General features: G+C 45.9%; 16 non-coding genes across 16 annotated transcripts; 7 read left to right on the forward strand and 9 right to left on the reverse strand.

The window, feature by feature from the left end:
• Positions 1-146: 146 nt before the first annotated feature.
• TRNAL-UAA (transfer RNA leucine (anticodon UAA)) lies at positions 147-229 on the reverse strand. The gene has a single exon. It is a non-coding gene; the product is annotated as a tRNA-Leu (tRNA).
• Positions 230-5056: 4827 nt separating this feature from the next.
• Positions 5057-5139, forward strand: TRNAL-UAA (transfer RNA leucine (anticodon UAA)). Its single transcript has one exon. It is a non-coding gene; the product is annotated as a tRNA-Leu (tRNA).
• A 15218-nt stretch (positions 5140-20357) lies between these two features.
• TRNAL-UAA (transfer RNA leucine (anticodon UAA)) lies at positions 20358-20432 on the reverse strand. The gene has a single exon. It is a non-coding gene; the product is annotated as a tRNA-Leu (tRNA).
• A 4831-nt stretch (positions 20433-25263) lies between these two features.
• Positions 25264-25346, forward strand: TRNAL-UAA (transfer RNA leucine (anticodon UAA)). The gene has a single exon. It is a non-coding gene; the product is annotated as a tRNA-Leu (tRNA).
• Positions 25347-25640: 294 nt separating this feature from the next.
• On the reverse strand, positions 25641-25715 carry TRNAL-UAA (transfer RNA leucine (anticodon UAA)). Its single transcript has one exon. It is a non-coding gene; the product is annotated as a tRNA-Leu (tRNA).
• Positions 25716-30545: 4830 nt separating this feature from the next.
• On the forward strand, positions 30546-30628 carry TRNAL-UAA (transfer RNA leucine (anticodon UAA)). Its single transcript has one exon. It is a non-coding gene; the product is annotated as a tRNA-Leu (tRNA).
• A 294-nt stretch (positions 30629-30922) lies between these two features.
• Positions 30923-30997, reverse strand: TRNAL-UAA (transfer RNA leucine (anticodon UAA)). Its single transcript has one exon. It is a non-coding gene; the product is annotated as a tRNA-Leu (tRNA).
• A 4832-nt stretch (positions 30998-35829) lies between these two features.
• On the forward strand, positions 35830-35912 carry TRNAL-UAA (transfer RNA leucine (anticodon UAA)). The gene has a single exon. It is a non-coding gene; the product is annotated as a tRNA-Leu (tRNA).
• Positions 35913-36206: 294 nt separating this feature from the next.
• TRNAL-UAA (transfer RNA leucine (anticodon UAA)) lies at positions 36207-36281 on the reverse strand. Its single transcript has one exon. It is a non-coding gene; the product is annotated as a tRNA-Leu (tRNA).
• A 4829-nt stretch (positions 36282-41110) lies between these two features.
• TRNAL-UAA (transfer RNA leucine (anticodon UAA)) lies at positions 41111-41193 on the forward strand. The gene has a single exon. It is a non-coding gene; the product is annotated as a tRNA-Leu (tRNA).
• A 294-nt stretch (positions 41194-41487) lies between these two features.
• TRNAL-UAA (transfer RNA leucine (anticodon UAA)) lies at positions 41488-41562 on the reverse strand. The gene has a single exon. It is a non-coding gene; the product is annotated as a tRNA-Leu (tRNA).
• A 4830-nt stretch (positions 41563-46392) lies between these two features.
• TRNAL-UAA (transfer RNA leucine (anticodon UAA)) lies at positions 46393-46475 on the forward strand. The gene has a single exon. It is a non-coding gene; the product is annotated as a tRNA-Leu (tRNA).
• Positions 46476-46769: 294 nt separating this feature from the next.
• On the reverse strand, positions 46770-46844 carry TRNAL-UAA (transfer RNA leucine (anticodon UAA)). Its single transcript has one exon. It is a non-coding gene; the product is annotated as a tRNA-Leu (tRNA).
• Positions 46845-51667: 4823 nt separating this feature from the next.
• TRNAL-UAA (transfer RNA leucine (anticodon UAA)) lies at positions 51668-51750 on the forward strand. Its single transcript has one exon. It is a non-coding gene; the product is annotated as a tRNA-Leu (tRNA).
• A 294-nt stretch (positions 51751-52044) lies between these two features.
• TRNAL-UAA (transfer RNA leucine (anticodon UAA)) lies at positions 52045-52127 on the reverse strand. The gene has a single exon. It is a non-coding gene; the product is annotated as a tRNA-Leu (tRNA).
• A 5194-nt stretch (positions 52128-57321) lies between these two features.
• Positions 57322-57404, reverse strand: TRNAL-UAA (transfer RNA leucine (anticodon UAA)). Its single transcript has one exon. It is a non-coding gene; the product is annotated as a tRNA-Leu (tRNA).
• Between the last annotated feature and the right edge of the window lie 4660 nt (positions 57405-62064).

Raw genomic sequence — 62064 nt, forward strand, 5'->3', positions numbered from 1 at the left:
AAGGCGTTTACTTTTTTGGGGGTAGAAAAATACACGTTAATCGATATGAAGATTTTATATGTAGCTCTTATTTTAATAATAATCAGGAGCAACTGAAAAGTGCGTGAAATTGAAATGAACAGTGTCACGGGAGAGAAAAAATGATATACCAGGAGTGGGGCTCGAACCCACGCAGAGACATGTCCATTGGATCTTAAGTCCAACGCCTTAACCACTCGGCCTCCCTGGTCTACATAGTGCAGGTGTGCCTGCAATCATGATATCGTTGTTTTTCAGGAGAAGAATCATCTATACTATCAGCCCTCCCAACAGGAAAAGCAGAATTCAAAACCCCCAAAATATCCCTCAGCTTTTGCATGGAAATAGGATGCCATTGATCCAACCTGGATCCATCCTCCATCGCCCAGCCAGCAACAATTCTCCTACACATTTCTCCTTCCATGGTATCATAATCCCAAAAGTACTTACCAAAAATTGTAATACCTGCCATCTTCCCTGTTATAGCCACCACCGCCAATCCTAGGTCAAAATGTGTCATAATGAAGCGGACTCCATCCTCCCTCCTATACCGTGACATGTAAGGTCCCTCATACCTCCTCAATGCACCAGACTCAATAAATTCTGCCTAGGCCTTGCCATATGACCTCAAAGTAGATGGAGCAATGGACTGACGAATCAATTGTAACATCCTTAGATTCCCAGCTCCCAAAGTTCCACCGTCAAAGCCGTTTTAAGCAAATCTGCTCCCGGCACCAGTACACCGAATCTCTGCCACTGTGAACGAGATAGCCCATCAGTGATATCATTATTCACACCTGGAACATACTGACCCTTAAACAAAATATTGAATTTCAGACAATGAAGCAAAAATAAACGCAACAACTTCAAAACTTTTTCATCTCGAGCCTTCTGTGAATTGACTAAATTAACAACTGTTTGGCTATCCACATTAAAAACCACTCGCCTGTTTGCTAAAAGGTTACCACACAACACTAAAGCAACCATCAAATGGAAAAAAATTCCAGAAACGAAATGCTATGGTGTGCCTCTCTCCAAGAATCCGGCCATGACTCAGCAGTCCAATCACCATCTCAGAAAACCAAACCATGGGCTCCCGAATCATCAGAAAAAATGTGAACTTGCCATAACCATTCATCCTCAACCGTCAACATGTTAACACCATTATTACTTTGCTGGAAAGAAACCAACATTCTGAAGTCAGCATTGATGACCTCTTTAAGCCGAATTCTGGGATGAGGTAAAACAGCACCTTTGACTGAAAAACCAAGGCACCTACAAAGAGCTCTACCAACTCTCACCACACGGCACGCAAACTTCAAAGAACCCAATAAGGCTTGCACCTGCTGTAACTCCAGCTTATCCGTGGAAACAGCCTCCTCCAACAGAGAAATCAACTTTTGCACTTATCCACCGGAAACCGTACCTCAGATTTCTCTGAGTTCAATATAGCAGGGCCTTCAGTCTTATCCGGAGCCAAAGGTACTTCCATCTCCTCCATACACTTCTGAAATTGAATTAACCCTTTTTTACATTCATTGGATCACTGCAAGCCCATCAGAAAAGAGTCACCTAGGTAGTTCGTGACATGCCCGAGCCCAGTCTTCTGTTGGAAAAACCACTGCAAAAAACAACTACAAGTTTCAAACAGGGAACAAGAAACAGAAAAGCCCATTGGCAACATTATATCCACAAATATAGAATCCTCAGATTAAAGACCCAACAATGAAAAATCCTCAGGATGTACCGGCAATAGTCAAAAGACAGATTGAATGTCTAACTTTGCCATTTGTGCCTTCCTTCCACAAGCCCTTACCAACTTAATTGCCTCTTCCACTGATGTGCAATGCACTATGGAGTCTTCATGTGCAATTAAATCATTAACTGACTCCCCTGCAGCCCACGATAGATGATGAATCAATCTAAACTCACCTTGTTGTGTTTTAGGCACAACACCCAGTGGTGAAATTGTTAAGTTATGAATCGGCCAGGTATCCCATGGACCCACCATTCTGCCAGCCTCCAATTCCGTCCTCAATTTCTTTCTCACCACTTCCGGATTCTCAACTGCAGATTTCAAATTTTTTCTCTGTCTTCTATGACCTTGATAACATAGCTTGAAACCCTCAAGAAAACTCTAGTACAGTAACTTGGCCTCCTCACGCCTCGGATAAAACTGCAACCAATAAAACAAAATATCTAATTTATTAGGAGAAGGGCCCTTTTTCCACCATCTGCTGCATCCGACCCCTTCCCCTATCACCATCTCTACCTGCATTAGCCTTCCATCCCCATTGCATCCCTCCAAAACATTGCACCAATGGATGTTTGCCCCTGCAATTGGAGCAATTGTGCATGAACTTGCACTGGAGTCGTGTGCATGACCCTCTGTTGAAGGACCAACAAGATCCATTCTGTGGGAACTGAGCTCTCGTGAAACTACCCACCCTAGATTGGTTGGGATGCCCCTGACAGGGCTTGTAAGGAACCAGAAGACCACTAGCTGTGTGTAACGCTGAGGCATTCTTGGAAGTACACAACCATTGCATCCAAAGCTCATTATAAATATCTCACCATTCTTTATCTGGAAATAATGCCATCTGGGCTCTAAGTTCTTCATTATATCTAAAACATCCAAAACCACCATAGTCTATTTGAGCCCACCTAAAAACGTCCATGTATTTTAATAGAGAAATACAACGCTCCGGATGCCTCTCACAATAAACGCTAGCAATGATTAAGAATACTGACATCCAATTCTCAAGGGTAGTGGGAACTTTCGGCCTCCTAGCTAATTCCCATTCCTCCTCCTTTGACCCTTCCTTAGCCCACACTTCTCTATGTAATAATTTAAAAACATCAACAAACTCACCTTTACAACTGTTTTCCTTCATGGCTTGGGTGAGATGCGCCCCCAAAGGCAAGAACAACCCCATATATGGCAACTTTTTACTTTTTACACTACCCTCACCTGAGTTTCCTTTTTCCTTACCTGGCTCTGCCTTAGAAGCCTCCTCACCACTTGCCTCTGACTTACCATCATTGACTCCGACTTTTTTGTTCACAGCCCCCCCAAATGGACATTGTCTGCATCTTTAACTGCTTCATTATTTGCATCATCTTTCCCACTCAATCTACCCAAACTTCCTTATGCTAACGCAAAAGGGTATTACCCACTGTTACAGACACCAAACACACTACCTTCATGCTTAACTCTTCACACCCCATAGCCACAGCAGCCTGTGTCTCACCTTTTTTGAATGAAACCACTAGCAGGTACCTGATTATTCGTCTTGACTTTCCGATTACGCTGCACCATCAAAGGGGGCAAATCTTGAAACACACCAAAACTCTTTCCTCTGTTAGAACAGCTCACCTAATTTCTTTGCTGCATCTCCTTCCCCGCAGTCTCATCCCCACCCTCACAATTCTCCCCCTCTTTAGTCTCCTGGTCGTCATCGTAATCCATCAATTCATCATGCAAAATGAGCCCCGAAGCCAACGGGACAGCACCTTGGCTGATAGCTGGGATCTTGAAGCCGTGATTGTACCATAAATCAAATGATTCACCAGGCCACTCCCTTGTAATCGGGTTGATCGCTCTGGATGCAACCCTCTCTTATGACCGGCATTTTAAAGGTGCCCAGACCTTTACCGGCGTCTCCGCTGTTGTCTTATTTTTCATGACGTCCTTTGGCATGGCTCGTCCTCCTGAGCTGCGAAGCCCAAAGGAGCTGTCACACCCCAAAAATGCTTCAGCCGCCCCAGGGTGTGCTTTCTTAAGCTCACCCCTGACAAAGCTATGCCCATCTTCCTGTAATTGCTGGACTCTATTGAAATTGACCTCACTTGTGTCAAAATTATAAACCACCTGTTGCTCCGAGACAAACACAAAGGGGCAGATTTAAGGAAAGTGGCTCTGCCGGTGCAGCGCCACGTTCCTTGCACCCCTTAACGCCCCTGTACCGCCACCATGTTTGAGCTATATATATAATAATACGGCGCACCATGGCACAGGGTAGGGGCATTAGCGTTATATTTTTTATGCTATTGATGTACTCTGCAAGAGTAGCGCCATCATTTTGGGACTAATCCTGCAGAGTACATAGGGGCACATTATAAATAATGGTATTCCCCCTTTTAACGCCTCCTCTGAGTAGACGTTGAAAGTGTAAAACAAATGGCGCAAGGAAATCTCTTAGATTGTCTTGCGCCATTTTTTCGGGCTCCCTAATGGGCGAACGCCCACCTTGTATAAATTATGCCTGACCCTTCCCCACCACATCGCTTCCTCTACTGCCAACTCTATGCCTCCCAGCCATTCCCGTGCAGTGCGGCAAACGAAGCGACCCACGCGGAGTCAAGAGTTCGCTCTTGGCTACAACACCAGCCCCAGAGACACCCTCCTCAAAAAGCAACCTGTCAGGTGAGGAACGAGCGTGCCCACTCTCTAACAAGGGAACGCCCCCTTTGCACACATCATGCATATATTATGCATGATATGGCGCAAAGTGTTAACAAGTTGGCGCAAACCTAGCTTGCGCCACCTTGTAAATATTTTGCTATGGTAGTGGCCTATGATCTTCACATTTGCGGCAAAATAAATTCTGCAAATGTAGCGCTAAGGGCCGCAAGGGCCTTGTAAATCTGTCCCAAAGTGTTTTAGATTGTGTGAAGTGTAGTTTTGAGTCTTGAAAAGGGGTTAGTTTGATAGTTCTTAAGATTAACGTCAATTTGCAGACATATTTAATAGGACATGTAACAAAAACGGTGTGAAAAAAGCGCACCTTTTTTCGTCCTACACGCTGATAATCTTAAACATGTTTGATAGGTATGGTTGTATTTTTTTTTTAATTAAGTACATGCACGTTTTATAGAGGAGAGGCATGACATTACCTTGTATTCCTGAAATGTGTTTTGCGTAACCTGATAAAATATATAGATATGAAAATATATATAGGTATAGAAAGCTCAATGTCACACAGTGAGCACTCTTGATATCTATAAGTGCCATGTTGTTGCCCTTTCCTGCACAGGTACCAGGATGGCCGAGTGGTTAAGGCGTTGGACTTAAGCTCCAGTGGACATGTGTCCACGTGGGTTCAAGCCCCACTCCTAGTAGAGAGATTTTGTAATTCCTTATGCACCAAATGGAAAGCATTAACCCCTTCGCTGCCAGGCCTTTTCCCCCTCCTGTGCCGGGCCTTTTTTTGCCTATTTGGGGCAGTTTGCGCTTAGGCCCTCATAACTTTTTGTCCACATAAGCTAACCAAGCCAAATTTTCGTCCTTTTTTTCCAACATCCTAGGGATTCTAGAGGTACCCAGACTTTGTGGGTTCCCTTGAAGGAGGCCAAGAAATTGGCCAAAATACAGTGAAAATTTCGTTTTTTTCAAAAAAATTGGAAAAAGTGGCTGCAGAAGAAGGCTTGTGGTTTTTCCCCTGAAAATGGCATCAACGAAGGGTTTGCAGTGCTAAACTCAGCAGCTTCCCAGCTTTCAGGAACAGGCAGACTTGAATCAGAAAACCCAATTTTTCAACACAATTTTGGCATTTTACTGGGGCATACCCCATTTGTGCAATTTTTTGTGCTTTCAGCCTCCTTCCAGTCAGTGACAGGAATGGTCATGAAACCAATGCTGGATCCCAGAAACCTAAACATTTCTGAAAAGTAGACAAAATTCTGAATTCAGCAAGGGGTCATTTGTGTAGATCCTACAAGGGTTTCCTACAGAAAATAACAGCTGAAAAAGAAAAATATTGAAATTGAGGTGAAAAAACCATCAATTTTTCTCTACGTTTTACTCTGTAACTTTTCCCTGCAATGTCAGATTATCGAAAGCAATATACCGTTACGTCTGCTGGACTCCTCTGGTTGCGGGGATATATAGGGCTTGTAGGTTCATCAAGAACCCGAGGAACCCAGAGCCAATAAATGAGCTGCACCCTGCAGTGCGTTTTCATTCTATACCGGGTATACAGCAATTCATTTGCTGAAATATAGGAGTAAAAAATTGCTATCAAGAAAACCTTTGCATTTCCAAAAAGGGCACAAGATAAGGTGTTGAGGAGCAGTGGTTATTTGCACATCTCTGAATTCCGGGGTGACCATAGTAGCACGTGAATTACAGGGAATTTCTCAAATAGATGTCTTTTTTACACACACTCCTATATTTGGAAGGAAAAAATGTAGAGAAAGACAAGGGGCAATAGTACTTGTTTTGCTAATCTATGTTCCCCCAAGTCTCCCGATAAAAATGGTACCTCACTTGTGTGGGTAGGCCTAGCACCCGCGACAGGATATGCCCCAAAACACAACATGGACACATCACAGAAAACAGAGCTGTTTTTAGCAAAGTGACTACCTGTAGATTTTGGCCTCTAGCTCAGCCGCCACCTAGGGAAACCTACCAAACCTGTGCATTTCTGAAAACTAGAGACCTAGGGGAATCCAAGGAGGGGTGACTTGTGTGGCTCGGACCAGGTTCTGTTACCCAGAATCCTTTGCAAACCTCAAAATTTGGCTAAAAAAACACATGTTCCTCACATTTCTGTGGCAGAAAGTTATGGAATCTGAGAGGAGCCACAAATTTCCTTCCACCCAGCGTTCCCCCACGTCTCCCGATAAAAATGATACCTCACTTGTGTGGGTAGGCCTAGCACCCGCGACAGGATATGCCCCAAAACACAACGTGGACACATCACAGAAAACAGAGCTGTTTTTAGCAAAGTGACTACCTGTAGATTTTGGCCTCTAGCTCAGCCGCCACCTAGGGAAACCTACCAAACCTGTGCATTTCTGAAAACTAGAGACCTAGGGGAATCCAAGGAGGGGTGACTTGTGTGGCTCGGACCAGGTTCTGTTACCCAGAATCCTTTGCAAACCTCAAAATTTGGCTAAAAAAACACATGTTCCTCACATTTCTGTGGCAGAAAGTTCTGGAATCTGAGAGGAGCCACAAATTTCCTTCCACCCAGCGTTCCCCCACGTCTCCCGATAAAAATGATACCTCACTTGTGTGGGTAGGCCTAGCGCCCGCGACAGGATATACCCCAAAACACAACGTGGACATATCACAGAAAACAGAGCTGTTTTTAGCAAAGTGACTACCTGTAGATTTTGGCGTCTAGCTCAGCCGCCACCTAGGGAAACCTACCAAACCTGTGCATTTCTGAAAACTAGAGACCTAGGGGAATCCAAGGAGGGGTGACTTGCGGGGCTCGGACCAGGTTCTGTTACCCAGAATCCTTTGCAAACCTCAAAATTTTGCTAAAAAAAACACATGTTCCTCACATTTCTGTGGCAGAAAGTTCTGGAATCTGAGAGGAGCCACAAATTTCCTTCCACCCAGCGTTCCCCCACGTCTCCCGATAAAAATGATACCTCACTTGTGTGGGTAGGCCTAGCGCCCGCGACAGGATATGCCCCAAAACACAACGTGGACATATCACAGAAAACAGAGCTGTTTTTAGCAAAGTGACTACCTGTAGATTTTGGCCTCTAGCTCAGCCGGCACCTAGGGAAACCTACCAAACCTGTGCATTTCTGAAAACTAGAGACCTAGGGGAATCCAAGGAGGGGTGACTTGCGGGGCTCGGACCAGGTTCTGTTACCCAGAATCCTTTGCAAACCTCAAAATTTGGCTAAAAAAACACATGTTCCTCACATTTCTGTGGCAGAAAGTTCTGGAATCTGAGAGGAGCCACAAATTTCCTTCCTCCCAGCGTTCCCCCATGTCTCCCGATAAAAATGATACCTCACTTGTGTGGGTAGGCCTAGCGCCCGCGACAGGATATGCCCCAAAACACAACGTGGACATATCACAGAAAACAGAGCTGTTTTTAGCAAAGTGACTACCTGTAGATTTTGGCCTCTAGCTCAGCCGCCACCTAGGGAAACCTACCAAGCCTGTGCATTTCTGAAAACTAGAGACCTAGGGGAATCCAAGGAGGGGTGACTTGCGGGGCTCGGACCAGGTTCTGTTACCCAGAATCCTTTGCAAACCTCAAAATTTGGCTAAAAAAACACATGTTCCTCACATTTGTGTGGCAGAAAGTTCTGGAATCTGAGAGGAGCCACAAATTTCCTTCCACCCAGCGTTCCCCCACGTCTCCCGATAAAAATGATACCTCACTTGTGTGGGTAGGCCTAGCGCCCGCGACAGGATATGCCCCAAAACACAACGTGGACATATCACAGAAAACAGAGCTGTTTTTAGCAAAGTGACTACCTGTAGATTTTGGCCTCTAGCTCAGCCGCCACCTAGGGAAACCTACCAAACCTGTGCATTTCTGAAAACTAGAGACCTAGGGGAATCCAAGGAGGGGTGACTTGCGGGGCTCGGACCAGGTTCTGTTACCCAGAATCCTTTGCAAACCTCAAAATTTGGCTAAAAAAACACATGTTCCTCACATTTCTGTGGCAGAAAGTTCTGGAATCTGAGAGGAGCCACAAATTTCCTTCCACCCAGCGTTCCCCCATGTCTCCCGATAAAAATGATACCTCACTTGTGTGGGTAGGCCTAGCGCCCGCGACAGGATATGCCCCAAAACACAACGTGGACATATCACAGAAAACAGAGCTGTTTTTAGCAAAGTGACTACCTGTAGATTTTGGCCTCTAGCTCAGCCGCCACCTAGGGAAACCTACCAAGCCTGTGCATTTCTGAAAACTAGAGACCTAGGGGAATCCAAGGAGGGGTGACTTGCGGGGCTCGGACCAGGTTCTGTTACCCAGAATCCTTTGCAAACCTCAAAATTTGGCTAAAAAAACACATGTTCCTCACATTTGTGTGGCAGAAAGTTCTGGAATCTGAGAGGAGCCACAAATTTCCTTCCACCCAGCGTTCCCCCAAGTCTCCCGATAAAAATGATACCTCACTTGCGTGGGTAGGACTAGCGCCCGCGACAGGAAACACCCCAAAGCGCAACGTGGACACATCCTAAATTTTGGAAAAAAACAGAGGTGTTTTTTGCAAAGTGCCTACCTGTAGATTTTGGCCTCTAGCTCAGCCGGCACCTAGGGAAACCTACCAAACCTGTGCATTTCTGAAAACTAGAGACCTAGGGGAATCCAAGGAGGGGTGACTTGCGGGGCTCGGACCAGGTTCTGTTACCCAGAATCCTTTGCAAACCTCAAAATTTGGCTAAAAATACACATGTTACTCACATTTCTGTGGCAGAAAGTTCTGGAATCTGAGAGGAGCCACAAATTTCCTTCTACCCAGCGTTCCCCCAAGTCTCCCGATAAAAATGATACCTCACTTGCGTGGGTAGGCCTAGCGCCGGCGACAGGAAACACCCCAAAGCGCAACGTGGACACATCCTAAATTTTGGAAAAAAACAGAGGTGTTTTTTGCGAAGTGCCTACCTGTAGATTTTGGCCTCTAGCTCAGCCGGCACCTAGGGAAACCTACCAAACCTGTGCATTTCTGAAAACTAGAGACCTAGGGGAATCCAAGGAGGGGTGACTTGCGGGGTTCGGACCAGGTTCTGTTACCCAGAATCCTTTGCAAACCTCAAAATTTGGCTAAAAAAACACATGTCCCTCACATTTCTGTGGCAGAAAGTTCTGGAATCTGAGAGGAGCTACAAATTTCCTTCCACCCAGCGTTCCCCCAAGTCTCCCGATAAAAATGATACCTCACTTGCGTGGGTAGGCCTAGCGCCGGCGACAGGAAACACCCCAAAGCGCAACGTGGACACATCCTAAATTTTGGAAAAAAACAGAGGTGTTTTTTGCGAAGTGCCTACCTGTAGATTTTGGCCTCTAGCTCAGCCGGCACCTAGGGAAACCTACCAAACCTGTGCATTTCTGAAAACTAGAGACCTAGGGGAATCCAAGGAGGGGTGACTTGCGGGGCTCGGACCAGGTTCTGTTACCCAGAATCCTTTGCAAACCTCAAAATTTGGCTAAAAATACACATGTTACTCACATTTCTGTGGCAGAAAGTTCTGGAATCTGAGAGGAGCCACAAATTTCCTTCTACCCAGCGTTCCCCCAAGTCTCCCGATAAAAATGATACCTCACTTGTGTGGGTAGGACTAGCGCCCACGAAAGGAAAGGGCCCAAAACACAACGTGGACACATCACATTTTTTTATAAAAAGCAGTGCCTACCTGTGGATTTTGGCCTGTAGCTCAGCCGACACCTGAGGAAACCTAGCAAACCAGTGCATTTTTGAAAACTAGAAACCCAGGGGAATCCAAGATGGGGTGACTTGCGGGGCTCTGACCAGGTTATGTTACCCAGAATCCTTTGCAAACATCAAAATTTGGCCCAAAAAACACTTTTTCCTCTCATTTCGGTGACAGAAAGTTCTGGAATCTGAGAGGAGCCACAAATTTCCTTCCACCCAGCGTTCCCCTAAGTCTCTCGATAAAAATGGTACATCACTTCTGTGGGTAGGCCTAGCGCCCACAAAAGGAAATGGCCCAAAACACAACGTGGACACAACATATTTTTTCACAGAAAACAGAGGTGTTTTTTGCAAGGTGCCTACCTGTGGTGTTTGGCCTGTAGCTCAGCCGGCCCCAGGGGGGGGGGGGGCAGAAATGCCCTAAAATAAATTTGCCCCCCCAACCCCCACCCTCCCCCGCCGGGAGCGACCCTTGCCTACGGGGTCGCTCCCCCTGCGTGACATTGGCACCAAAAAACAAATCCCCGGTGCCTAGTGGTTTCTGCCCCCTTGGGGGCAGGTTGACCTAAACTCAGCCAATCTGCCCCCAAGGGGGGCAGAAATGGCCTAAATACAATTTGTCCCCCAGGGGAGCGACTTTTGCCTGATGGGTCGCTCCCCATCTCTAAAAAAAAAAAACAAAGAAAAAAACAAAGAAAAAAAAGAAAAATTCCCCTGGCGCCTAGAGGTTTCTGCCCCCCCCCCCGGGGGCAGTTCGGCCTAATAATAGGCCGATCTGTCCCCCGGGGGGGCAGAAATGGCCTAAAATAAATTTGCCCCCCCAACCCCCACCACCCCCCCGGGAGCGACCCTTGCCTACGGGGTCGCTCCCCCTGCGTGACATTGGCGCCAAAAAACAAATCCCCGGTGCCTAGTGGTTTCTGCCCCCTTGGGGGCAGATTGACCTAAAAATTGCCAATCTGCCCCCAGGGGGGCAGAAATGGTCTAAATACAATTTGCCCCCCCAGGGGAGCGACCCTTGCCTGATGGGTCGCTCCCCATCTCTAAAAAAAGAAACAACAAAAAAAAAAACACACAAAAAAAAAATTGCCCTGGTGCCTAGAGTGTTCTGCCCCCCCCGGGGGGCAGTTCGGCCTAATAATAGGCCGATCTGTCCCCCGGGGGGGCAGAAATGGCCTAAAATAAATTTGCCCCCCCCAACACCCACCCCCCCTCCCCCGGGAGCGACCCTTGCCTACGGGGTCGCTCCCCCTGCGTGACATTGGCGCTAAAAAACAAATCCCCGGTGCCTAGTGGTTTCTGCCCCCTTGGGGGCAGATTGACCTAAAATTGGCCAATCTGCCCCCAGGGGGGCAGAAATGGTCTAAATACAATTTGCCCCCCCAGGGGAGCGACCCTTGCCTGATGGGTCGCTCCCCATCTCTAAAAAAAGAAACAACAAAAAAAAAAAACACACAAAAAAAATTGCCCTGGCGCCTAGAGTGTTCTGCCCCCCCCCGGGGGCAGTTCGGCCTAATAATAGGCCGATCTGTCCCCCGGGGGGGCAGAAATGGCCTAAAATAAATTTGCCCCCCCAACCCCCACCCCCCCCCCCGGGAGCGACCCTTGCCTACGGGGTCGCTCCCCCTGCGTGACATTGGCGCCAAAAAACAAATCCCCGGTGCCTAGTGGTTTCTGCCCCCTTGGGGGCAGATTGACTTAAAATTGGCCAATCTGCCCCCAGGGGGGCAGAAATGGTCTAAATACAATTTGCCCCCCCCCAGGGGAGCGACCCTTGCCTGATGGGTCGCTCCCCATCTCTAAAAAAAGAAACAACAAAAAAAAAAACACAAAAAAAAAATTGCCCTGGCGCCTAGAGTGTTCTGCCCCCCCCCCGGGGGCAGTTCGGCCTAATAATAGGCCGATCTGTCCCCCGGGGGGGCAGAAATGGCCTAAAATAAATTTGCCCCCCCAACCTCCACCCCCCCCCCGGGAGCGACCCTTGCCTACGGGGTCGCTCCCCCTGCGTGACATTGGCGCCAAAAAACAAATCCCCGGTGCCTAGTGGTTTCTGCCCCCTTGGGGGCAGATTGACTTAAAATTGGCCAATCTGCCCCCAGGGGGGCAGAAATGGTCTAAATACAATTTGCCCCCCCCAGGGGAGCGACCCTTGCCTGATGGGTCGCTCCCCATCTCTAAAAAAAGAAACAACAAAAAAAAAAAACACAAAAAAAAAATTGCCCTGGCGCCTAGAGTGTTCTGCCCCCCCCCCCCCGGGGGCAGTTCGGCCTAATAATAGGCCGATCTGTCCCCCGGGGGGGGCAGAAATGGCCTAAAATAAATTTGCCCCCCCAACCTCCACCCCCCCCCGGGAGCGACCCTTGCCTACGGGGTCGCTCCCCCTGCGTGACATTGGCGCCAAAAAACAAATCCCCGGTGCCTAGTGGTTTCTGCCCCCTAGGGGGCAGATTGACCTAAAATTGGCCAATCTGCCCCCAGGGGGGCAGAAATGGTCTAAATACAATTTGCCCCCCCAGGGGAGCGACCCTTGCCTGATGGGTCGCTCCCCATCTCTAAAAATAGAAACAACAAAAAAAAAACACACAAAAAAAAAATTGCCCTGGTGCCTAGAGTGTTCTGCCCCCCCCGGGGGGCAGTTCGGCCTAATAATAGGCCGATCTGTCCCCCGGGGGGGCAGAAATGGCCTAAAATAAATTTGCCCCCCCAACCTCCACCCCCCCTCCGGGAGCGACCCTTGCCTACGGGGTCGCTCCCCCTGCGTGACATTGGCGCTAAAAAACAAATCCCCGGTGCCTAGTGGTTTCTGCCCCCTTGGGGGCAGATTGACCTAAAATTGGCCAATCTGCCCCCAGGGGGGCAGAAATGGTCTAAATACAATTTGCCCCCCCAGGGGAGCGACCCTTGCCTGATGGGTCGCTCCCCATCTCTAAAAAAAGAAACAACAAAAAAAAAAACACAAAAAAAAAATTGCCCTGGCGCCTAGAGTGTTCTGCCCCCCCCCGGGGGCAGTTCGGCCTAATAATAGGCCGATCTGTCCCCCGGGGGGGCAGAAATGGCCTAAAATAAATTTGCCCCCCCAACCCCCACCCCCCCCCGGGAGCGACCCTTGCCTACGGGGTCGCTCCCCCTGCGTGACATTGGCGCCAAAAAACAAATCCCCGGTGCCTAGTGGTTTCTGCCCCCTTGGGGGCAGATTGACTTAAAATTGGCCAATCTGCCCCCAGGGGGGCAGAAATGGTCTAAATACAATTTGCCCCCCCCAGGGGAGCGACCCTTGCCTGATGGGTCGCTCCCCATCTCTAAAAAAAGAAACAACAAAAAAAAAAACACAAAAAAAAAATTGCCCTGGCGCCTAGAGTGTTCTGCCCCCCCCCCCGGGGGCAGTTCGGCCTAATAATAGGCCGATCTGTCCCCCGGGGGGGCAGAAATGGCCTAAAATAAATTTGCCCCCCCAACCTCCACCCCCCCCCGGGAGCGACCCTTGCCTACGGGGTCGCTCCCCCTGCGTGACATTGGCGCCAAAAAACAAATCCCCGGTGCCTAGTGGTTTCTGCCCCCTTGGGGGCAGATTGACTTAAAATTGGCCAATCTGCCCCCAGGGGGGCAGAAATGGTCTAAATACAATTTGCCCCCCCCCAGGGGAGCGACCCTTGCCTGATGGGTCGCTCCCCATCTCTAAAAAAAGAAACAACAACAAAAAAAAAACACAACAAAAAAATTGCCCTGGCGCCTAGAGTGTTCTGCCCCCCCCCCCAGGGGCAGTTCGGCCTAATAATAGGCCGATCTGTCCCCCGGGGGGGGCAGAAATGGCCTAAAATAAATTTGCCCTCCCAACCTCCACCCCCCCCCGGGAGCGACCCTTGCCTACGGGGTCGCTCCCCCTGCGTGACATTGGCACCAAAAAACAAATCCCCGGTGCCTAGTGGTTTCTGCCCCCTAGGGGACAGATTGACCTAAAATTGGCCAATCTGCCCCCAGGGGGGCAGAAATGGTCTAAATACAATTTGCCCCCCGCAGGGGAGCGACCCTTGCCTGATGGGTCGCTCCCCATCAGTAAAAAAAGAAACAACAAAAAAAAAAAACACAAAAAAAAAATTGCCCTGGCGCCTAGAGTGTTCTGCCCCCCCCCGGGGGCAGTTCGGCCTAATAATAGGCCGATCTGTCCCCCGGGGGGGCAGAAATGGCCTAAAATAAATTTGCCCCCCCAACCTCCACCCCCCCCCCGGGAGCGACCCTTGCCTACGGGGTCGCTCCCCCTGCGTGACATTGGCGCCAAAAAACAAATCCCCGGTGCCTAGTGGTTTCTGCCCCCTAGGGGGCAGATTGACCTAAAATTTGCCAATCTGCCCCCAGGGGGGCAGAAATGGTCTAAATACCATTTGCCCCCCCAGGGGAGCGACCCTTGCCTGATGGGTCGCTCCCCATCTCTAAAAATAGAAACAACAAAAAAAAAAAACACAAAAAAAAAATTGCCCTGGCGCCTAGAGTGTTCTGCCCCCCCCCGGGGGCAGTTCGGCCTAATAATAGGCCGATCTGTCCCCCGGGGGGGCAGAAATGGCCTAAAATAAATTTGCCCCCCCAACCTCCACCCCCCCCCCGGGAGCGACCCTTGCCTACGGGGTCGCACCCCCTGCGTGACATTGGCGCCAAAAAACAAATCCCCGGTGCCTAGTGGTTTCTGCCCCCTTGGGGGCAGATTGACTTAAAATTGGCCAATCTGCCCCCAGGGGGGCAGAAATGGTCTAAATACAATTTGCCCCCCCCAGGGGAGCGACCCTTGCCTGATGGGTCGCTCCCCATCTCTAAAAAAAGAAACAACAAAAAAAAAAAACACAAAAAAAAAATTGCCCTGGCGCCTAGAGTGTTCTGCCCCCCCCCCCCGGGGGCAGTTCGGCCTAATAATAGGCCGATCTGTCCCCCGGGGGGGGCAGAAATGGCCTAAAATAAATTTGCCCCCCCAACCTCCACCCCCCCCGGGAGCGACCCTTGCCTACGGGGTCGCTCCCCCTGCGTGACATTGGCACCAAAAAACAAATCCCCGGTGCCTAGTGGTTTCTGCCCCCTAGGGGACAGATTGACCTAAAATTGGCCAATCTGCCCCCAGGGGGGCAGAAATGGTCTAAATACAATTTGCCCCCCCCCAGGGGAGCGACCCTTGCCTGATGGGTCGCTCCCCATCTCTAAAAAAAGAAACAACAAAAAAAAAAAACACAAAAAAAAAATTGCCCTGGCGCCTAGAGTGTTCTGCCCCCCCCCGGGGGCAGTTCGGCCTAATAATAGGCCGATCTGTCCCCCGGGGGGGCAGAAATGGCCTAAAATAAATTTGCCCCCCCAACCTCCACCCCCCCCCGGGAGCGACCCTTGCCTACGGGGTCGCTCCCCCTGCGTGACATTGGCGCCAAAAAACAAATCCCCGGTGCCTAGTGGTTTCTGCCCCCTAGGGGGCAGATTGACCTAAAATTGGCCAATCTGCCCCCAGGGGGGCAGAAATGGTCTAAATACAATTTGCCCCCCCAGGGGAGCGACCCTTGCCTGATGGGTCGCTCCCCATCTCTAAAAATAGAAACAACAAAAAAAAAACACACAAAAAAAAAATTGCCCTGGTGCCTAGAGTGTTCTGCCCCCCCCGGGGGGCAGTTCGGCCTAATAATAGGCCGATCTGTCCCCCGGGGGGGCAGAAATGGCCTAAAATAAATTTGCCCCCCCAACCTCCACCCCCCCTCCGGGAGCGACCCTTGCCTACGGGGTCGCTCCCCCTGCGTGACATTGGCGCTAAAAAACAAATCCCCGGTGCCTAGTGGTTTCTGCCCCCTTGGGGGCAGATTGACCTAAAATTGGCCAATCTGCCCCCAGGGGGGCAGAAATGGTCTAAATACAATTTGCCCCCCCAGGGGAGCGACCCTTGCCTGATGGGTCGCTCCCCATCTCTAAAAAAAGAAACAACAAAAAAAAAAACACAAAAAAAAAATTGCCCTGGCGCCTAGAGTGTTCTGCCCCCCCCCGGGGGCAGTTCGGCCTAATAATAGGCCGATCTGTCCCCCGGGGGGGCAGAAATGGCCTAAAATAAATTTGCCCCCCCAACCCCCACCCCCCCCCCGGGAGCGACCCTTGCCTACGGGGTCGCTCCCCCTGCGTGACATTGGCGCCAAAAAACAAATCCCCGGTGCCTAGTGGTTTCTGCCCCCTTGGGGGCAGATTGACTTAAAATTGGCCAATCTGCCCCCAGGGGGGCAGAAATGGTCTAAATACAATTTGCCCCCCCCCAGGGGAGCAACCCTTGCCTGATGGGTCGCTCCCCATCTCTAAAAAAAGAAACAACAACAAAAAAAAAACACAAAAAAAAAATTGCCCTGGCGCCTAGAGTGTTCTGCCCCCCCCCCCAGGGGCAGTTCGGCCTAATAATAGGCCGATCTGTCCCCCGGGGGGGGCAGAAATGGCCTAAAATAAATTTGCCCTCCCAACCTCCACCCCCCCCCCCCGGGAGCGACCCTTGCCTACGGGGTCGCTCCCCCTGCGTGACATTGGCACCAAAAAACAAATCCCCGGTGCCTAGTGGTTTCTGCCCCCTAGGGGACAGATTGACCTAAAATTGGCCAATCTGCCCCCAGGGGGGCAGAAATGGTCTAAATACAATTTGCCCCCCGCAGGGGAGCGACCCTTGCCTGATGGGTCGCTCCCCATCAGTAAAAAAAGAAACAACAAAAAAAAAAAACACAAAAAAAAAATTGCCCTGGCGCCTAGAGTGTTCTGCCCCCCCCCGGGGGCAGTTCGGCCTAATAATAGGCCGATCTGTCCCCCGGGGGGGCAGAAATGGCCTAAAATAAATTTGCCCCCCCAACCTCCACCCCCCCCCCGGGAGCGACCCTTGCCTACGGGGTCGCTCCCCCTGCGTGACATTGGCGCCAAAAAACAAATCCCCGGTGCCTAGTGGTTTCTGCCCCCTAGGGGGCAGATTGACCTAAAATTTGCCAATCTGCCCCCAGGGGGGCAGAAATGGTCTAAATACAATTTGCCCCCCCAGGGGAGCGACCCTTGCCTGATGGGTCGCTCCCCATCTCTAAAAATAGAAACAACAAAAAAAAAAAACACAAAAAAAAAATTGCCCTGGCGCCTAGAGTGTTCTGCCCCCCCCCGGGGGCAGTTCGGCCTAATAATAGGCCGATCTGTCCCCCGGGGGGGCAGAAATGGCATAAAATAAATTTGCCCCCCCAACCTCCACCCCCCCCCCGGGAGCGACCCTTGCCTACGGGGTCGCACCCCCTGCGTGACATTGGCGCCAAAAAACAAATCCCCGGTGCCTAGTGGTTTCTGCCCCCTAGGGGGCAGATTGACCTAAAATTGGCCAATCTGCCCCCAGGGGGGCAGAAATGGTCTAAATACAATTTGCCCCCCCAGGGGAGCGACCCTTGCCTGATGGGTCGCTCCCCATCTCTAAAAAAAGAAACAAAAAAAAAAAAAAACACACAAAAAAAATTGCCCTGGCGCCTAGAGTGTTCTGCCCCCCCCCCGGGGGCAGTTCGGCCTAAAAATAGGCCGATCTGTCCCCCGGGGGGGCAGAAATGGCCTAAAATAAATTTGCCCCCCCAACCCCCACCCCCCCCCCCCCGGGAGCGACCCTTGCCTACGGGGTCGCTCCCCCTGCGTGACATTGGCGCCAAAAAACAAATCCCCGGTGCCTAGTGGTTTCTGCCCCCTTGGGGGCAGATTGACCCAAAATTGGCCAATCTGCCCCAAGGGGGGCAGAAATGGTCTAAATACAATTTGCCCCCCCAGGGGAGCGACCCTTGCCTGATGGGTCGCTCCCCATCTCTAAAAAAAGAAACAACAAAAAAAAAAAACACAAAAAAAAAAATTGCCCTGGCGCCTAGAGTGTTCTGCCCCCCCCCCCGGGGGCAGTCCGGCCTAATAATAGGCCGATCTGTCCCCCGGGGGGCAGAAATGGCCTAAAATAAATTTGCCCCCCCAACCCCCACACCCCCCCCCGGGAGCGACCCTTGCCTACGGGGTCGCTCCCCCTGTGTGACATTGGCGCCAAAAAACAAATCCCCGGTGCCTAGTGGTTTCTGCCCCCTAGGGGGCAGATTGACCTAAAATTGGACAATCTGCCCTCAGGGGGGCAGAAATGGTCTAAATACAATTTGCCCCCCCAGGGGAGCGACCCTTGCCTGATGGGTCGCTCCCCATCTCTAAAAAAAGAAACAACAAAAAAAAAAAACACAAAAAAAAAATTGCCCTGGCGCCTAGAGTGTTCTGCCCCCCCCTGGGGGCAGTTCGGCCTAAAAATAGGCCGATCTGTCCCCCGGGGGGGCAGAAATGGCCTAAAATAAATTTGCCCCCCCAACCGGCACACCCCCCCCCGGGAGCGACCCTTGCCTACGGGGTCGCTCCCCCTGCGTGACATTGGCGCCAAAAAACAAATCCCCGGTGCCTTGTGGTTTCTGTCCCCTTGGGGGCAGATTGACCTAAAATTGGCCAATCTGCCCCCAGGGGGGCAGAAATGGTCTAAATACAATTTGCCCCCCCAGGGGAGCGACCCTTGCCTGATGGGTCGCTCCCCATCTCTAAAAAAAGAAACAACAAAAAAAAAAAACACAAAAAAAAAATTGCCCTGGCGCCTAGAGTGTTCTGCCCCCCCCCGGGGGCAGTTCGGCCTAATAATAGGCCGATCTGTCCCCCGGGGGGGCAGAAATGGCCTAAAATAAATTTGCCCCCCACCCCCCCCCCGGGAGCGACCCTTGCCTACGGGGTCGCTCCCCCTGCGTGACATTGGCGCCAAAAAACAAATCCCCGGTGCCTAGTGGTTTCTGCCCCCTTGGGGGCAGATTGACCTAAAATCGGCCAATCTGCCCCCAGGGGGGCAGAAATGGTCTAAATACAATTTGCCCCCCAGGGGAGCGACCCTTGCCTGATGGGTCGCTCCCCATCTCTAAAAAAAAAAAAAGAAAAAAAAAAAAAAACACAAAAAAAAACATTTGCCCTGGCGCCTAGAGGTTTCTTCCCCCCCTGGGGGCAGATCGGCCTAATAATAGGCCGATCTGCCCCCAGGGGGGGCAGAAAAGGCCTTCCCAAAAAATTGCCCCCCCTGGGAGCGACCCTTGCCAAAGGGGTCGCTTTGTTGCGTGACATTTGCGCTCAAAAACAAACTCCCTGGTGTCTAATGGTTTCTGCCCCCCTTGGGGGCAGATTGGCCTTATCAAAATAGGCCAATCTGCCCCCAAGGGGGGCAGAAATGGCCTAAATATATATTGCCCCGTAGGGGAGCGACCCTTGCCTAAGGGATCGCTCCCCACCTAAAAAAAAAGAATTCATCACAAAAAAAAAAAAAAAAAAAAATGGTCCCTGGTGCCTAGAGGTTTCTGCCCCCCCTGGGGGCAAATCGGCCTAATAATAGGCCAATCTGCCCCCAGGGGGGGCAGAAAAGGCCTTCCTAAAAAAATGCCCCCCTGGGAGCGACCCTTGCCCAAGGGGTCGCTCCCTTTTGCCAATTTCAAGAAAAAAAAAAAAATCCCTGGTGTCTAGTGGGGTTTCAAAAGCCGGATTGCAAGCAATCCAGCTTTTGAAACCTGTGAGAGACTTCAAAGGGAAGGAAATACATTTCCTTCCCTTTGAAGCCTCTCGGGGCCTCCCCCATGGGATTGAAAAAGAAATGCAAAAGCATTTATTTTTCAATCGCGCTGGAAGCTCTGCTTCCAGCGCGATGGGGGAGACCCTGTGACTAATCAGCGCGCGCTCGCGCGCTGACGTCACAGGGGGGGTTGTGGGGGGTCGGGGGTGGGAGGGGAAGGGCTTCCCCTTCCATCCCTGACTTGGGGGGGTGGGGGGGAACCCCACAGAGGGAGCGAGAGCGCTCCCTCTGGGCTGTGTGCCGAGGACGTAGTGGTTACGTCCTCGGCACAGCAGCACTGTGCCGCAGGACGTAACCACTACGTCCGCGGCACAGAAGGGGTTAAGTCAGGTATCATAAACAAATAAGTCACCTATAATAAACGAAAAAGCATACTTTAATACAACCTGCAACAAAAGGTTACTAAGTTTCAAAGAGAAATGTACAATACAAGGCGTTTACTTTTTTGGGGGTAGAAAAATACACGTTAATCGATATGAAGATTTTATATGTAGCTCTTATTTTAATAATAATCAGGAGCAACTGAAAAGTGCGTGAAATTGAAATGAACAGTGTCACGGGAGAGAAAAAATGATATACCAGGAGTGGGGCTCGAACCCACATGTCCATTGGATCTTAAGTCCAACGCCTTAACCACTCGGCCACCCTGGTCTACATAGTGCAGGTGTGCCTGCAATCATGATATAGTTGTTTTTCAGGAGAAGAATCATCTATACTATCAGCCCTCCCAACAGGAAAAGCAGAATTCAAAACCCCCAAAATATCCCTCAGCTTTTGCATGGAAATAGGATGCCATTGATCCAAACTGGATCCATCCTCCATCGCCCAGCCAGCAACAATTCTCCTACACATTTCTCCTTCCATGGTATCATAATCCCAAAAGTACTGACCAAAAAATGTAATACCTGCCATCTTCCCTGTTATAGCCACCACCGCCAATCCTAGGTCAATATGTGTCATAATGAAGCGGACTCCATCCTCCCTCCTATACCGTGACATGTAAGGTCCCTCATACCTCCTCAATGCACCAGACTCAATAAATTCTGCCTAGGCCTTGCCATATGACCTCAAAGTAGATGGAGCAATGGACTGACGAATCAATTGTAACATCCTTAGATTCCCAGCTCCCAAAGGTCCACCGTCAAAGCCGTTTTAAGCAAATCTGCTCCCGGCACCAGTACACCGAATCTCTGCCACTGTGAACGAGATAGCCCATCAGTGATATCATTATTCACACCTGGAACATACTGACCCTTAAACAAAATATTGAATTTCAGACAATGAAGCAAAAATAAATGCAACAACTTCAAAACTTTTTCATCTCGAGCCTTCTGTGAATTGACTAAATTAACAACTGTTTGGCTATCCACATTAAAAACCACTCGCCTGTTTGCTAAAAGGTTACCACACAACACTAAAGCAACCATCAAATAGAAAAAAACTCCAGAAACGAAATGCTATGGTGTGCCTCTCTCCAAGAATCTGGCCATGACTCAGCAGTCCAATCACCATCTCAGAAAACCAAACCATGGGCTCCTGAATCATCAAGAAAAAATTTGAACTTGCCATAACCATTCATCCTCAACCGTCAACATGTTAACACCATTATTACTTTGCTGGAAAGAAACCAACATTCTGAAGTCAGCATTGATGACCTCTTTAAGCCGAATTCTGGGATGAGGTAAAACAGCACCTTTGACTGAAAAACCAAGGCACCTACAAAGAGCTCTACCAACTCTCACCACACGGCACGCAAACTTCAAAGAACCCAATAAGGCTTGCACCTGCTGTAACTTCAGCTTATCCGTGGAAACAGCCTCCTCCAACAGAGAAATCAGCTTTTGCACTTATCCACCGGAAACCGTACCTCAGATTTCTCTGAGTTCAATATAGCAGGGCCTTCAGTCTTATCCGGAGCCAAAGGTACTTCCATCTCCTCCATACACTTCTGAAATTCAATTAACCCTTTTTTACATTCATTGGATCACTGCAAGCCCATCAGAAACGAGTCACCTAGGTAGTTCGTGACATGCCCGAGCCCAGTCTTCTGTTGGAAAAACCACTGCAAAAAACAACTACAAGTTTCAAACAGGGAACCAGAAACAGAACAGCCCATTGACAACATTATATCCACAAATATAGAATCCTCAGATTAAACACCCAACAATGAAAAATCCTCAGGATGTACCGGCAATAATCAAAAGACAGATTGAATGTCTAACTTTGCCATTTGTGCCTTCCTTCCACAAGCCCTTACCAACTTAATTGCCTCTTCCACTGATGTGCAATGCACTATGGAGTCTTCATGTGCAATTAAATCATTAACTGACTCCCCTGCAGCCCACGATAGATGATGAATCAATCTAAACTCACCTTGTTGTGTTTTAGGCACAACACCCAGTGGTGAAATTGTTAAGTTATGAATCGGCCAGGTATCCCATGGACCCACCATTCTGCCAGCCTCCAATTCCGTCCTCAATTTCTTTCTCACCACTTCCGGATTCTCAACTGCAGATTTCAAATTTTTTCTCTGTCTTCTATGACCTTGATAACATAGCTTGAAACCCTCAAGAAAACTCTAGTACAGTAACTTGGCCTCCTCACGCCTCGGATAAAACTGCAACCAATAAAACAAAATATCTAATTTATTAGGAGAAGGGCCCTTTTCCCACCATCTGCTGCATCCGACCCCTTCCCCTATCACCACCTCTACCTGCATTAGCCTTCCATCCCCATTGCATCCCTCCAAAACATTGCACCAATGGATGTTTGCCCCTGCAATTGGAGCAATTGTGCATGAACTTGCACTGGAGTCGTGTGCATGACCCTCTGTTGAAGGACGAACAAGATCCATTCTGTGGGAACTGAGCTCTCGTGAAACTACCCACCCTAGATTGGTTGGGATGCCCCTGACAGGGCTTGTAAGGAACCAGAAGACCACTAGCTGTGTGTAACGCTGAGGCATTCTTGGAAGTACACAACCATTGCATCCAAAGCTCATTATAAATATCTCACCATTCTTTATCTGGAAATAATGCCATCTGGGCTCTAAGTTCTTCATTATATCTAAAACATCCAAAACCACCATAGTCTATTTGAGCCCACCTAAAAACGTCCATGTATTTTAGTAGAGAAATACAACGCTCCGGATGCCTCTCACAATAAACGCTAGCGATGATTAGGAATACTGACATCCAATTCTCAAGGGTAGTGGGAACTTTCGGTCTCCTAGCTAATTCCCATTCCTCCTCCTTTGACCCTTCCTTAGCCCACGCTTCTCTATGTAATAATTTAAAAACATCAACAAACTCACCTTTACAAATGTTTTCCTTCATGGCTTGGGTGAGATGCGCCCCCAAAGGCAAGAACAACCCCATATATGGCAACTTTTTACTTTTTACACTACCCTCACCTGAGTTTCCTTTTTCCTTACCTGGCTCTGCCTTAGAAGCCTCCTCACCACTTGCCTCTGACTTACCATCATTGACTCCGACTTTTTTGTTCACAGCCCCCCCAAATGGACATTGTCTGCATCTTTAACTGCTTCATTATTTGCATCATCTTTCCCACTCAATCTACCCAAACTTCCTTATGCTAACGCAAAAGGGTATTACCCACTGTTACAGACACCAAACACACTACCTTCATGCTTAACTCTTCACACCCCATTGCCACAGCAGCCTGTGTCTCACCTTTTTTTAATGAAGCCACTTGCAGGTACCTGATTATTCGTCTTGACTTTCCGATTACGCTGCACCATCAAAGGGAGCAAATCCTGAAACACACCAAAACTCTTTCCTCTGTTAGAACAGCTCACCTAATTTCTTTGCTGCATCTCCTTCCCCGCAGTCTCATCCCCACCCTCACAATTCTCCCCCTCCTTAGTCTCCTGGTCGTCATCGTAATCCATCAATTCATCATGCAAAATGAGCCCCGAAGCCAACGAGACAGCACCTTGGCTGATAGCTGGGATCTTGAAGCCGTGATTGTACCATAAATCAAATGATTCACCAGGCCACTCCCTTGTAATCGGGTTGATCGCTCTGGATGCAACCTTCTCTTATGACCAGCATTTTAAAGGTGCCCAGACCTTTACCGGCGTCTCCGCTGTTGTCTTATTTTTCATGACGTCCTTTGGCATGGCTCGTCCTCCTGAGCTGCGAAGCCCAAAGGAGCTGTCACACCCCAAAAATGCTTCAGCCGCCCCAGGGTGTGCTTTCTTAAGCTCACCCCTGACAAAGCTATGCCCATCTTCCTGTAATTGCTGGACTCTATTGAAATTGACCTCACTTGTGTCAAAATTATAAACCACCTGTTGCTCCGAGACAAACACAAAGGGGCAGATTTAAGGAAAGTGGCTCTGCCGGTGCAGCGCCACGTTCCTTGCACCCCTTAACGCCCCTGTACCGCCACCATGTGTGAGCTATATATATAATAATACGGCGCACCATGGCACAGGGTAGGGGCATTAGCGTTATATTTTTTACGCTATTGATGTACTCTGCAAGAGTAGCGCCATCATTTTGGGACTAATCCTGCAGAGTACATAGGGGCCCATTATAAATAATGGTATTCCCCCTTTTAACGCCTCCTCTGAGTAGGCGTTGAAAGTGTAAAACAAATGGCGCAAGGAAATCTCTTAGATGGCCTTGCGCCATTTTTTCGGGCTCCCTAATGGGCGAACGCCCACCTTGAATAAATTATGCCTGACCCTTCCCCACCACACCGCTTCCTCTACTGCCAACTCTATGCCTCCCAGCCATTCCCGTGCAGTGTGGCAAACGAAGCGACCCACGCGGAGTCAAGAGTTCGCTCTTGGCTACAACACCAGCCCCAGAGACACCCTCCTCAAAAAGCAACCTGTCAGGTGAGGAACGAGCGCGCCCACTCTCTAACAAGGGAACGCCCCCTTTGCACACATCATGCATATATTATGCATGATGTGGCGCAAAGTGTTAACAAGTTGGCGCAAACCTAGCTTGCGCCACCTTGTAAATATTTTGCTATGGTAGTGGCCTATGATCTTCACATTTGCGGCAAAATAAATTCTGCAAATGTAGCGCTAAGGGCCGCAAGGGCCTTGTAAATCTGTCCCAAAGTGTTTTAGATTGTGTGAAGTGTAGTTTTGAGTCTTGAAAAGGGGTTAGTTTGATATTTCTTAAGATTAACGTCAATTTGCAGACATATTTAATAGGACATGTGACAAAAACGGTGTGAAAAAAGCGCACCTTTTTTCGTCCTAAACGCTGATAATCTTATACATGTTTGACAGGTATGGTTGTATTTTTTTTTTTATTAAGTACATGCACGTTTTATAGAGGAGAGGCATGACATTACCTTGTATTCCTGAAATGTGTTTCGCGTAACCTGATAAAATATATAGATATGAAAATATATATAGATCTAGAAAGCTCAATGTCACACGGTGAGCATTCTTGATATCTATAATAAGTGCCATGTTGTTGTCCTTTCCTGCACTGGTACCAGGATGGCCGAGTGGTTAAGGCGTTGGACTTAAGATCCAATCAACATGTGTCCACGTGGGTTCAAGCCCCACTCCTGGTAGAGAGATTTTGTAATTCCTTATGCACCAAATGGAAAGCATTAAGTCAGGTATCATAAACAAATAAGTCACCTATAATAAACGAAAAAGCATACTTTAATACAACCTGCAACAAAAGGTTACTAAGTTTCAAAGAGAAATGTACAATACAAGACGTTTACTTTTTTGGGGGTAGAAAAATACATGTTAATCCATATGAAGATTTTATATGTAGCTCTTATTTTAATAATAATCAGGAGCAACTGAAAAGTGCGTGAAATTGAAATGAACAGTGTCACGGGAGAGAAAAAATGATATACCAGGAGTGGGGCTCGAACCCACATGTCCATTGGATCTTAATTCCAACGCCTTAACCACTCGGCCACCCTGGTCTACATAGTGCAGGTGTGCCTGCAATCATGATATAGTTGTTTTTCAGGAGAAGAATCATCTATACTATCAGCCCTCCCAACAGGAAAAGCAGAATTCAAAACCCCCAAAATATCCCTCAGCTTTTGCATGGAAATAGGATGCCATTGATCCAACCTGGATCCATCCTCCATCGCCCAGCCAGCAACAATTCTCCTACACATTTCTCCTTCCATGGTATCATAATCCCAAAAGTACTTACCAAAAAATGTAATACCTGCCATCTTCCCTGTTATAGCCACCACCGCCAATCCTAGGTCAATATGTGTCATAATGAAGCGGACTCCATCCTCCCTCCTATACCGTGACATGTAAGGTCCCTCATACCTCCTCAATGCACCAGACTCAATAAATTCTGCCTAGGCCATGCCATATGACCTCAAAGTAGATGGAGCAATGGACTGACGAATCAATTGTAACATCCTTAGATTCCCAGCTCCCAAAGGTCCACCGTCAAAGCCGTTTTAAGCAAATCTGCTCCCGGCACCAGTACACCGAATCTCTGCCACTGTGAACGAGATAGCCCATCAGTGATATCATTATTCACACCTGGAACATACTGACCCTTAAACAAAATATTGAATTTCAGACAATGAAGCAAAAATAAACGCAACAACTTCAAAACTTTTTCATCTCGAGCCTTCTGTGAATTGACTAAATTAACAACTGTTTGGCTATCCACATTAAAAACCACTCGCCTGTTTGCTAAAAGGTTACCACACAACACTAAAGCAACCATCAAATGGAAAAAAACTCCAGAAACGAAATGCTATGGTGTGCCTCTCTCCAAGAATCCGGCCATGACTCAGCAGTCCAATCACCATCTCAGAAAACCAAACCATGGGCTCCTGAATCATCAGAAAAAATTTGAACTTGCCATAACCATTCATCCTCAACCGTCAACATGTTAACACCATTATTACTTTGCTGGAAAGAAACCAACATTCTGAAGTCAGCATTGATGACCTCTTTAAGCCGAATTCTGGGATGAGGTAAAACAGCACCTTTGACTGAAAAACCAAGGCACCTACAAAGAGCTCTACAAACTCTCACCACACGGCACGCAAACCTCAAAGAACCCAATAAGGCTTGCACCTGCTGTAACTCCAGCTTATCCGTGGAAACAGCCTCCTCCAACAGAGAAATCAACTTTTGCACTTATCCACCGGAAACCGTACCTCAGATTTCTCTGAGTTCAATATAGCAGGGCCTTCAGTCTTATCCGGAGCCAAATGTACTTCCATCTCCTCCATACACTTCTGAAATTCAATTAACCCTTTTTTACATTCATTGGATCACTGCAAGCCCATCAGAAAAAAGTCACCTAGGTAGTTCGTGACATGCCTGAGCCCAGTCTTCTGTTGGAAAAACCACTGCAAAAAACAACTACAAGTTTCAAACAGGGAACAAGAAACAGAACAGCCCATTGGCAACATTATATCCACAAATATAGAATCCTCAGATTAAAGACCCAACAATGAAAAATCCTCAGGATGTACCGGCAATAGTCAAAAGACAGATTGAATGTCTAACTTTGCCATTTGTGCCTTCCTTCCACAAGCCCTTACCAACTTAATTGCCTCTTCCACTGATGTGCAATGCACTATGGAGTCTTCATGTGCAATTAAATCATTAACTGACTCCCCTGCAGCCCACGATAGATGATGAATCAATCTAAACTCACCTTGTTGTGTTTTAGGCACAACACCCAGTGGTGAAATTGTTAAGTTATGAATCGGCCAGGTATCCCATGGACCCACCATTCTGCCAGCCTCCAATTCCGTCCTCAATTTCTTTTTCACCACTTCCAGATTCTCAACTGCAGATTTCAAATTTTTTCTCTGTCTTCTATGACCTTGATAACATAGCTTGAAACCCTCAAGAAAACTCTAGTACAGTAACTTGGCCTCCTCACGCCTCGGATAAAACTGCAACCAATAAAACAAAATATCTAATTTATTAGGAGAAGGGCCCTTTTCCCACCATCTGCTGCATCCGACCCCTTCCCCTATCACCACCTCTACCTGCATTAGCCTTCCATCCCCATTGCATCCCTCCAAAACATTGCACCAATGGATGTTTGCCCCTGCAATTGGAGCAATTGTGCATGAACTTGCACTGGAGTCGTGTGCATGACCCTCTGTTGAAGGACCAACAAGATCCATTCTGTGGGAACTGAGCTCTCGTGAAACTACCCACCCTGGATTGGTTGGGATGCCCCTGACAGGGCTTGTCAGGAACCAGAAGACCACAAGCTGTGTGTAACGCTGAGGCATTCTTGGAAGTACACAACCATTGCATCCAAAGCTCATTATAAATATCTCACCATTCTTTATCTGGAAATAATGCCATCTGGGCTCTAAGTTCTTCATTATATCTAAAACATCCAAAACCACCATAGTCTATTTGAGCCCACCTAAAAACGTCCATGTATTTTAGCAGAGAAATACAACGCTCCGGATGCCTCTCACAATAAACGCTAGCAATGATTAAGAATACTGACATCCAATTCTCAAGGGTAGTGGGAACTTTCGGTCTCCTAGCTAATTCCCATTCCTCCTCCTTTGACCCTTCCTTAGCCCACACTTCTCTATGTAATAATTTAAAAACATCAACAAACTCACCTTTACAAATGTTTTCCTTCATGGCTTGGGTGAGATGCGCCCCCAAAGGCAAGAACAACCCCATATATGGCAACTTTTTACTTTTTACACTACCCTCACCTGAGTTTCCTTTTTCCTTACCTGGCTCTGCCTTAGAAGCCTCCTCACCACTTGCCTCTGACTTACCATCATTGACTCCGACTTTTTTGTTCACAGCCCCCCCAAATGGACATTGTCTGCATCTTTAACTGCTTCATTATTTGCATCATCTTTCCCACTCAATCTACCCAAACTTCCTTATGCTAACGCGAAAGGGTATTACCCACTGTTACAGACACCAAACACACTACCTTCATGCTTAACTCTTCACACCCCATAGCCACAGCAGCCTGTGTCTCACCTTTTTTGAATGAAACCACTTGCAGGTACCTGATTATTCGTCTTGACTTTCCGATTACGCTGCACCATCAAAGGGGGCAAATCCTGAAACACACCAAAACTCTTTCCTCTGTTAGAACAGCTCACCTAATTTCATTGCTGCATCTCCTTCCCCGCAGTCTCATCCCCACCCTCACAATTCTCCCCCTCCTTAGTCTCCTGGTCGTCATCGTAATCCATCAATTCATCATGCAAAATGAGCCCCGAAGCCAAACGAGACAGCACCTTGGCTGATAGCTGGGATCTTGAAGCCGTGATTGTACCATAAATCAAATGATTCACCAGGCCACTCCCTTGTAATCGGGTTGATCGCTCTGGATGCAACCCTCTCTTATGACCGGCATTTTAAAGGTGCCCAGACCTTTACCGGCGTCTCCGCTGTTGTCTTATTTTTCATGACGTCCTTTGGCATGGCTCGTCCTCCTGAGCTGCGAAGCCCAAAGGAGCTGTCACACCCCAAAAATGCTTCAGCCGCCCCAGGGTGTGCTTTCTTAAGCTCACCCCTGACAAAGCTATGCCCATCTTCCTGTAATTGCTGGACTCTATTGAAATTGACCTCACTTGTGTCAAAATTATAAACCACCTGTTGCTCCGAGACAAACACAAAGGGGCAGATTTAAGGAAAGTGGCTCTGCCGGTGTAGCGCCACGTTCCTTGCACCCCTTAACACCCCTGTACCGCCACCATGTGTGAGCTATATATATAATAATACGGCGCACCATGGCACAGGGTAGGGGCATTAGCGTTATATTTTTTACGCTATTGATGTACTCTGCAAGAGTAGCGCCATCATTTTGGGACTAATCCTGCAGAGTACATAGGGGCTCATTATAAATAATGGTATTCCCCCTTTTAACGCCTCCTCTGAGTAGGCGTTGAAAGTGTAAAACAAATGGCGCAAGGAAATCTCTTAGATTGCCTTGCGCCATTTTTTCGGGCTCCCTAATGGGCGAACGCCCACCTTGTATAAATTATGCCTGACCCTTCCCCACCACACTGCTTCCTCTACTGCCAACTCTATGCCTCCCAGCCATTCCCGTGCAGTGCGGCAAACGAAGCGACCCACGCGGAGTCAAGAGTTCGCTCTTGGCTACAACACCAGCCCCAGAGACACCCTCCTCAAAAAGCAACCTGTCAGGTGAGGAACGAGCGCGCCCACTCTCTAACAAGGGAACACTCCTTTGCACACATCATGCATACATTATGCATGATGTGGCGCAAAGTGTTAACAAGTTGGCGCAAACCTAGCTTGCGCCACCTTGTAAATATTTTGCTATGGTAGTGGCCTATGATCTTCACATTTGCGGCAAAATAAATTCTGCAAATGTAGCGCTAAGGGCCGCAAGGGCCTTGTAAATCTGTCCCAAAGTGTTTTAGATTGTGTGAAGTGTAGTTTTGAGTCTTGAAAAGGGGTTAGTTTGATATTTCTTAAGATTAACGTCAATTTGCAGACATATTTAATAGGACATGTGACAAAAACGGTGTGAAAAAAGCGCACCTTTTTTCGTCCTACACGCTGATAATCTTAAACATGTTTGATAGGTATGGTTGTATTTTTTTTTTAATTAAGTACATGCACGTTTTATAGAGGAGAGGCATGACATTACCTTGTATTCCTGAAATGTGTTTTGCGTAACCTGATAAAATATATAGATATTAAAATATATATAGATATAGAAAGCTCAATGTCACACAGTGAGCACTCTTGATATCTATAATAAGTGCCATGTTGTTGCCCTTTCCCGCACAGGTACCAGGATGGCCGAGTGGTTAAGGCGTTGGACTTAAGCTCCAATGGACATGTGTCCACGTGGGTTCAAGCCCCACTCCTGATCGAGAGATTTTGTAATTCCTTATGCACCAAATGGAAAGCATTAAGTCAGGTATCATAAACAAATAAGTCACCTATAATAAACGAAAAAGCATACTTTAATACAACCTGCAACAAAAGGTTACTAAGTTTCAAAGAGAAATGTACAATACAAGGAGTTTACTTTTTTGGGGGTAGAAAAATACACGTTAATCGCTATGAAGATTTTATATGTAGCTCTTATTTTAATAATAATCAGGAGCAACTGAAAAGTGCGTGAAATTGAAATGAACAGTGTCACGGGAGAGAAAAAATGATATACCAGGAGTGGGGCTCAAACCCACATGTCCATTTGATCTTAAGTCCAACGCCTTAACCACTCGGCCACCCTGGTTTACTTAGTGCAGCTGTGCCTGCAATCATGATATAGTTGTTTTTCAGGAGAAGAATCATCTATACTATCAGCCCTCCCAACAGGAAAAGCAGAATTCAAAACCCCCAAAATATCCCTCAGCTTTTGCATGGAAATAGGATGCCATTGATCCAACCTGGATCCATCCTCCATCGCCCAGCCAGCAACAATTCTCCTACACATTTCTCCTTCCATGGTATCATAATCCCAAAAGTACTTACCAAAAAATGTAATACCTGCCATCTTCCCTGTTATAGCCACCACCGCCAATCCTAGGTCAATATGTGTCATAATGAAGCGGACTCCATCCTCCCTCCTATACCGTGACATGTAAGGTCCCTCATACCTCCTCAATGCACCAGACTCAATAAATTCTGCCTAGGCCTTGCCATATGACCTCAAAGTAGATGGAGCAATGGACTGACGAATCAATTGTAACATCCTTAGATTCCCAGCTCCCAAAGGTCCACCGTCAAAGCCGTTTTAAGCAAATCTGCTCCCGGCACCAGTACACCGAATCTCTGCCACTGTGAACGAGATAGCCCATCAGTGATATCATTATTCACACCTGGAACATACTGACCCTTAAACAAAATATTGAATTTCAGACAATGAAGCAAAAATAAACGCAACAACTTCAAAACTTTTTCATCTCGAGCCTTCTTTGAATTGACTAAATTAACAACTGTTTGGCTATCCACATTAAAAACCACTCGCCTGTTTGCTAAAAGGTTACCACACAACACTAAAGCAACCATCAAATAGAAAAAAACTCCAGAAACGAAATGCTATGGTGTGCCTCTCTCCTAGAATCTGGCCATGACTCAGCAGTCCAATCACCATCTCAGAAAACCAAACCATGGGCTCCTGAATCCTCAGAAAAAATTTGAACTTGCCATAACCATTCATCCTCAACCATCAACATGTTAACACCATTATTACTTTGCTGGAAAGAAACCAACATTCTGAAGTCAGCATTGATGACCTCTTTAAGCCGAATTCTGGGATGAGGTAAAACAGCACCTTTGACTGAAAAACCAAGGCACCTACAAAGAGCTCTACAAACTCTCACCACACGGCACGCAAACCTCAAAGAACCCAATAAGGCTTGCACCTGCTGTAACTCCAGCTTATCCGTGGAAACAGCCTCCTCCAACAGAGAAATCAACTTTTGCACTTATCCACCGGAAACCGTACCTCAGATTTCTCTGAGTTCAATATAGCAGGGCCTTCAGTCTTATCCGGAGCCAAATGTACTTCCATCTCCTCCATACACTTCTGAAATTCAATTAACCCTTTTTTACATTCATTGGATCACTGCAAGCCCATCAGAAAAAAGTCACCTAGGTAGTTCGTGACATGCCTGAGCCCAGTCTTCTGTTGGAAAAACCACTGCAAAAAACAACTACAAGTTTCAAACAGGGAACAAGAAACAGAACAGCCCATTGGCAACATTATATCCACAAATATAGAATCCTCAGATTAAAGACCCAACAATGAAAAATCCTCAGGATGTACCGGCAATAGTCAAAAGACAGATTGAATGTCTAACTTTGCCATTTGTGCCTTCCTTCCACAAGCCCTTACCAACTTAATTGCCTCTTCCACTGATGTGCAATGCACTATGGAGTCTTCATGTGCAATTAAATCATTAACTGACTCCCCTGCAGCCCACGATAGATGATGAATCAATCTAAACTCACCTTGTTGTGTTTTAGGCACAACACCCAGTGGTGAAATTATTAAGTTATGAATCGGCCAGGTATCCCATGGACCCACCATTCTGCCAGCCTCCAATTCCGTCCTCAATTTCTTTTTCACCACTTCCGGATTCTCAACTGCAGATTTCAAATTTTTTCTCTGTCTTCTATGACCTTGATAACATAGCTTGAAACCCTCAAGAAAACTCTTGTACAGTAACTTGGCCTCCTCACGCCTCGGATAAAACTGCAACCAATAAAACAAAATATCTAATTTATTAGGAGAAGGGCCCTTTTCCCACCATCTGCTGCATCCAACCCCTTCCCCTATCACCACCTCTACCTGCATTAGCCTTCCATCCCCATTGCATCCCTCCAAAACATTGCACCAATGGATGTTTGCCCCTGCAATTGGAGCAATTGTGCATGAACTTGCACTGGAGTCGTGTGCATGACCCTCTGTTGAAGGACCAACAAGATCCATTCTGTGGGAACTGAGCTCTCGTGAAACTACCCACCCTAGGTTGGTTGGGATGCCCCTGACAGGGCTTGTCAGGAACCAGAAGACCACAAGCTGTGTGTAACGCTGAGGCATTCTTGGAAGTACACAACCATTGCATCCAAAGCTCATTATAAATATCTCACCATTCTTTATCTGGAAATAATGCCATCTGGGCTCTAAGTTCTTCATTATATCTAAAACATCCAAAACCACCATAGTCTATTTGAGCCCACCTAAAAACGTCCATGTATTTTAGCAGAGAAATACAACGCTCCGGATGCCTCTCACAATAAACGCTAGCAATGATTAAGAATACTGACATCCAATTCTCAAGGGTAGTGGGAACTTTCGGTCTCCTAGCTAATTCCCATTCCTCCTCCTTTGACCCTTCCTTAGCCCACACTTCTCTATGTAATAATTTAAAAACATCAACAAACTCACCTTTACAAATGTTTTCCTTCATGGCTTGGGTGAGATGCGCCCCCAAAGGCAAGAACAACCCCATATATGGCAACTTTTTACTTTTTACACTACCCTCACCTGAGTTTCCTTTTTCCTTACCTGGCTCTGCCTTAGAAGCCTCCTCACCACTTGCCTCTGACTTACCATCATTGACTCCGACTTTTTTGTTCACAGCCCCCCCAAATGGACATTGTCTGCATCTTTAACTGCTTCATTATTTGCATCATCTTTCCCACTCAATCTACCCAAACTTCCTTATGCTAACGCGAAAGGGTATTACCCACTGTTACAGACACCAAACACACTACCTTCATGCTTAACTCTTCACACCCCATAGCCACAGCAGCCTGTGTCTCACCTTTTTTGAATGAAACCACTTGCAGGTACCTGATTATTCGTCTTGACTTTCCGATTACGCTGCACCATCAAAGGGGGCAAATCCTGAAACACACCAAAACTCTTTCCTCTGTTAGAACAGCTCACCTAATTTCTTTGCTGCATCTCCTTCCCCGCAGTCTCATCCCCACCCTCACAATTCTCCCCCTCCTTAGTCTCCTGGTCGTCATCGTAATCCATCAATTCATCATGCAAAATGAGCCCCGAAGCCAAACGAGACAGCACCTTGGCTGATAGCTGGGATCTTGAAGCCGTGATTGTACCATAAATCAAATGATTCACCAGGCCACTCCCTTGTAATCGGGTTGATCGCTCTGGATGCAACCCTCTCTTATGACCGGCATTTTAAAGGTGCCCAGACCTTTACCGGCGTCTCCGCTGTTGTCTTATTTTTCATGACGTCCTTTGGCATGGCTCGTCCTCCTGAGCTGCGAAGCCCAAAGGAGCTGTCACACCCCAAAAATGCTTCAGCCGCCCCAGGGTGTGCTTTCTTAAGCTCACCCCTGACAAAGCTATGCCCATCTTCCTGTAATTGCTGGACTCTATTGAAATTGACCTCACTTGTGTCAAAATTATAAACCACCTGTTGCTCCGAGACAAACACAAAGGGGCAGATTTAAGGAAAGTGGCTCTGCCGGTGTAGCGCCACGTTCCTTGCACCCCTTAACACCCCTGTACCGCCACCATGTGTGAGCTATATATATAATAATACGGCGCACCATGGCACAGGGTAGGGGCATTAGCGTTATATTTTTTACGCTATTGATGTACTCTGCAAGAGTAGCGCCATCATTTTGGGACTAATCCTGCAGAGTACATAGGGGCTCATTATAAATAATGGTATTCCCCCTTTTAACGCCTCCTCTGAGTAGGCGTTGAAAGTGTAAAACAAATGGCGCAAGGAAATCTCTTAGATTGCCTTGCGCCATTTTTTCGGGCTCCCTAATGGGCGAACGCCCACCTTGTATAAATTATGCCTGACCCTTCCCCACCACACTGCTTCCTCTACTGCCAACTCTATGCCTCCCAGCCATTCCCGTGCAGTGCGGCAAACGAAGCGACCCACGCGGAGTCAAGAGTTCGCTCTTGGCTACAACACCAGCCCCAGAGACACCCTCCTCAAAAAGCAACCTGTCAGGTGAGGAACGAGCGCGCCCACTCTCTAACAAGGGAACGCCCCCTTTGCACACATCATGCATACATTATGCATGATGTGGCGCAAAGTGTTAACAAGTTGGCGCAAACCTAGCTTGCGCCACCTTGTAAATATTTTGCTATGGTAGTGGCCTTTGATCTTCACATTTGCGGCAAAATAAATTCTGCAAATGTAGCGCTAAGGGCCGCAAGGGCCTTGTAAATCTGTCCCAAAGTGTTTTAGATTGTGTGAAGTGTAGTTTTGAGTCTTGAAAAGGGGTTAGTTTGATATTTCTTAAGATTAACGTAAATTTGCAGACATATTTAATAGGACATGTGACAAAAACGGTGTGAAAAAAGCGCACCTTTTTTCGTCCTACACGCTGATAATCTTAAACATGTTTGATAGGTATGGTTGTATTTTTTTTTTTATTAAGTACATGCACGTTTTATAGAGGAGAGGCATGACATTACCTTGTATTCCTGAAATGTGTTTTGCGTAACCTGATAAAATATATAGATATTAAAATATATATAGATAAAGAAAGCTCAATGTCACACAGTGAGCACTCTTGATATCTATAATAAGTGCCATGTTGTTGCCCCTTTCCCGCACAGGTACCAGGATGGCCGAGTGGTTAAGGCGTTGGACTTAAGCTCCAATGGACATGTGTCCACGTGGGTTCAAGCCCCACTCCTGATAAAGAGATTTTGTAATTCCTTATGCACCAAATGGAAAGCATTAAGTCAGGTATCATAAACAAATAAGTCACCTATAATAAACGAAAAAGCATACTTTAATACAACCTGCAACAAAAGGTTACTAAGTTTCAAAGAGAAATGTACAATACAAGGCGTTTACTTTTTTGGGGGTAGAAAAATACACGTTAATCGATATGAAGATTTTATATGTAGCTCTTATTTTAATAATAATCAGGAGCAACTGAAAAGTGCGTGAAATTGAAATGAACAGTGTCACGGGAGAGAAAAAATGATATACCAGGAGTGGGGCTCAAACCCACATGTCCATTGGATCTTAAGTACAACGCCTTAACCACTCGGCCACCCTGGTTTACTTAGTGCAGCTGTGCCTGCAATCATGATATAGTTGTTTTTCAGGAGAAGAATCATCTATACTATCAGCCCTCCCAACAGGTAAAGCAGAATTCAAAACCCCCAAAATATCCCTCAGCTTTTGCATGGAAATAGGATGCCATTGATCCAACCTGGATCCATCCTCCATCGCCCAGCCAGCAACAATTCTCCTACACATTTCTCCTTCCATGGTATCATAATCCCAAAAGTACTTACCAAAAAATGTAATACCTGCCATCTTCCCTGTTATAGCCACCACCGCCAATCCTAGGTCAATATGTGTCATAATGAAGCGGACTCCATCCTCCCTCCTATACCGTGACATGTAAGGTCCCTCATACCTCCTCAATGCACCAGACTCAATAAATTCTGCCTAGGCCTTGCCATATGACCTCAAAGTAGATGGAGCAATGGACTGACAAATCAATTGTAACATCCTTAGATTCCCAGCTCCCAAAGGTCCACCGTCAAAGCCGTTTTAAGCAAATCTGCTCCCGGCACCAGTACACCGAATCTCTGCCACTGTGAACGAGATAGCCCATCAGTGATATCATTATTCACACCTGGAACATACTGACCCTTAAACAAAATATTGAATTTCAGACAATGAAGGAAAAATAAACGCAACAACTTCAAAACTTTTTCATCTCGAGCCTTCTGTGAATTGACTAAATTAACAACTGTTTGGCTATCCACATTAAAAACCACTCGCCTGTTTGCTAAAAGGTTACCACACAACACTAAAGCAACCATCAAATGGAAAAAAACTCCAGAAACAAAATGCTATGGTGTGCCTCTCTCCAAGAATCTGGCCATGACTCAGCAGTCCAATCACCATCTCAGAAAACCAAACCATGGGCTCCTGAATCATCAGAAAAAATTTGAACTTGCCATAACCATTCATCCTCAACCGTCAACATGTTAACACCATTATTACTTTGCTGGAAAGAAACCAACATTCTGAAGTCAGCATTGATGACCTCTTTAAGCCGAATTCTGGGATGAGGTAAAACAGCACCTTTGACTGAAAAACCAAGGCACCTAGAAAGAGCTCTACCAACTCTCACCACACGGCACGCAAACTTCAAAGAACCCAATAAGGCTTGCACCTGCTGTAACTCCAGCTTATCCGTGGAAACAGCCTCCTCCAACAGAGAAATCAACTTTTGCACTTATCCACCGGAAACCGTACCTCAGATTTCTCTGAGTTCAATATAGCAGGGCCTTCAGTCTTATCCGGAGCCAAAGGTACTTCCATCTCCTCCATACACTTCTGAAATTCAATCAACCCTTTTTTACATTCATTGGATCACTGCAAGCCCATCAGAAAAGAGTCACCTAGGTAGTTCGTGACATGCCCGAGCCCAGTCTTCTGTTGGAAAAACCACTGCAAAAAACAACTACAAGTTTCAAACAGGGAACAAGAAACAGAACAGCCCATTGGCAACATTATATCCACAAATATAGAATCCTCAGATTAAAGACCCAACAATGAAAAATCCTCAGGATGTACCGGCAATAGTCAAAAGACAGATTGAATGTCTAACTTTGCCATTTGTGCCTTCCTTCCACAAGCCCTTACCAACTTAATTGCCTCTTCCACTGATGTGCAATGCACTATGGAGTCTTCATGTGCAATTAAATCATTAACTGACTCCCCTGCAGCCCACGATAGAGGATGAATCAATCTAAACTCACCTTGTTGTGTTTTAGGCACAACACCCAGTGGTGAAATTGTTAAGTTATGAATCGGCCAGGTATCCCATGGACCCACCATTCTGCCAGCCTCCAATTCCGTCCTCAATTTCTTTCTCACCACTTAAGGATTCTCAACTGCAGATTTCAAATTTTTTCTCTGTCTTCTATGACCTTGATAACATAGCTTGAAACCCTCAAGAAAACTCTAGTACAGTAACTTGGCCTCCTCACGCCTCGGATAAAACTGCAACCAATAAAACAAAATATCTAATTTATTAGGAGAAGGGCCCTTTTCCCACCATCTGCTGCATCCGACCCCTTCCCCTATCACCACCTCTACCTGCATTAGCCTTCCATCCCCATTGCATCCCTCCAAAACATTGCACCAATGGATGTTTGCCCCTGCAATTGGAGCAATTGTGCATGAACTTGCACTGGAGTCGTGTGCATGACCCTCAGTTGAAGGACCAACAAGATCCATTCTGTGGGAACTGAGCTCTCGTGAAACTACCCACCCTAGATTGGTTGGGATGCCCCTGACAGGGCTTGTAAGGAACCAGAAGACCACTAGCTGTGTGTAACGCTGAGGCATTCTTGGAAGTACACAACCATTGCATCCAAAGCTCATTATAAATATCTCACCATTCTTTATCTGGAAATAATGCCATCTGGGCTCTAAGTTCTTCATTATATCTAAAACATCCAAAACCACCATAGTCTATTTGAGCCCACCTAAAAACGTCCATGTATTTTAGTAGAGAAATACAACGCTCCGGATGCCTCTCACAATAAACGCTAGCAATGATTAAGAATACTGACATCCAATTCTCAAGGGTAGTGGGAACTTTCGGTCTCCTAGCTAATTCCCATTCCTCCTCCTTTGACCCTTCCTTAGCCCACACTTCTCTATGTAATAATTTAAAAACATCAACAAACTCACCTTTACAAATGTTTTCCTTCATGGCTTGGGTGAGATGCGCCCCCAAAGGCAAGAACAACCCCATATATGGCAACTTTTTACTTTTTACACTACCCTCACCTGAGTTTCCTTTTTCCTTACCTGGCTCTGCCTTAGAAGCCTCCTCACCACTTGCCTCTGACTTACCATCATTGACTCCGACTTTTTTGTTCACAGCCCCCCCAAATGGACATTGTCTGCATCTTTAACTGCTTCATTATTTGCATCATCTTTCCCACTCAATCTACCCAAACTTCCTTATGCTATCGCAAAAGGGTATTACCCACTGTTACAGACACCAAACACACTACCTTCATGCTTAACTCTGCACACCCCATTGCGACAGCAGCCTGTGTCTCACCTTTTTTTAATGAAACCACTTGCCGGTACCTGATTATTCGTCTTGACTTTCCGATTACGCTGCACCATCAAAGGGGGCAAATCCGAAACACACCAAAACTCTTTCCTCTGTTAGAACAGCTCACCTAATTTCTTTGCTGCATCTCCTTCCCCGCAGTCTCATCCCCACCCTCACAATTCTCCCCCTCCTTAGTCTCCTGGTCGTCATCGTAATCCATCAATTCATCATGCAAAATGAGCCCCGAAGCCAACGAGACAGCACCTTGGCTGATAGCTGGGATCTTGAAGCCGTGATTGTACCATAAATCAAATGATTCACCAGGCCACTCCCTTGTAATCGGGTTGATGGCTCTGGATGCAACCCTCTCTTATGACCGGCATTTTAAAGGTGCCCAGACCTTTACCGGCGTCTCCGCTGTTGTCTTATTTTTCATGACGTCCTTTGGCATGGGTCGTCCTCCTGAGCTGCGAAGCCCAAAGGAGCTGTCACACCCCAAAAATGCTTCAGCCGCCCAAGGGTGTGCTTTCTTAAGCTCACCCCTGACAAAGCTATGCCCATCTTCCTGTAATTGCTGGACTCTATTGAAATTGACCTCACTTGTGTCAAAATTATAAACCACCTGTTGCTCCGAGACAAACACAAAGGGGCAGATTTAAGGAAAGTGGCTCTGCCGGTGCAGCGCCACGTTCCTTGCACCCCTTAACGCCCCTGTACCGCCACCATGTGTGAGCTATATATATAATAATACGGCGCACCATGGCACAGGGTAGGGGCATTAGCGTTATATTTTTTACGCTATTGATGTACTCTGCAAGAGTAGCGCCATCATTTTGGGACTAATCCTGCAGAGTACATAGGGGCCCATTATAAATAATGGTATTCCCCCTTTTAACGCCTCCTCTGAGTAGGCGTTGAAAGTGTAAAACAAATGGCGCAAGGAAATCTCTTAGATTGCCTTGCGCCATTTTTTCGGGCTCCCTAATGGGCGAACGCCCACCTTGTATAAATTATGCCTGACCCTTCCCCACCACACCGCTTCCTCTACTGCCAACTCTATGCCTCCCAGCCATTCCCGTGCAGTGCGGCAAACGAAGCGACCCACGCGGAGTCAAGAGTTCGCTCTTGGCTACAACACCAGCCCCAGAGACACCCTCCTCAAAAAGCAACCTGTCAGGTGAGGAACGAGCGCGCCCACTCTCTAACAAGGGAACGCCCCCTTTGCACACATCATGCATACATTATGCATGATGTGGCGCAAAGTGTTAACAAGTTGGCGCAAACCTAGCTTGCGCCACCTTGTAAATATTTTGCTATGGTAGTGGCCTATGATCTTCACATTTGCGGCAAAATAAATTCTGCAAATGTAGCGCTAAGGGCCGCAAGGGCCTTGTAAATCTGTCCCAAAGTGTTTTAGATTGTGTGAAGTGTAGTTTTGAGTCTTGAAAAGGGGTTAGTTTGATATTTCTTAAGATTAACGTCAATTTGCAGACATATTTAATAGGACATGTGACAAAAACGGTGTGAAAAAAGCGCACCTTTTTTCGTCCTACACGCTGATAATCTTAAACATGTTTGATAGGTATGGTTGTATTTTTTTTTAAATTAAGTACATGCACGTTTTATAGAGGAGAGGCATGACATTACCTTGTATTCCTGAAATGTGTTTTGCGTAACCTGATAAAATATATAGATATTAAAATATATATAGATATAGAAAGCTCAATGTCACACAGTGAGCACTCTTGATATCTATAATAAGTGCCATGTTGTTGCCCTTTCCTGCATAGGTACCAGGATGGCCGAGTGGTTAAGGCGTTCGACTTAAGCTCCAATGGACATGTGTCCCCGTGGGTTCAAGCCCCACTCCTGGTAGAGAGATTTTGTAATTCCTTATGCACCAAATGGAAAGCATTAAGTCAGGTATCATAAACAAATAAGTCACCTATAATAAACGAAAAAGCATACTTTAATACAACCTGCAACAAAAGGTTACTAAGTTTCAAAGAGAAATGTACAATACAAGACGTTTACTTTCTTGGGGGTAGAAAAATACATGTTAATCCATATGAAGATTTTATATGTAGCTCTTATTTTAATAATAATCAGGAGCAACTGAAAAGTGCGTGAAATTGAAATGAACAGTGTCACGGGAGAGAAAAAATGATATACCAGGAGTGGGGCTCGAACCAACATGTCCATTGGATCTTAAGTCCAACACCTTAACCACTCGGCCACCCTGGTGTACATAGTGCATATGTGCCTGCAATCATGATATAGTTGTTTTTCAGGAGAAGAATCATCTATACTATCAGCCCTCCCAACAGGAAAAGCAGAATTCAAAACCCCCAAAATATCCCTCAGCTTTTGCATGGAAATAGGATGCCATTGATCCAACCTGGATCCATCCTCCATCGCCCAGCCAGCAACAATTCTCCTACACATTTCTCCTTCCATGGTATCATAATCCCAAAAGTACTTACCAAAAAATGTAATACCTGCCATCTTCCCTGTTATAGCCACCACCGCCAATCCTAGGTCAATATGTGTCATAATGAAGCGGACTCCATCCTCCCTCCTATACCGTGACATGTAAGGTCCCTCATACCTCCTCAATGCACCAGACTCAATAAATTCTGCCTAGGCCTTGCCATATGACCTCAAAGTAGATGGAGCAATGGACTGACGAATCAATTGTAACATCCTTAGATTCCCAGCTCCCAAAGGTCCACCGTCAAAGCCGTTTTAAGCAAATCTGCTCCCGGCACCAGTACACCGAATCTCTGCCACTGTGAACGAGATAGCCCATCAGTGATATCATTATTCACACCTGGAACATACTGACCCTTAAACAAAATATTGAATTTCAGACAATGAAGCAAAAATAAACGCAACAACTTCAAAACTTTTTCATCTCGAGCCTTCTTTGAATTGACTAAATTAACAACTGTTTGGCTATCCACATTAAAAACCACTCGCCTGTTTGCTAAAAGGTTACCACATAACACTAAAGCAACCATCAAATAGAAAAAAACTCCAGAAACGAAATGCTATGGTGTGCCTCTCTCCAAGAATCTGGCCATGACTCAGCAGTCCAATCACCATCTCAGAAAACCAAACCATGGGCTCCTGAATCATCAGAAAAAATTTGAACTTGCCATAACCATTCATCCTCAACCATCAACATGTTAACACCATTATTACTTTGCTGGAAAGAAACCAACATTCTGAAGTCAGCATTGATGACCTCTTTAAGCCGAATTCTGGGATGAGGTAAAACAGCACCTTTGACTGAAAAACCAAGGCACCTACAAAGAGCTCTACCAACTCTCACCACACGGCACGCAAACTTCAAAGAACCCAATAAGGCTTGCACCTGCTGTAACTCCAGCTTATCCGTGGAAACAGCCTCCTCCAACAGAGAAATCAACTTTTGCACTTATCCACCGGAAACCGTACCTCAGATTTCTCTGAGTTCAATATAGCAGGGCCTTCAGTCTTATCCGGAGCCAAAGGTACTTCCATCTCCTCCATACACTTCTGAAATTCAATGAACCCTTTTTTACATTCATTGGATCACTGCAAGCCCATCAGAAAAGAGTCACCTAGGTAGTTCGTGACATGCCCGAGCCCAGTCTTCTGTTGGAAAAACCACTGCAAAAAACAACTACAAGTTTCAAACAGGGAACAAGAAACAGAACAGCCCATTGGCAACATTATATCCACAAATATAGAATCCTCAGATTAAAGACCCAACAATGAAAAATCCTCATGATGTACCGGCAATAGTCAAAAGACAGATTGAATGTCTAACTTTGCCATTTGTGCCTTCCTTCCACAAGCCCTTTCCAACTTAATTGCCTCTTCCACTGATGTGCAATGCACTATGGAGTCTTCATGTGCAATTAAATCATTAACTGACTCCCCTGCAGCCCACGATAGATGATGAATCAATCTAAACTCACCTTGTTGTGTTTTAGGCACAACACCCAGTGGTGAAATTGTTAAGTTATGAATCGGCCAGGTATCCCATGGACCCACCATTCTGCCAGCCTCCAATTCCGTCCTCAATTTCTTTCTCACCACTTCCGGATTCTCAACTGCAGATTTCAAATTTTTTCTCTGTCTTCTATGACCTTGATAACATAGCTTGAAACCCTCAAGAAAACTCTAGTACAGTAACTTGGCCTCCTCACGCCTCGGATAAAACTGCAACCAATAAAACAAAATATCTAATTTATTAGGAGAAGGGCCCTTTTCCCACCATCTGCTGCATCCGACCCCTTCCCCTATCACCACCTCTACCTGCATTAGCCTTCCATCCCCATTGCATCCCTCCAAAACATTGCACCAATGGATGTTTGCACCTGCAATTGGAGCAATTGTGCATGAACTTGCATTGGAGTCGTGTGCATGACCCTCTGTTGAAGGACCAACAAGATCCATTCTGTGGGAACTGAGCTCTCGTGAAACTACCCACCCTAGATTGGTTGGGGTGCCCCTGACAGGGCTTGTAAGGAACCAGAAGACCACTAGCTGTGTGCAACGCTGAGGCATTCTTGGAAGTACACAACCATTGCATCCAAAGCTCATTATAAATATCTCACCATTCTTTATCTGGAAATAATGCCATCTGGGCTCTAAGTTCTTCATTATATCTAAAACATCCAAAACCACCATAGTCTATTTGAGCCCACCTAAAAACGTCCATGTATTTTAGTAGAGAAATACAACGCTCCGGATGCCTCTCACAATAAACGCTAGCAATGATTAAGAATACTGACATCCAATTCTCAAGGGTAGTGGGAACTTTCGGTCTCCTAGCTAATTCCCATTCCTCCTCCTTTGACCCTTCCTTAGCCCACACTTCTCTATGTAATAATTTAAAAACATCAACAAACTCACCTTTACAAATGTTTTCCTTCATGGCTTGGGTGAGATGCACCCCCAAATGCAAGAACAACCCCATATATGGCAACTTTTTACTTTTTACACTACCCTCACCTGAGTTTCCTTTTTCCTTACCTGGCTCTGCCTTAGAAGCCTCCTCACCACTTGCCTCTGACTTACCATCATTGACTGCGACTTTTTTTTTCACAGCCCCCCCAAATGGACATTGTCTGCATCTTTAACTGCTTCATTATTTGCATCATCTTTCCCACTCAATCTACCCAAACTTCCTTATGCTAACGCAAAAGGGTATTACCCACTGTTACAGACACCAAACACACTACCTTCATGCTTAACTCTTCACACCCCATTGCCACAGCAGCCTGTGTCTCATTTTTTTTTAATGAAACCACTTGCAGGTACCTGATTATTCGTCTTGACTTTCCGATTACGCTGCACCATCAAAGGGGGCAAATCCTGAAACAAACCAAAACTCTTTCCTCTGTTAGAACAGCTCACCTAATTTCTTTGCTGCATCTCCTTCCCCGCAGTCTCATCCCCACCCTCACAATTCTCCCCCTCCTTAGTCTCCTGGTCGTCATCGTAATCCATCAATTCATCATGCAAAATGAGCCCCGAAGCCAACGAGACAGCACCTTGGCTGATAGCTTGGATCTTGAAGCCGTGATTGTACCATAAATCAAATGATTCACCAGGCCACTCCCTTGTAATCGGGTTGATCGCTCTGGATCCAACCTTCTCTTATGACCAGCATTTTAAAGGTGCACAGACCTTTACCGGCGTCTCCGCTGTTGTCTTATTTTTCATGACGTCCTTTGGCATGGCTCGTCCTCCTGAGCTGCGAAGCCCAAAGGAGCTGTCACACCCCAAAAATGCTTCAGCTGCCCCAGGGTGTGCTTTCTTAAGCTCACCCCTGACAAAGCTATGCCCATCTTCCTGTAATTGCTGGACTCTATTGAAATTGACCTCACTTGTGTCAAAATTATAAACCACCTGTTGCTCCGAGACAAACACAAAGGGGCAGATTTAAGGAAAGTGGCTCTGCCGGTGCAGCGCCACGTTCCTTGCACCCCTTAACGCCCCTGTACCGCCACCATGTGTGAGCTATATATATAATAATACGGCGCAACATGGCACAGGGTAGGGGCATTAGCGTTATATTTTTTACGCTATTGATGTACTCTGCAAGAGTAGCGCCATCATTTTGGGACTAATCCTGCAGAGTACATAGGGGCCCATTATAAATAATGGTATTCCCCCTTTTAACGCCTCCTCTGAGTAGGCGTTGAAAGTGTAAAACAAATGGCGCAAGGAAATCTCTTAGATTGCCTTGCGACATTTTTTCGGGCTCCCTAATGGGCGAACGCCCATCTTGAATAAATTATGCCTGACCCTTCCCCACCACACCGCTTCCTCTACTGCCAACTCTATGCCTCCCAGCCATTCCCGTGCAGTGCGGCAAACGAAGCGACCCGCGCGGAGTCAAGAGTTCGCTCTTGGCTACAACACCAGCCCCAGAGACACCCTCCTCAAAAAGCAACCTGTCAGGTGAGGAACGAGCGCGCCCACTCTCTAACAAGGGAACGCCCCCTTTGCACACATCATGCATATATTATGCATGATGTGGCGCAAAGTGTTAACAAGTTGGCGCAAACCTAGCTTGCGCCACCTTGTAAATATTTTGCTATGGTAGTGGCCTATGATCTTCACATTTGCGGCAAAATAAATTCTGCAAATGTAGCGCTAAGGGCCGCAAGGGCCTTGTAAATCTGTCCCAAAGTGTTTTAGATTGTGTGAAGTGTAGTTTTGAGTCTTGAAAAGGGGTTAGTTTGATATTTCTTAAGATTAACGTCAATTTGCAGACATATTTAATAGGACATGTGACAAAAACGGTGTGAAAAAAGCGCACCTTTTTTCGTCCTACACGCTGATAATCTTAAACATGTTTGATAGGTATGGTTGTATTTTTTTTTTAATTAAATACATGCACGTTTTATAGAGGAGAGGCATGACATTACCTTGTATTCCTGAAATGTGTTTTGCGTAACCTGATAAAATATATAGATATGAAAATATATATAGATATACAAAGCTCAATGTCACACAGTGAGCACTCTTGATATCTATAATAAGTGCCATGTTGTTGCCTCTTCCTGCACAGGTACCAGGATGGCCGAGTGGTTAAGGCGTTGGACTTAAGATCCAATAGACATGTGTCCACGTGGGTTCAAGCCCCACTCCTGGTAGAGAGATTTTGTAATTCCTTATGCACCAAATGGAAAGCATTAAGTCAGGTATCATAAACAAATAAGTCACCTATAATAAACGAAAAAGCATACTTTAATACAACCTGCAACAAAAGGTTACTAAGTTTCAAAGAGAAATGTACAATACAAGACGTTTACTTTTTTGGGGGTAGAAAAATACACGTTAATCGATATGAAGATTTTATATGTAGCTCTTATTTTAATAATAATCAGGAGCAACTGAAAAGTGCGTGAAATTGAAATGAACAGTGTCACGGGAGAGAAAAAATGATATACCAGGAGTGGGGCTCGAACCAACATGTCCATTGGATCTTAAATCCAACACCTTAACCACTCGGCCACCCTGGTCTACATAGTGCAAGTGTGCCTGCAATCATGATATAGTTGTTTTTCAGGAGAAGAATCATCTATACTATCAGCCCTCCCAACAGGAAAAGCAGAATTCAAAACCCCCAAAATATCCCTCAGCTTTTGCATGGAAATAGGATGCCATTGATCCAACCTGGATCCATCCTCCATCGCCCAGCCAGCAACAATTCTCCTACACATTTCTCCTTCCATGGTATCATAATCCCAAAAGTACTTACCAAAAAATGTAATACCTGCCATCTTCCCTGTTATAGCCACCACCGCCAATCCTAGGTCAATATGTGTCATAATGAAGCGGACTCCATCCTCCCTCCTATTCCGTGACATGTAAGGTCCCTCATACCTCCTCAATGCACCAGACTCAATAAATTCTGCCTAGGCCTTGCCATATGACCTCAAAGTAGATGGAGCAATGGACTGACGAATCAATTGTAACATCCTTAGATTCCCAGCTCCCAAAGGTCCACCGTCAAAGCCGTTTTAAGCAAATCTGCTCCCGGCACCAGTACACCAAATCTCTGCCACTGTGAACGAGATAGCCCATCAGTGATATCATTATTCACACCTGGAACATACTTACCCTTAAACAAAATATTGAATTTCAGACAATGAAGCAAAAATAAACGCAACAACTTCAAAACTTTTTCATCTCGAGCCTTCTGTGAATTGACTAAATTAACAACTGTTTGGCTATCCACATTAAAAACCACTCGCCTGTTTGCTAAAAGGTTACCACACAACACTAAAGCAACCATCAAATGGAAAAAAAACTCCAGAATGAAATGCTATGGTGTGCCTCTCTCCAAGAATCCGGCCATGACTCAGCAGTCCAATCACCATCTCAGAAAACCAAACCATGGGCTCCCGAATCATCAGAAAAAATTTGAACTTGCCATAACCATTCATCCTCAACCGTCAACATGTTAACACCATCATTACTTTGCTGGAAAGAAACCAACATTCTGAAGTCAGCATTGATGACCTCTTTAAGCCGAATTCTGGGATGAGGTAAAACAGCACCTTTGACTGAAAAACCAAGGCACCTACAAAGAGCTCTACCAACTCTCACCACACGGCACGCAAACTTCAAAGAACCCAATAAGGCTTGCACCTGCTGTAACTCCAGCTTATCCGTGGAAACAGCCTCCTCCAACAGAGAAATCAACTTTTGCACTTATCCACCGGAAACCGTACCTCAGATTTCTCTGAGTTCAATATAGCAGGGCCTTCAGTCTTATCCGGAGCCAAAGGTACTTCCATCTCCTCCATACACTTCTGAAATTCAATTAACCCTTTTTTACATTCATTGGATCACTGCAAGCCCATCAGAAAAGAGTCACCTAGGTAGTTCGTGACATGCCCGAGCCCAGTCTTCTGTTGGAAAAACCACTGCAAAAAACAACTACAAGTTTCAAACAGGGAACAAGAAACAGAACAGCTCATTGGCAACATTATATCCACAAATATAGAATCCTCAGATTAAAGACCCAACAATGAAAAATCCTCAGGATGTACCGGCAATAGTCAAAAGACAGATTGAATGTCTAACTTTGCCATTTGTGCCTTCCTTCCACAAGCCCTTACCAACTTAATTGCCTCTTCCACTGATGTGAAATGCACTATGGAGTCTTCATGTGCAATTAAATCATTAACTGACTCCCCTGCAGCCCACGATAGATGATGAATCAATCTAAACTCACCTTGTTGTGTTTTAGGCACAACACCCAGTGGTGAAATTGTTAAGTTATGAATCGGCCAGGTATCCCATGGACCCACCATTCTGCCAGCCTCCAATTCCGTCCTCAATTTCTTTCTCACCACTTCCGGATTCTCAACTGCAGATTTCAAATTTTTTCTCTGTCTTCTATGACCTTGATAACATAGCTTGAAACCCTCAAGAAAACTCTAGTACAGTAACTTGGCCTCCTCACTCCTCGGATAAAACTGCAACCAATAAAACAAAATATCTAATTTATTAGGTGAAGGGCCCTTTTCCCACCATCTGCTGCATCCGACCCCTTCCCCTATCACCACCTCTACCTGCATTAGCCTTCCATCCCCATTGCATCCCTCTAAAACATTGCACCAATGGATGTTTGCCCCTGCAATTGGAGCAATTGTGCATGAACTTGCACTGGAGTCGTGTGCATGACCCTCTGTTGAAGGACCAACAAGATCCATTCTGTGGGAACTGAGCTCTCGTGAAACTACCCACCCTAGATTGGTTGGGATGCCCCTGACAGGGCTTGTAAGGAACCAGAAGACCACTAGCTGTGTGTAACGCTGAGGCATTCTTGGAAGTACACAACCATTGCATCCAAAGCTCATTATAAATATCTCACCATTCTTTATCTGGAAATAATGCCATCTGGGCTCTAAGTTCTTCATTATATCTAAAACATCCAAAACCACCATAGTCTTTTTGAGACCACCTAAAAACGTCCATGTATTTTAATAGAGAAATACAACGCTCCAGATGCCTCTCACAATAAACGCTAGCAATGATTAAGAATACTGACATCCAATTCTCAAGGGTAGTGGGAACTTTCGGCCTCCTAGCTAATTCCCATTCCTCCTCCTTTGACCCTTCCTTAGCCCACACTTCTCTATGTAATAATTTAAAAACATCAACAAACTCACCTTTACAAATGTTTTCCTTCATGGCTTGGGTGAGATGCGCCCCCAAAGGCAAGAACAACCCCATATATGGCAACTTTTTCCACTACCCTCACCTGAGTTTCCTTTTTCCTTACCTGGCTCTGCCTTAGAAGCCTCCTCACCACTTGCCTCTGACTTACCATCATTGACTCCGACTTTTTTGTTCACAGCCCCCCCAAATGGACATTGTCTGCATCTTTAACTGCTTCATTATTTGCATCATCTTTCCCACTCAATCTACTCAAACTTCCTTATGCTAACGCAAAAGGGTATTACCCACTGTTACAGACACCAAACACACTACCTTCATGCTTAACTCTTCACACCCCATAGCCACAGCAGCCTGTGTCTCACCTTTTTTGAATGAAACCACTTGCAGGTACCTGATTATTCGTCTTGACTTTCCGATTACGCTGCACCATCAAAGGGGGCAAATCCTGAAACACACCAAAACTCTTTCCTCTGTTAGAACAGCTCACCTAATTTCTTTGCTGCATCTCCTTCCCCGCAGTCTCATTCCCACCCTCACAATTCTCCCCCTCCTTAGTCTCCTGGTCGTTATCGTAATCCATCAATTCATCATGCAAAATGAGCCCCGAAGCCAAGGAGACAGCACCTTGGCTGATAGCTGGGATCTTGAAGCCGGGATTGTACCATAAATCAAATGATTCACCAGGCCACTCCCTTGTAATCGGGATGATCGCTCTGGATGCAACCCTCTCTTATGACCGGCATTTTAAAGGTGCCCAGACCTTTACCGGCGTCTCCGCTGTTGTCTTATTTTTCATGACGTCCTTTGGCATGGCTCGTCCTCCTGAGCTGCGAAGCCCAAAGGAGCTGTCACACCCCAAAAATGCTTCAGCCGTCCCAGGGTGTGCTTTCTTAAGCTCACCCCTGACAAAGCTATGCCCATCTTCCTGTAATTGCTGGACTCTATTGAAATTGACCTCACTTGTGTCAAAATTATAAACCACCTGTTGCTCCGAGACAAACACAAAGGGGCAGATTTAAGGAAAGTGGCTCTGCCGGTGCAGCGCCACGTTCCTTGCACCCCTTAACGCCCCTGTACCGCCACCATGTGTGAGCTATATATATAATAATACGGCGCACCATGGCACATGGTAGGGGCATTAGCGTTATATTTTTTACGCTATTGATGTACTCTGCAAGAGTAGCGCCATCATTTTGGGACTAATCCTGCAGAGTACATAGGGGCCCATTATAAATAATGGTATTCCCCCTTTTAACGCCTCCTCTGAGTAGGCGTTGAAAGTGTAAAACAAATGGCGCAAGGAAATCTCTTAGATTGCCTTGCGCCATTTTTTCGGGCTCCCTAATGAGCGAACGCCCACCTTGTATAAATTATGCCTGACCCTTCCCCACCACACCGCTTCCTCTACTGCCAACTCTATGCCTCCCAGCCATTCCCGTGCAGTGCGGCAAACGAAGCGACCCACGCGGAGTCAAGAGTTCGCTCTTGGCTACAACAACAGCCCCAGAGACACCCTCATCAAAAAGCAATCTGTCAGGTGAGGAACGAGCGTGCCCACTCTCTAACAAGGGAACGCCGCCTTTGCACACATCATGCATATATTATGCATGATGTGGCGCAAAGTGTTAACAAGTTGGCGCAAACCTAGCTTGCGCCACCTTGTAAATATTTTGCTATGGTAGTGGCCTATGATCTTCACATTTGCAGCAAAATAAATTCTGCAAATGTAGCGCTAAGGGCCGCAAGGGCCTTGTAAATCTGTCCCAAAGTGTTTTAGATTGTGTGAAGTGTAGTTTTGAGTCTTGAAAAGGGGTTAGTGTGATATTTCTTAAGATTAACGTCAATTTGCAGACATATTTAATAGGACATGTGACAAAAACGGTGTGAAAAAAGCGCACCTTTTTTCGTCCTACACGCTGATAATCTTAAACATGTTTGATAGGTATGGTTGTATTTTTTTTTTAATTAAGTACATGCACGTTTTATAGAGGAGAGGCATGACATTACCTTGTATTCCTGAAATGTGTTTTGCGTAACCTGATAAAATATATAGATATGAAAATATATATATATATAGAAAGCTCAATGTCACACAGTGAGCACTCTTGATATCTATAATAAGTGCCATGTTGTTGCCCTTTCCTGCACAGGTACCAGGATGGCCGAGTGGTTAATGCGTTGGACTTAAGATCCAATGGACAAATGTCCACGTGGGTTCAAGCCCCACTCCTGGTAGAGAGATTTTGTAATTCCTTATGCACCAAATGGAAAGCATTAAGTCAGGTATCATAAACAAATAAGTCACCTATAATAAACGAAAAAGCATACTGTAATACAACCTGCAACAAAAGGTTACTAAGTTTCAAAGAGAAATGTACAATACAAGGCGTTTACTTTTTTGGGGGTAGAAAAATACACGTTAATCGATATGAAGATTTTATATGTAGCTCTTATTTTAATAATAATCAGGAGCAACTGAAAAGTGCGTGAAATTGAAATGAACAGTGTCACGGGAGAGAAAAAATGATATACCAGGAGTGGGGCTCGAACCCACACAGACACATGTCCATTGGACCTTAAGTCCAACGCCTTAACCACTCGGCCACCCTGGTCTACATAGTGCAGCTGTGCCTGCAATCATTATATAGTTGTTTTTCAGGAGAAGCATCATCTATACTATCAGCCCTCCCAACAGGAAAAGCAGAATTCAAAACCCCCAAAATATCCCTCAGCTTTTGCATGTAGGATGCCATTGATCCAACCTGGATCCATCCTCTATCGCCCAGCCAGCAACAATTCTCCTACACATTTCTCCTTCCATGGTATCATAATCCCAAAAGTACTTACCAAAAAATGTAATACCTGCCATCTTCCCTGTTATAGCCACCACCGCCAATCCTAGGTCAATATGTGTCATAATGAAGCGGACTCCATCCTCCCTCCTATACCGTGACATGTAAGGTCCCTCATACCTCCTCAATGCACCAGACTCAATAAATTCTGCCTAGGCCTTGCCATATGACCTCAAAGTAGATGGAGCAATGGACTGACGAATCAATTGTAACATCCTTAGATTCCCAGCTCCCAAAGGTCCACCGTCAAAGCCGTTTTAAGCAAATCTGCTCCCGGCACCAGTACACCGAATCTCTGCCACCGTGAACGAGATAGCCCATCAGTGATATCATTATTCACACCTGGAACATACTGACCCTTAAACAAAATATTGAATTTCAGACAATGAAGCAAAAATAAACGCAACAACTTCAAAACTTTTTCATCTCGAACCTTCTGTGAATTGACTAAATTAACAACTGTTTGGCTATCCACATTAAAAGCCACTCGCCTGTTTGCTAAAAGGTTACCACACAACACTAAAGCAACCATCAAATGGAAAAAAACTCCAGAAACGAAATGCTATGGTGTGCCTCTCTCCAAGAATCCGGCCATGACTCAGCAGTCCAATCACCATCTCAGAAAACCAAACCATGGGCTCCTGAATAATCAGAAAAAATTTGAACTTGCCATAACCATTCATCCTCAACCGTCAACATGTTAACACCATTATTACTTTGCTGGAAAGAAACCAACATTCTGAAGTCAGCATTGATGACCTCTTTAAGCCGAATTCTGGGATGAGGTAAAACAGCACCTTTGACTGAAAAACCAAGGCACCTACAAAGAGCTCTACCAACTCTCACCACACGGCACGCAAACTTCAAAGAACCCAATAAGGCTTGCACCTGCTGTAACTCCAGCTTATCCGTGGAAACAGCCTCCTCCAACAGAGAAATCAACTTTTGCACTTATCCACCGGAAACCGTACCTCAGATTTCTCTGAGTTCAATATAGCAGGGCCTTCAGTCTTATCCGGAGCCAAAGGTACTTCCATCTCCTCCATACACTTCTGAAATTCAATTAACCCTTTTTTACATTCATTGGATCACTGCAAGCCCATCAGAAAAGAGTCACCTAGGTAGTTCGTGACATGCCCGAGCCCAGTCTTCTGTTGGAAAAACCACTGCAAAAAACAACTACAAGTTTCAAACAGGGAACAAGAAACAGAACAGCCCATTGGCAACATTATATCCACAAATATAGAATCCTCAGATTAAAGACCCAACAATGAAAAATCCTCAGGATGTACCGGCAATAGTCAAAAGACAGATTGAATGTCTAACTTTGCCATTTGTGCCTTCCTTCCACAAGCCCTTACCAACTTAATTGCCTCTTCCACTGATGTGCAATGCACTATGGAGTCTTCATGTGCAATTAAATCATTAACTGACTCCCCTGCAGCCCACGATAGATGATGAATCAATCTAAACTCACCTTGTTGTGTTTTAGGCACAACACCCAGTGGTGAAATTGTTAAGTTATGAATCGGCCAGGTATCCCATGGACCCACCATTCTGCCAGCCTCCAATTCCGTCCTCAATTTCTTTCTCACCACTTCCGGATTCTCAACTGCAGATTTCAAATTTTTTCTCTGTCTTCTAAGACCTTGATAACATAGCTTGAAACCCTCAAGAAAACTCTAGTACAGTAACTTGGCCTCCTCACGCCTCGGATAAAACTGCAAACAATAAAACAAAATATCTAATTTATTAGGAGAAGGGCCCTTTTCCCACCATCTGCTGCATCCGACCCCTTCCCCTATCACCACCTCTACCTGCATTAGCCTTCCATCCCCATTGCATCCCTCCAAAACATTGCACCAATGGATGTTTGCACCTGCAATTGGAGCAATTGTGCATGAACTTGCACTGGAGTCGTGTGCATGACCCTCTGTTGAAGGACCAACAAGATCCATTCTGTGGGAACTGAGCTCTCGTGAAACTACCCACCCTAGATTGGTTGGGATGCCCCTGACAGGGCTTGTAAGGAACCAGAAGACCACTAGCTGTGTGTAACGCTGAGGCATTCTTGGAAGTACACAACCATTGCATCCAAAGCTCATTATAAATATCTCACCATTCTTTATCTGGAAATAATGCCATCTGGGCTCTAAGTTCTTCATTATATCTAAAACATTTAAAACCACCATAGTCTATTTGAGCCCACCTAAAAACGTCCATGTATTTTAATAGAGAAATACAACGCTCCGGATGCCTCTCACAATAAACGCTAGCAATGATTAAGAATACTGACATCCAATTCTCAAGGGTAGTGGGAACTTTCGGCCTCCTAGATAATTCCCATTCCTCCTCCTTTGACCCTTCCTTAGCCCACACTTCTCTATGTAATAATTTAAGAACATCAACAAACTCACCTTTACAAATGTTTTCCTTCATGGCTTGGGTGCGATGCGCCCCCAAAGGCAAGAACAACCCCATATATGGCAACTTTTTACTTTTTACACTACCCTCACCTGAGTTTCCTTTTTCCTTACCTGGCTCTGCCTTAGAAGCCTCCTCACCACTTGCCTCTGACTTACCATCATTGACTCCGACTTTTTTGTTCACAGCCCCCCCAAATGGACATTGTCTGCATCTTTAACTGCTTCATTATTTGCATCATCTTTCCCACTCAATCTACCCAAACTTCCTTATGCTAACGCAAAAGGGTATTACCCACTGTTACAGACACCAAACACACTACCTTCATGCTTAACTCTTCACACCCCATAGCCACAGCAGCCTGTGTCTCACCTTTTTTGAATGAAACCACTTGCAGGTACCTGATTATTCGTCTTGACTTTCCGATTACGCTGCACCATCAAAGGGGGCAAATCCTGAAACACACCAAAACTCTTTCCTCTGTTAGAACAGCTCACCTAATTTCATTGCTGCATCTCCTTCCCCGCAGTCTCATCCCCACCCTCACAATTCTCCCCCTCCTTAGTCTCCTGGTCGTCATCGTAATCCATCAATTCATCATGCAAAATGAGCCCCGAAGCCAACGAGACAGCACCTTGGCTGATAGCTGGGATCTTGAAGCCGTGATTGTACCATAAATCAAATGATTCACCAGACCACTCCCTTGTAATCGGGTTGATCGCTCTGGATGCAACCCTCTCTTATGACCGGCATTTTAAAGGTGCCCAGACCTTTACCGGCGTCTCCGCTGTTGTCTTATTTTTCATGACGTCCTTTGGCATGGCTCGTCCTCCTGAGCTGCGAAGCCCAAAGGAGCTGTCACACCCCAAAAAAGCTTCAGCCGCCCCAGGGTGTGCTTTCTTAAGCTCACCCCTGACAAAGCTATGCCCATCTTCGTGTAATTGCTGGACTCTCTTGAAATTGACCTCACTTGTGTCAAAATTATAAACCACCTGTTGCTCCGAGACAAACACAAAGGGGCAGATTTAAGGAAAGTGGCTCTGCCGGTGCAGCGCCACGTTCCTTGCACCCCTTAACGTCCCTGTACCGCCACCATGTGTGAGCTATATATATAATAATACGGCGCACCATGGCACAGGGTAGGGGCATTAGCGTTATATTTTTTACGCTATTGATGTACTCTGCAAGAGTAGCGCCATCATTTTGGGACTAATCCTGCAGAGTACATAGGGGCCCATTATAAATAATGGTATTCCCCCTTTTAACGCCTCCTCTGAGTAGGCGTTGAAAGTGTAAAACAAATGGCGCAAGGAAATCTCTTAGATTGCCTTGCGCCATTTTTTCGGGCTCCCTAATGGGCGAATGCCCACCTTGTATAAATTATGCCTGACCCTTCCCCACCACACCGCTTCCTCTACTGCCAACTCTATGCCTCCCAGCCATTCCCATGCAGTGCGGCAAACGAAGCGACCCACGCGGAGTCAAGAGTTCGCTCTTGGCTACAACACCAGCCCCAGAGACACCCTCCTCAAAAAGCAACCTGTCAGGTGAGGAACGAGCGTGCCCACTCTCTAACAAGGGAACGCCCCCTTTGCACACATCATGCATATATTATGCATGATGTGGCGCAAAGTGTTAACAAGTTGGCGCAAACCTAGCTTGCGCCACCCTGTAAATATTTTGCTATGGTAGTGGCCTATGATCTTCACATTTGCGGCAAAATAAATTCTGCAAATGTAGCGCTAAGGGCCGCAAGGGCCTTGTAAATCTGTCCCAAAGTATTTTAGATTGTGTGAAGTGTAGTTTTGAGTCTTGAAAAGGGGTTAGTGTGATATTTCTTAAGATTAACGTCAATTTGCAGACATATTTAATAGGACATGTGACAAAAACGGTGTGAAAAAAGCACACCTTTTTTCGTCCTACACGCTGATAATCTTAAACATGTTTGATAGGTATGGTTGTATTTTTTTTTTTATTAAGTACATGCACGTTTTATAGAGGAGAGGCATGACATTACCTTGTATTCCTGAAATGTGTTTTGCGTAACCTGATAAAATATATAGATATGAAAATATATATATATATATAGAAAGCTCACTGTCACACAGTGAGCACTCTTGATATTTTTAATAAGTGCCATGTTGTTGCCCTTTCTTGCACAGGTACCAGGATGGCCACGTTGGACTTAAGATCCAATGGACATGTGTCCATGTGGGTTCAAGCCCCACTCCTGGTAGAGAGATTTTGTAATTCATTATGCACCAAATGGAAAGCATTAAGTCAGGTATCATAAACAAATAAGTCACCTATAATAAACGAAAAAGCATACTGTAATACAACCTGCAACAAAAGGTTACTAAGTTTCAAAGAGAAATGTACAATACAAGGCGTTTACTTTTTTGGGGGTAGAAAAATACACGTTAATCGATATGAAGATTTTATAGGTAGCTCTTATTTTAATATTAATCAGGAGCAACTGAAAAGTGCGTGAAATTGAAATGAACAGTGTCACGGGAGAGAAAAAATGATATACCAGGAGTGGGGCTCGAACCCACGCAGACACATGTCCATTGGATCTTAAGTCCAACGCCTTAACCACTCGGCCACCCTGGTCTACATAGTGCAGGTGTGCCTGCAATCATGATATAGTTGTTTTTCAGGAGAAGAATCATCTATACTATCAGCCCTCCCAACAGGAAAAGCAGAATTCAAAACCCCCAAAATATCCCTCAGCTTTTGCATGGAAATAGGATGCCATTGATCCAACCTGGATCCATCCTCCATCGCCCAGCCAGCAACAATTCTCCTACACATTTCTCCTTCCATGGTATCATAATCCCAAAAGTACTTACCAAAAAATGTAATACCTGCCATCTTCCCTGTTATAGCCACCACCGCCAATCCTAGGTCAATATGTGTCATAATGAAGCGGACTCCATCCTCCCTCCTATACCGTGACATGTAAGGTCCCTCATACCTCCTCAATGCACCAGACTCAATAAATTCTGCCCAGGCCTTGCCATATGACCTCAAAGTAGATGGAGCAATGGACTGACGAATCAATTGTAACATCCTTAGATTCCCAGCTCCCAAAGGTCCACCGTCAAAGCCGTTTTAAGCAAATCTGCTCCCGGCACCAGTACACCGAATCTCTGCCACTGTGAACGAGATAGCCCATCAGTGATATCATTATTCACACCTGGAACATACTGACCCTTAAACAAAATATTGAATTTCAGACAATGAAGCAAAAATAAACGCAACAACTTCAAAACTTTTTCATCTCGAGCCTTCTGTGAATTGACTAAATTAACAACTGTTTGGCTATCCACATTAAAAGCCACTCGCCTGTTTGCTAAAAGGTTACCACACAACACTAAAGCAACCATCAAATGGAAAAAAACTCCAGAAACGAAATGCTATGGTGTGCCTCTCTCCAAGAATCCGGCCATGACTCAGCAGTCCAATCACCATCTCAGAAAACCAAACCATGGGCTCCTGAATCATCAGAAAAAATTTGAACTTGCCATAACCATTCATCCTCAACCGTCAACATGTTAACACCATTATTACTTTGCTGGAAAGAAACCAACATTCTGAAGTCAGCATTGATGACCTCTTTAAGCCGAATTCTGGGATGAGGTAAAACAGCACCTTTGACTGAAAAACCAAGGCACCTACAAAGAGCTCTACCAACTCTCAACACACGGCACGCAAACTTCAAAGAACCCAATAAGGCTTGCACCTGCTGTAACTCCAGCTTATCCGTGGAAACAGCCTCCTCCAACAGAGAAATCAACTTTTGCACTTATCCACCGGAAACCGTACCTCAGATTTCTCTGAGTTCAATATAGCAGGGCCTTCAGTCTTATCCGGAGCCAAAGGTACTTCCATCTCCTCCATACACTTCTGAAATTCAATTAACCCTTTTTTACATTCATTGGATCACTGCAAGCCCATCAGAAAAGAGTCACCTAGGTAGTTCGTGACATGCCCGAGCCCAGTCTTCTGTTGGAAAAACCACTGCAAAAAACAACTACAAGTTTCAAACAGGGAACAAGAAACAGAACAGCCCATTGGCAACATTATATCCACAAATATAGAATCCTCAGATTAAAGACCCAACAATGAAAAATCCTCAGGATGTACCGGCAATAGTCAAAAGACAGATTGAATGTCTAACTTTGCCATTTGTGCCTTCCTTCCACAAGCCCTTACCAACTTAATTGCCTCTTCCACTGATGTGCAATGCACTATGGAGTCTTCATGTGCAATTAAATCATTAACTGACTCCCCTGCAGCCCACGATAGATGATGAATCAATCTAAACTCACCTTGTTGTGTTTTAGGCACAACACCCAGTGGTGAAATTGTTAAGTTATGAATCGGCCAGGTATCCCATGGACCCACCATTCTGCCAGCCTCCAATTCCGTCCTCAATTTCTTTCTCACCACTTCCGGATTCTCAACTGCAGATTTCAATTTTTTTCTCTGTCTTCTAAGACCTTGATAACATAGCTTGAAACCCTCAAGAAAACTCTAGTACAGTAACTTGGCCTCCTCACGCCTCGGATAAAACTGCAACCAATAAAACAAAATATCTAATTTATTAGGAGAAGGGCCCTTTTCCCACCATCTGCTGCATCCGACCCCTTCCCCTATCACCACCTCTACCTGCATTAGCCTTCCATCCTCATTGCATCCCTCCAAAACATTGCACCAATGGATGTTTGCCCCTGCAATTGGAGCAATTGTGCATGAACTTGCACTGGAGTCGTGTGCATGACCCTCTGTTGAAGGACCAACAAGATCCATTCTGTGGGAACTGAGCTCTCGTGAAACTACCCACCCTAGATTGGTTGGGATGCCCCTGACAGGGCTTGTAAGGAACCAGAAGACCACTAGCTGTGTGTAACGCTGAGGCATTCTTGGAAGTACACAACCATTGCATCCAAAGCTCATTATAAATATCTCACCATTCTTTATCTGGAAATAATGCCATCTGGGCTCTAAGTTCTTCATTATATCTAAAACATTTAAAACCACCATAGTCTATTTGAGCCCACCTAAAAACGTCCATGTATTTTAATAGAGAAATACAACGCTCCGGATGCCTCTCACAATAAACGCTAGCAATGATTAAGAATACTGACATCCAATTCTCAAGGGTAGTGGGAACTTTCGGCCTCCTAGATAATTCCCATTCCTCCTCCTTTGACCCTTCCTTAGCCCACACTTCTCTATGTAATAATTTAAGAACATCAACAAACTCACCTTTACAAATGTTTTCCTTCATGGCTTGGGTGCGATGCGCCCCCAAAGGCAAGAACAACCCCATATATGGCAACTTTTTACTTTTTACACTACCCTCACCTGAGTTTCCTTTTTCCTTACCTGGCTCTGCCTTAGAAGCCTCCTCACCACTTGCCTCTGACTTACCATCATTGACTCCGACTTTTTTGTTCACAGCCCCCCCAAATGGACATTGTCTGCATCTTTAACTGCTTCATTATTTGCATCATCTTTCCCACTCAATCTACCCAAACTTCCTTATGCTAACGCAAAAGGGTATTACCCACTGTTACAGACACCAAACACACTACCTTCATGCTTAACTCTTCACACCCCATAGCCACAGCAGCCTGTGTCTCACCTTTTTTGAATGAAACCACTTGCAGGTACCTGATTATTCATCTTGACTTTCCGATTACGCTGCACCATCAAAGGGGGCAAATCCTGAAACACACCAAAACTCTTTCCTCTGTTAGAACAGCTCACCTAATTTCATTGCTGCATCTCCTTCCCCGCAGTCTCATCCCCACCCTCACAATTCTCCCCCTCCTTAGTCTCCTGGTCGTCATCGTAATCCATCAATTCATCATGCAAAATGAGCCCCGAAGCCAACGAGACAGCACCTTGGCTGATAGCTGGGATCTTGAAGCCGTGATTGTACCATAAATCAAATGATTCACTAGGCCACTCCCTTGTAATCGGGTTGATCGCTCTGGATGCAACCCTCTCTTATGACCGGCATTTTAAAGGTGCCCAGACCTTTACCGGCGTCTCCGCTGTTGTCTTATTTTTCATGACGTCCTTTGGCATGGCTCGTCCTCCTGAGCTGCGAAGCCCAAAGGAGCTGTCACACCCCAAAAAAGCTTCAGCCGCCCCAGGGTGTGCTTTCTTAAGCTCACCCCTGACAAAGCTATGCCCATCTTCGTGTAATTGCTGGACTCTCTTGAAATTGACCTCACTTGTGTCAAAATTATAAACCACCTGTTGCTCCGAGACAAACACAAAGGGGCAGATTTAAGGAAAGTGGCTCTGCCGGTGCAGCGCCACGTTCCTTGCACCCCTTAACGCCCCTGTACCGCCACCATGTGTGAGCTATATATATAATAATACGGCGCACCATGGCACAGGGTAGGGGCATTAGCGTTATATTTTTTACGCTATTGATGTACTCTGCAAGAGTAGCGCCATCATTTTGGGACTAATCCTGCAGAGTACATAGGGGCCCATTATAAATAATGGTATTCCCCCTTTTAACGCCTCCTCTGAGTAGGCGTTGAAAGTGTAAAACAAATGGCGCAAGGAAATCTCTTAGATTGCCTTGCGCCATTTTTTCGGGCTCCCTAATGGGCGAATGCCCACCTTGTATAAATTATGCCTGACCCTTCCCCACCACACCGCTTCCTCTACTGCCAACTCTATGCCTCCCAGCCATTCCCATGCAGTGCGGCAAACGAAGCGACCCACGCGGAGTCAAGAGTTCGCTCTTGGCTACAACACCAGCCCCAGAGACACCCTCCTCAAAAAGCAACCTGTCAGGTGAGGAACGAGCGTGCCCACTCTCTAACAAGGGAACGCCCCCTTTGCACACATCATGCATATATTATGCATGATGTGGCGCAAAGTGTTAACAAGTTGGCGCAAACCTAGCTTGCGCCACCTTGTAAATATTTTGCTATGGTAGTGGCCTATGATCTTCACATTTGCGGCAAAATAAATTCTGCAAATGTAGCGCTAAGGGCCGCAAGGGCCTTGTAAATCTGTCCCAAAGTGTTTTAGATTGTGTGAAGTGTAGTTTTGAGTCTTGAAAAGGGGTTAGTGTGATATTTCTTAAGATTAACGTCAATTTGCAGACATATTTAATAGGACATGTGACAAAAACGGTGTGAAAAAAGCACACCTTTTTTCGTCCTACACGCTGATAATCTTAAACATGTTTGATAGGTATGGTTGTATTTTTTTTTTTATTAAGTACATGCACGTT

This window comes from Pleurodeles waltl, chromosome 5 (genome assembly GCF_031143425.1).
Source record: "Pleurodeles waltl isolate 20211129_DDA chromosome 5, aPleWal1.hap1.20221129, whole genome shotgun sequence".
Classification (NCBI taxonomy): Eukaryota; Metazoa; Chordata; class Amphibia; order Caudata; family Salamandridae; genus Pleurodeles; species Pleurodeles waltl.